At 38.5% G+C, this 65,221-nt stretch overlaps 1 protein-coding gene across 6 annotated transcripts; it reads right to left on the bottom strand.

Annotated features, from left to right (window-relative positions):
• Window positions 1–13,110: 13,110 nt before the first annotated feature.
• Window positions 13,111–46,155, bottom strand: LOC104603167 (vesicle docking protein). Of its 6 annotated transcripts, XM_019198723.2 has the most exons (9): window positions 45,547–46,155; window positions 34,211–34,310; window positions 33,917–33,981; window positions 33,506–33,649; window positions 17,135–17,284; window positions 15,434–15,970; window positions 13,770–15,305; window positions 13,611–13,679; window positions 13,111–13,417 (listed from the first exon to the last, which is right to left on the bottom strand). In XM_019198723.2, the coding sequence occupies exons 3-9, from the start codon at window positions 33,962–33,964 to the stop codon at window positions 13,289–13,291; spliced, it is 2,613 nt and encodes an 870-aa protein (XP_019054268.1). In that variant the 5' UTR covers window positions 33,965–33,981; window positions 34,211–34,310; window positions 45,547–46,155; the 3' UTR covers window positions 13,111–13,288. The 6 variants fall into 6 exon arrangements, with proteins under 6 accessions (XP_019054268.1, XP_010265430.1, XP_010265433.1 ...); XM_010267128.3 differs by lacking the exon at window positions 34,211–34,310; XM_010267131.3 differs by lacking the exons at window positions 33,917–33,981; window positions 34,211–34,310; window positions 45,547–46,155 and adding exons at window positions 19,802–29,473; window positions 29,555–31,506 and having other exon boundaries at window positions 33,506–33,644.
• Window positions 46,156–65,221: the final 19,066 nt, after the last annotated feature.

Here is a 65,221-nt window from a genome sequence, read left to right as displayed (position 1 = left end):
GCGAAAGGGGTCACGGATTGAGCTTGGTTTGGAAACTGCAGCAGGGTTGTGGGTTTAGTTTTGGTGGATTGTCATAGTAGAAGCCATGGTGTCACAAGTGAAGCTTTTCGAGGTACCATCAATGTGTTAATGTTTGTGTCTTGAGTGGGCTATTGTGTCGGAGTATTGCTAATGACATTCTTGTAAATAATAGTATGATTTTTCAAGCATGTTGATGCAATATTCTGTCACTCCCCCAAACACTTAAGCTACTCTTTTCTTGTGCATGTACTTGCCATTTTTAATGCAATACAAAGTATCTTGACTAATTTGTATGTCATCATTGTTGCTTGTTGCCTTATTTTGTAGGCTTATTCAACCCAATCGAGTGCCACACAAGGCCTCATCGACTAGCTCCATGATAGTTGGTACCAGAGCTCAGTTTTCTCCTTTCCATAACATGATGTGTCTCATGACACACCCTACATTGCTTCTAGCAAGATGAAGAAATGAGATATCCATGCTAAAATACAATAAGGAATCTCATAGGTGTTCGAGCCTAACGATGAGCCTAAAGGTAGCTCGCTCAAAGACAATGCCACGACATCCAAATTTGGCAAGCACAAGAATTCCGTTGACAAGTTCGCAGCCATGGACAAACGCATTATGCGATGTGAGGTAACGGTAGGTGGAACTCATGATCGTGTTGATAAGCTCCACCTCAACTTGGAAACCCTAGTAATGTATCTTAATGTTTTTTCTATGCTATGGTGGCGCAAGAGAATTGCCGATGTAGAGTGAGATCTATGCTCTATTGATACTTAGGCCATGTTCAAGAGGGAGATAAAGCATCAATTCTATCCAAAGAATGTAGAGTACCAAGCCACCAAAATCTTTAGAACTTAAAGAACATGGGTTCATTGCATGAGTACGTGAAGGAGCTTTCCACCCTAATGATCGAGATCGCTAACATGTTAGACAAGAACTTCCTTTTCAACTTCATGGATGACCTTCGATAGTGGGTTAAGCTCGATGTTCAATGACGAAGCATGAAAGACCTCGCCACAGCCATGGCAATTGCTAAACAATTGGTGGACAACAAAAGACCAAACAAAGATGGATCTAGGCCCAACAACTTCCAAGGCCAAGGCAATTCAGGAGGAGACAAGAAACCTTATTTTTTCTCCAAAGGGCCCTACTAGATACAATATGCCTAATGATAGGAAAGGTAGGAGAAAGCTCAAGGGGGAGTCCGCCATCTTCAAAAGTTGCAACTTCACCAAGAGGCCCCCTCCATCACCATGCTTCATTTGTGAAGGTAAGCATAAGACCAAGGAGTGCCCAAGTCGAGAAAATTTGAATGATCTTCTCACAAAACTCAGTGGTGATGAACACAATGATTAAGAGAATGAGGTAGAAGAATCAAGGATGGGGCCCTATAGAGATTCAATGGCTCCAAATACCACACAAAAGGGGTTGATGTACATTGGGATATCCTTAATTCAGAAACTCGCAAAATCCACAGTTAATATAGGTTCTACACACAACTTCATCTTGGTGGAAGAGGCACAACGTCTGAAGCTTAGTCCAACAAAAGAGGTGAGGTGGTTGAAGGCAGTGAATTCTAGTGCCAAACCCATCCAAGGGGTGGCTCATGGAGTAGAACTATGTGTGGATGATTGAAAAGGGCATGTTAATTTGTTAGTAGTTTCTATGGATGACTTCTAGGTTGTTTTGGGCATGGATTTCCTAACACATGTGAAGGTGGTGCCCATGCCCTTCCTTAATTCTATGTGCATCTTTGAGGATCCCTTACCTTGTGTGGTGTCAATCATACTCGAGATTGGCCAGCCTAACAAGCAACTATTAGCCTTATAGTTCTAAAATGGTGTTCAAAAGGATGAAGCTACCTATCTAGCCACAATGGTGAGTGTTGAACCCCAGGAGGTGGCCCTAGGGAGTGTACCGACCAAAGTCAAGGCTGTTTTGGATGAGTTTGAAGATGTTATGCCACCACAATTCCCAAGGACATTAGCACCAAGGCAAAAAGTTGACCACAAGATCAAGCTAGAACCAAGTGTCAAGCCCCAGTTCGCTCTCAATACTTCGTGTCACCCCCAAAACTTGTCAAGCTACGGAAACAACTAAGTGAGTTATTGGAGGCCAGGTTCATTTAACCTTATAAGGCTCCTTATGGGGCCCCAATCTCATTCTAGAAGAAACATGATGGCTCACTCTACCTTTGCATCAACTATCAGGCCCTGAACAAGCTTACCATCAAAAACAAGTACCCCATCCCTCTAGTGGTCGATTTGTTTGACTAATTGAGTCATGACAAGTACTTCACCAAATTGAACCTTCACTCAAGCTACTATCAAGTTCACATTGCTGAAGATGATGAGCACAAGACCATGTGTCACCCGATATGGGTCCTTTGAATTTCTTGTAATGCCTTTTGGGCTCACCAATGCTCTAGTCACATTTTGAACATTAATGAATCGCATTTTCCATCCTTATCTTGATCAATTTGGTGTTGCTTACATTACTGATATTGTAGTTTACAATAGTTCATTGGAGGAACATGTTGACCACCTCCGCACTATATTCTAGGTGTTGCGGGAGAACCACTTATATGGGAAGAAGGAAAAGTTCTCCTTTGCCAAGGAGGAGGTGGCATTCCTTGGGCATATCGTTCACGTGGGAACCATCAACATGGACCCCACCAAAGTCAAGGCTATTCAAGATAGGGAGCCCCCTACTACCATGACAAAACTTTGGTCATTTTTCAGACATGTCAACTATTATCATAGATTCATACCAAGTTATTTAGCTCAGGCTGCTACTTTGACTGATATCTTGAGGAAGAAAAGTGCATGGAAATGGTAAGAAGAAAGCCAGTTGGCCTTTAAAGATCTAAAGAAGGACGTTTTTAGAAAAACCTATTTTGATCCTGCCAAATCCCAACAAGCCATATAAGATGCACACAAATACTTCAGACTTTGTTATTGGGGGTGTATTGATGCAAGAGGGCCACCACATTGCTTTTGAGAGTCGTAAGAAAAGGAAATGATACTTGTAGACACCCCATTTTTGTGCTCATTAGTCTTTTTATAACACTTTGAACTTCAAGCATGCTTCAACTAACCTCTCAGCTAACCCGGGGGGTACTTTTGGATTTTCATAAAAGTTTGAACATCAGAAATTTGAGACCATAGGTACGTAAATCCCAAAAATCCAAATCCGATGACACCAAGATCACCCGAATCTAACACCGTTTATTCATTCGAGAGTCATTTTGATCTTAAACCTCATCTTACATCAAATCAGAAATCTAAGACCATAGGAACGTAGAGCCCAAAAATCCAAATCCGACAACACGAAGATCACCCAAATCCAACATTGTTTACCCCTTCATCCTAAGACATGAAGTTAGAACTAATTTCGATCGTCAGATCAGAGTAATTTTGACCCTAAACCTCATTTCACAAAAAATTAGAAATCCAAAACCATAGGTACGTAGATCCCAAAACTCCAAATCCAACAACACCAAGATCATCCGAATCTGACATCGTTTACTCCTTCATCCTAAGACCCGAAGCCGGAACCAATTCCAGTCATTCGATCAAGGTCATTTTAATCCTGAACCTCATTCCATGTCAAATCAAAAATCCAAAACCATAGGTACATAGATCCCAAAAATCCAAGTCTAATGACACCAAGACCACCCAACTTTGTAGATGGGTAGAGCTCAAAATCTCAAGTCCAACGGTACCAAGATCGTCCAATTGTGACACTGTTAGCCCCTCCATCTTGAGACTCGAAGCTAAACGTGATCTGGGCCCTCCGTTTAGAATCCTCTTCACTATAACTTCGAACTTGGGGAATTCCACGACCAAATCCTTCTTCCAGCCTCTAGAACCATCTTAAAATTTAAAATCTAACCAGCTAAGGAGCCTCCAATCACCTAAACTTTGAATGCCCAATTTAGGTAAATTGGTGAAAATTTCCACTTATTGTCTTGATTAATTGAGAGGATCTCTCCTAAAGCTGTCTTGATAGCCCCTTCCCTCAATCAATCTCCCTCTAAAAGCCCTTTAAACCTCAGCCATTGATCTCCCTTGGCTCCCTATCTCAGCCTTCCATTCCCCTCTCAAAAATCTATAAATAGCCCCCCTTTTTCACAATCAAGACAAATAATCTAGCTTAGAGAGGGGGCTCTACCCCCATTAGCCTAGAGAATACCCCCTTCATGTTCCAAGACCTTGCCCATTCACTCTCCAATGCCCTTTGTGTCCCCCATGCATGTTTGAAGTCCAAACATTGAAGAAAAAATCTAAAGCATTTTTTAAGTCTATAAAGTTATTGCATAAGTGTTGAAGACGTCTGGCAGAATTTATTCATCTTTTGGCCACATGATCAACATGTACAACATCTGAAAACGTCTCCATGTTGTTGTGGAGATCACTGGAAGAGGTCATGCATGTCAAATAAATTTGTAACCATTGCAGCAATCAAATCCAAACCCCTCAATTCACTAAAGAATCCCATGTTGCAAAATATGACGATGGTGGTTGCATTTGCTGTTTTCTCCTATGCTATATATATCAGGTTAGTTTCCTCACTCAAATCCATTTCGGTAATTCTTTGATCATTCTTATCACCGTCCTTTCCATATGAATGTGTGGGTTAGTATTTTATAGTTTTCACATGAGTACTAGGTTAGCATTTTCATAGTTTTGTTAAAGAATGCTTATATCATGTTTCGTTTCTATTAATCTCTTTACATAATTTATGCTATAGGATTTGAGTAGTTGAATAGGATTGGCCAGCAAGCCATGCATTCGAAAACGAATTTTATTGTTATAAGATATCCAATTTTGTTGTTGAATATGCATTAGTAGTATTTATTTGGTTAGTTTAATAGTTACATGGTGTCTCTTTTTGAATTATATCATTCTTTGTCAATGATCCTTTTCTCATTTAAAAGTGCCCTTTTTAAGATAAAATCTCCATTTGCTCTCCCTCTCTCTCTACCATCCAAATCAGTAGCTATTTTTTTTTCTCTTAAAAAGTGCCATTTTTAAGATAAATTCTTGTCAATTATGGTCTAGTAATATTGTATTGGTCTTTTTAACTTTAATATCTTTAACCATTTATGGCATTGCATCATAGGTCACATGCATGTAATTTATCATTAGGAGCTTCTTGAATTTCCAACTTCTTCTTTTAGCTAGTTTTTAGCCTTATTCTTCAATCTTTTACTCATCAGTTTTGATAGTCGTAGCTTACATTTCTCTAGTTGATCACTTAATTGTTATCTCTTGGTTTAATATTTTCTTCTCATACTAATTGTTAGATAAAAGTTAGTTTTTCTTTCTTGGTGAAGTAGAGGCCGGTTTAGCCGAACATGTTTGGGGTGCTTAACACCTTCCCACATCGTATCTTGGTTCATGAACCTAAAGAATCTCATCCCCATTAAGCAACAAGTCACCAAGAAAAATAAATTGTTTTTCTTAAAAAATCCCGGGTTTTCCTAAATTCCCATTTCCCAAAAATTTAAGTGACGACTCCAACTCCATACTCCATTCCATCCCCCCTCTGGGTCCGATAGCCACAACAGCCATTTTACATTGCTGCACTTAGTGACACTGTATTCTTTACTCCCATTTTGTGGTGAAGGCTAACAACATAGCAACTAGCTACTTCCAATCTCATGTAGAAGTTAAGCCTAAAGCAAGCATGCTAACAAGACTTTTTGGCCGAGTTTGACATGACTCTTAAGTATAAGCCAGGATAACAAACAATGTTGTTGATGCTCTTAATAGAAAAGCAGAATTGGCCACCCTCTCACCAGTCAGACCATTTGCCTGTCAAGTGATAGTAGATCTTAAAGATCGCATCCAAGAAGGCCTTAAGAAGGATCCCCAAGCCGGTAATATAATGCAAGCTACACATGAAGGAAAGACTCATTGGTTTCGGTTGAAGGCAACCGACTTCTTACTTGGGGTGGTTAGATGTTTGTTCCCGAGTCTAATGAGCTCCTATGTGAATGCCATGATAGTTTGTGGGCTGGACATCCATGATCGTAATGGACCTTTGCCTTGATGTGACATGCTTATTATTGGCCATACATAGAAGATGGTATGAGGGAGTATACCAAGACTTGCCCAATTTGCCACAAGGACAAGATTGATCATCAGAAGCCTTTGGGTTTACTTCAACCACTGCCTATTTCCGCACACCCCTAGGAGAGTGTATGAACTTCATCAATGGCCTTCCCAAGGTTGGAGATTATGCCTCTATTATTGTCATGGTTGATAGGTTCTCAAAGTATGTGACCTTCATCCTAGCACCCAAGTCATGTACAGCAAAAGAGACAACATACTCATTCTTCAAGCAGGTTGTCAAGTGTTGAGCGTGCCACAAAACATTATGAGTGATTGTAGCCCCCACTTTACCAATGCATTTTGGACTAAACCCTTTAAGCTCATGGGCTCACAACTCCAGTATCAATCACCTAGAGCTTGATGGGTAGAACGAGAGAATGAATTCCCTTCTGAAAGAATATCGCTGGCACTTCATCTCAGCCACTTAGAAGAATTGAGTAGACCTCCTTGACATTGCATAATTCTCCTACAACGCACAAAAGAGCTCGATGATGAACAAGAGTCCATTTGGAGTCATCCCCGACCAACTGTCACACTACCCACACACCGTAGTAGTCAACTACCAAGGAAAAAGATCAAAATCCTTCACCTTCACCAGGGACTAGAAAGAAAACCTTGACCTTGCCCGAGCATCCTTAGAAAAAGCCTCAAAAATAATGAAAAAAATGGGTAGACCAAGGTAGAAGATTATACCGCTTCCAAGTAGGTGACCTAGTGATGTTCAAGCTCCACCCATACAACCTTCAACTTTTTCGGAGAGTACACCCCAGTCTCGTAAGGAAATATAAAGGACCTTGCGAGATCGTTTCCCAAATAGGACAAATCACCTACCACCTCAAGCTACCCTCATGGATAAAATTCCACCCTATTTTCCATGCCAGTCAACTTAAGCCATATCATGTCGACACCTTTGATAGTACTTGGAATCAACTTCGCCAACCTCCACCAACATTTCAACTACCCAAAACCTGCAAGTTAATCTCCATCTATGGCCATAGGACATCCCCCTTTACCTAGACTCCCCAACAAGAATACCTAATGAAGTGGTCCGGGCCTAGTGAAGAAGAGAGTTAGGAGATCGTTGAAGGTTCTCTGCCTTATCTTGACAAAGTTGAAGAGTACTTAAAGCAATGATCTCCAAGGACATAGATTGAATTGGGCTGGGGAGACTGGCACAAGTGAAGCTTGCCAAGGTACTATCAATGTATTATTGTATGTGTCTTAGATGGGCTGTTGTACTCTTTTTGTATGGGGAATATTGCCAATGGCGTTCTTGTAAATAGTAGTATGATTTTTCAAACATGTTAATGTAATATTTTGTTATTCCCCCAAAAGCTTAAGCTACTTTTTGAGAAGAGGTAAGTAGCTGAGTGAAACTAAAACATATAAAGGTTAAGCACGAAATCTCCTCGACACTAAACTGTATGCTTGAACTTACCATCTTTAATGCAATACAAAGTATTTTTTGATTAATTTATGTGCTATTATTGTTGCTTTTGTTGCAACACTTGACCCAATCGAGTGTCACATGGGACTTTATTGACTAGCCCCGTGACAATGGGGTGGATTTGGTTAGGCGACCATGGATGGACTAGATGGTTGGATGGATGGCTGCAAGTGGACTTGGGTGGGTGGCTGCGGACTTTCAATTTGTTTGGGGTGGCCATGGCAAGGGCCATATGCTTGAAAACTGGGAAACTCACTCGATAAGTGTGGATTATGCGATGTGATGAATACTGCTAGAGAATCGATAGATACACAATTGAAATTAACATGGATGTGATGAAAAGCAATAAGGTGCAATGAGTGACATGGTGCACTATCATGTATATTGATGCAATGCAATGAATGATATTAATGAAAAGCAATGGATGATATGGTGCACTATGCGATGGGTGGTGGGGTGTAGCATGTGGTTAATGCTGATGGAGAGTAATGGATGACATGGTGCATGCAATGAGTGGCAAGGTGTAGCATGCAATTAATAAATATTGATGAAGGGTTTAAAGTCAAGCAGATGTGGGTGATTGCGATTAAGGGGGTGGGTGGGTTTGGAAGGGCAGCCATGACAACGGGTCATGAGCATGCTTGACAGGGCGATTGTGACAAGGGGTGCAAGTCAATCGACTGAGATGTGATAGGATTACAAAGGGGTTACAAGTTAGGGTTGTCTAAGAGGTTGTTGGTTTGTTTTGAAGTCTGACATCTGAAAGTATAATAATTATATTAAGAGGTATATTGGTATTAGTGAATTTTTTTCTCTAAACTCTAAATGCAAAAGAATGTTGTTTTGAATTCTAAATTCTGAATTATGAAAATTATCAAATATTCATTTTGACTTCTTATATGAGAATTTTTGTTTGTTGTTTTGGGAGTATCATTAGAAAACAAAAAGTTGTATGATTCAATTTTAAGAAATAAGATATAAGAGGAAACGAACATCTATTTTTCTCTTACAGTTAAAAGATTTTTCTAAAAAAATAAGAGTTAAAAAGAAACAAACAGACCGTAAGTGACTATGACGAGACAAGGTCAAGTTGGCCGGACGACTATGACAACAAGTCAAACTCGGGCTTTATCTGCACATTCATGCAGGACGAAACATAAAGTTAAATGAGTGTCCTTTAAAGTTTTTAAACGCAAAACCAAGCAACAACAATTGAAATCAACAAGTGTAAAACAACTGATATAAAGAAAAGGCCAAAACTGTTAAAGAAGTAATGCACCAACCACCTCATTAGCAAATGTCGAACGATAAGAACAAAAATACGGAAAATTTCCACTCCAATTGGGGAACGGATCCAATAATCTAGTGAGATCTGTATTTTGTCCTCGTGTCTCGGAGCAATAATCATAAACAAGAAAAAAAGAAAGGAACAGATATGAGATTTCAAAATTACAGCATGTACTCAACAAGAATACCGAGCAAATGGCATTAGAAATTAGTCGGCCAAATCTGAAAATTTTTAAATCATTTACATGAGAGACTGCCTACGTACTCTCACCTCTGGTGAGAGATGAGAAAGATTGTGAGGCAAGGTGGGAGCAGGGCGAGGCCACAGATGCACCTACGGAGTCGAGGTTGTAAGGCAAGGCCATGAAGGTTCTGCAGAGGCATTGACAGAGAGAGGTTGTGAGAAAATGCTGCAGAGGTGTCTGTGGAGTGAGGCAAGGTCATAGAGACACCCGTAGAGCAAGGATCAAAATATTGATACGTCCGATATGTTAGTATGGGCGTGTCGGATGAATCGATACCCTTTTTTTTACGTTTTATTTATTTTGTTTTTTTAAAACAGGTTCAGGGGATAGTTTAGGTCTCCTCCACACCCTGAACCGATCAGACCCCCAATACACCTACTATAGGGACATATCGGAAGGGTCCCGGAATGATATGGTTTGTTTATCGTCGTTGGGTCTTAATGTGCATGGCTAACTCTATGTACCTACAAGCTGATCCCCGGGCACACATTTCCATACAATGGACAGAGTTTTACTATTAGAATATGTCATATGCCTACAAGACCTCCCATTGATTGGCTCAATGTACCTTACATATCGTATCGTATTGGGAAGTCACTAGTACTCTTTTTCCAGAACCTCACATTTTTAAATGTCAAAGAACAATTAAATTAGCCCTTAGGCTCAGTTTGGAAGGAGTAGAAATACAAATATATACAGTACAATTATATACAAAATATAAGGTTTTGCATTCTACAAATTTGTATTGTACTCCTTTCAAATTGAGCATTAATGAAAATAGGAAAGTAAAAAAGGTTACAAAAAATAGTTTTTGATAGCCTCAAAACACTAAATAGGCATGTTTGTGCATATCCAATTTATCAAACTTTGAACCATGTATAAAGATCAATTTGGAAGAGTGCAAAATATAAATATATACGTGCAAATACAATGTATAGAAATACTGTAATACAAGGTTTAGCACTCACCATATTTGTATTTGCACTCTTCACAAACTAAGGCTAAGGCTCAGTTTGGAAGTACAAAAACAAATATATGGAGTGCAAAACTGTATTTTGTATTATTTTTTTATGTATTTGTACTCTTTTCAAACTGAGCATAAGGCTGTATTTGATTGCAATGCAAATAAATTTTCATTGATACAAAACCATGGCAGTGCCAATGATTTGAGTGTAAATTCTGACTAATTTTTGTTTCAAATTTTATCTTATTTTGTTTAATTGCAATAAAAATTAAGTAAATTAAGATATGAAGCAAAATAACGTAAAATCCAAAACAAAATTAAACAAGAATTTGCATTTTTTTACATTCACTCCCATGCATTTGTACTAGTGCAAATGAATTTGCACTACAACCAAACCCAACCTAAGGGACACTTCATGAAGAACAACAAAATATGTACAACATTTTGTTTACAACCTTTGCAGAATTCTGAAAGTTCTTTGTCGATTACAAATTGTAGAGGAAAGTGTCCCCAACAAACTGGGTCAAATTCTTGCTTAGGCTGTGTTTGATTGCAATACAAACAAATTTGCACTAATCCAAAATCATGGCAGTGCAAATGATTTGAGTGTAAATTCTAACCTATTTTTGTTTCAAATTTTAACTTATTTTGTTTGATTGCAGTGCAAATGTAATAAATTAATACATGAAACAGAATAAAATAAAATCCTAAACAAACTTAAACAAGAATTGGCATTTTTTTTTACATTTGCATTCCCATACATTTGTACTAGTGCAAATAAAATTGCACTGCAACCAAACACAGCCTTAGAAACAACAGGGTAGATGGCAAAAGGAATTATCATCTAGTTCTCAGTTCTCCCTATTTTGTTAAAAAGGAAATAGAGAAGTCGGGCTAAGGGCATGTTCATTTGCTTTGAAGTCTGACATCTAAAAGTGCAATAATTACATTAAGAGGTATATTGGTATTGGTGAATTTTTCTTTCCTCTGAACTTTGAATGCAGAGAATATTGTTCTGAATTCTGAAAATTATCAAATATTCATTTTGACCCCATACATGAGAGTTTTTGTTTGTCTTTTAGAAGTATCATTAATGATCGCACTTTAAGAAATAAGAGAGAAGAAAAAATAAACATCCATTATTAAAAGATTCTTATTAAGAAATAAGAGTTAAGCAGAAAAAGCCCTGAGCCAAAAAGGGAAATTAAGCGCAACCTTTGGATTTTCAGCATAACTAAACCATTGCATAGATCATATGATACCTTCGATATGATTGATTGGTTCATTTTGCCATTTGACATTGCCTCTATCAAAGCTTCCCCCAATTGACAGTTGACAAGTCTACTTTTTTGGCAAACAAGTCATGAGGGGAATCTATGATAGAGGCAATGTTAGCGTGTTTTGGGCCCACTTCGTTGTGATACCTCATGGAGATAGTGATTTGTGTTCGTATGGTTATGTGATGAAACCCAAATAGCTAGTTTTGGTGAGGCTGGATTTTTTTAAGTAAAAACCATGCAAATATTTTAAGAGTATGGCATCCAGTCGCACATCGGGAATATGTTAAATTCATGGGGAAGGGGTAGAGGTGTAAAATCGAGCGACCGATACGGCATTGCTCACATGTAGCCTATGCAAAGTGCAGGTCATGCTATGCCGGTCGATATGCTGAGCCGCGGCTTGAGCCCACATGGGCCCATGTCGTGTTGTGTCATGCCATAGGCCAGGTTGGTCCATGAGCCAAGTCTTGGGCCAGCCCAAGCCACAAAACGGGCCAAGCCATGTTTTTTAAAAACTTTGAAAAAAATATATATAATGAAAATTTTAACACAAATTAAAAATAAACAATAAAAAATATCTTAAAATTTTATTTTATATGAACTTGATGTACAAAATTATTTATATATGCAATAGCAAAATAATATAATATAATAAAATTATATATATATATATATATTAATATATTATATATTTATTATATATTATATTATATTATATAACTATATATGGGTTGTGCCAACACACGGGAACATGCGACACGGTCTACTCGGTCGTGTCATGTTGTGCCAACCCATGGACCTAAAACCTCAGGCCTAGCACGGCCCATAAAATTATGTCATGTCGAGTCGTGCCAAGCCGCAAGTAACACAACCCATTTTACAACTCTAGGAAGGGTGGGATGGGGATTGCTTTGACAGGGCGGGGACGGGGATTAATCGTGATACTTGACCAAGGTCGGAGTTGGGGATAGGGAATGAAGTCCCCACCCCACCCCGACCCCGACCTCGACCCCGACCCCGACCCCAATTTTAAAATATTATTTATATTTTAAAATTTTTATTTATTTAAATTAAATTTATTTTTAAAAAATTACAGTTTACTATAAAAATTCTAGAATTCAGGTCCCCACGGAGAACCTGTCCCTATAGGGGATCAGGGATGGAGGACAACTTTTACCCCTAACGGGGATAGGGATTTATTCCAAAATCAAGGTCAGAGAATATGACTCCTACTCCGTTGCCATTCCTACCAATGCTTATTGAGGAAAAAATTGCAGCTTAGGCTCAATTTCAAGGAGTACAAAACTACAAATACAAATATGTGGAGTGCAATCTTACCAAAAAAAATATATAGAATACAAAACCTTGTATTTTGTATTACTTTGTATTTATTTGTACTGTACATTTGTATTTTTACTCTTTCAAACTGAGCCTTATGTGTAAAATAAATCAAAACCAAAATCTCCAAAAGACATTGTCAGTTCTAGTTGCCTCACCAGTCACCAGTTGATATGGTTATTGATGCATGCACACAACAATTTCCTAAGGTTGATTTTATCAGCTTTGTAACATAAGATGTTTATCAGTTTTGTAACATAGATGTTGGGTAAACTGTGGGGGTGTGGAATGGCGTTTTTTAAACTAGGCTTTTGCATGAACCCGGAGTAATTCTGTATGCCCTTTATCGCAACCTGTACGTCTTCTTTTCTTTCTTTTCCTTCACTTCCCATTTCAAAACCAATTTGGCACTTCCTGAATATATCATTTACTTGGTTGAATGATCACAGGAAAGAATCAATGAACATGTATCACATGAAAATATGAAATATTATACACCAAATAATGGAAAACAAATACTAATATACTATATTCCTCATTCCTTTTCATTTCCCTTTCCTTTCTAATAATATTACAAGATGTTACATGTAGCTAGACGACCCCAATAGCAAATCAAGCATGTCATCAGGGGTTAAAAGAGTTGTACCGCCAAGAATCAATTCTATATCTGGCCTCCCGCTTTCGGATAGTGCCTCCTGAGCTTCATGTACCTGATTTTCAGAGGCAACCAAAGATCAGTACTTTGAAGCACACGTACAAATTTCCTTTTTACTGGAAAAGGGTGTCAGGAAAATATTATATTTTACATATTCATATCTACAATGGAAAGTTAGTATTTAACCAAAAGAGAAGATTCTGAGAAGAGCTTTCAAATTTAGATTGGAAGGTTTAAGAACTACAGACCTCATGACCATTGATGCCCCCTACAACAAAAACCAAAATAATGTTCTGATCTCCAAGACTTGGTTTTGCCTGCAGTTAACAAAAATCAAAGTTGAGCATTTAGAAAGGGAAAAAAACTGTATACCAAGCAAATAAAAGCAATAGGTCATATAAGCATACTTGTCCAAGACCAAATCTGCCAAATCCACTTTTAAAAAGTCGTCCAACCGTAGAGGAATGATACTCTAATCCAGGTATATCATGCTTGCCCAGGACAATGGTTAGAAGTTTATAAAGCAATCCTCTAGACATGTTTCCGCCATAGTTACTTTCTAAGGCTAGTGGCCCTTCTCTCAGTGCCTTATTCTTCCTCTTCAAATTGGACAATTTGTGAAAGAGTTTAAAAAGATTATCTACCCTATCTCGTAATTCCAACTTAAGTTGCATATCACCGTACACTTGTTCACTATTAGTATCTATATCTTCATCACCCCAGTTACCCCACTGCTCATCATCAAAATCGTCATTTGCTGATTGATCTGACGGCTCTCCCTTGGGCTTCTCAGACTTGATCTTGTTGAAGTTGGCCTCAAGTTCCTCTTCAATGCCATGGAGAAACTTCAATTTTGCAGCTACAGGGTTTTCAATGATTGCTTCCACAATGGATTCCTTTAAGAAATGCTCCTCTTGCCAAGAAAAGGGTCCACCAGACCCAGATGTCGGAAAATTCTCACCAGCCAAAATATAACCAATAATTGCAAGGAGCAATGCATCCTGAAAAGAAAGAAGACTTCTAGAAGATTCCATGCTTTGATTATTCTGTTCATTTGATGTCAGTAAAACACTCTTGTTGATGATATCACCAATCTGCGCAGAAAGACTCTGACTTGTGTCTCCAGCACTTATACTCAATATCTTCTCAGCACTGACAAATGCATCCCAACGGGAGCTATATGGTTCACTCAGTGCAAACTCTGAAGCAGCTGCTAACTGAATAATTCCTCTGTTTCTCATTAGAGATAATTGGTTCTCAGCTAATGCTCGAACCATATAGCACAACTCTGAGGTTGAAGTAAAACCAGGGCGTGTTTTCATATTTGCAGATACTCTTTTCTGACGTATTATTTCCTGGAGCCATTTCTTTATCAGCAAGATTCCTTCTTTTGTTCTTCTATCCAGTATAGCTTCCAAGTAGCATGCACCCAGATAATTCTCAGAGGAGACAAAAGACCCATTAAGCATCTCAACCACAGAATATGTGAAATTTCCAGCATGGGATTTACTGGTAAGATCAGTAATATCAATGGTTTGAGATCCAGATTTACTAGTATTCCAACCACATAGAAAAGCTTCAATGCTCTCCATTAGTCTAGAGTTATTAATCTCGGGTTCTTTGCTAAGAAATTGCCCAAGTGGTATCTGAACATCAAGGGGAGTACGCTGTAAACTAGCTTGGATGCATTTGTCTTGGATTTGTGAGCCTTTCATTTGCATGGAAGATGTTCTTCTATTATGGGGCAACGATGAGAACATTCGGTCAACTAGTGAATCCCCATGACAACATGGAGTAACAAGGTCAAGTGTTCGGTCAACCAGTAACAAACCTGCCGAGCGTTTGCGCCTCCCCACATCATAAAGACTAGACATGTCTGTCAAAATCTTGCCAATAGTATTTGACAGTACACCGAGAGAAAATATTTCCATCTTCAGATCCATCTAAATGTTTTAGAAAACGAAATGATGACCATGGAACAAAAGGGAAAGTATGCAGTCAGTATAAATAAATTAGAGGATAAACAAAATGACAATTTTTGAAGTTGAAAGCACCCAACTCTAGTCAATACCTTGGCAGCCAGATAGTAAAGAAAATGTGCTGTAAGAGTTGCCCCAGGAGGAGCTTCATCACTGTCTGAGGATAATCCATAACTAATGGGAGGCAACCCAGGGCTAAGAGAGTCTTCATGTTCATTCGATAAGCATGCTTCAGCGACTGTTCCCTCTGAAGGTAAAACAAAGACTCTAGATGAAAGAGGACATAATATCATCGGGAAGTGTTGCACAGACACAACCAATCTGTGCCATCTCTCTCCTGAATAATTCATAGAATAACCCTCTTTTAAATCTCTACCACTGGAACTATCTTCAGGACCAACAATCTCCTCTTCACCAAAAGCAAATTGTGACCAGCCCTCATCTTCCAAATGCAATCTTTCTGGAAAACAGCCTTTTTCTGACTGTGTAAATTCACCAAGAACAGATGAACCATGTGCCCTTGTTTCAAATTTCCTGACAAGCTCTTCATAATCTTGGAGAAGCAAGGATTCATACTCACGAAAAGCATCTGGTCCCAGAGGTGAATTAGCATCACATGAGTGGGATATCTGGAATTATAAAGATAAAAGCAACAAAATAAGATTTGACCACCAACTGAAGGAAGAAAGAAAATTTATAAACCAAAACTTCACTCTGTAAATCTAATGTAGCAAGAAACAAACATTTCACATATGATGAGACAAGAAGTTATAATGACTTGATGAGACAGCAAGAATGAAACATTTCAGTTCTAGAACCCTATCATCCGTCGATCCCTAAGAATGGAAGCATAACTGATATTATGTATGCAAGGTTCAAAATATCGTTACGCCCGAAACGCCGGTAGGGGCGTATCAGGCAATACCGATAGTGTTTTTTTGGCTTTTTTTATTTATTTTTTCAAAACTGGTTCAGGGGGGCGGTTTAACGCTCCTCCACCCCGTGAACCGGTTAGAACCCCGATACACCCCCTGTAGAGGCATATCAGGAAGCCACCGGCACGATATGTATCGGCTGATACGTATCAATACTTTGAACCTTGTATGTATGCTCAAAATAATGATTAAAAGAAATTATACTGTGTCAAAGTCTTCTTTTCAAATGTAAACTCCAAGCATCCATGGTTGTATGGTTCTGATAAAAAGAAAATTAGAACAAATATGATAAGTATTTATTTGATTTACTAATCGATGCTCACTTCTATTGATTTTCTTATGTTTTCACTTGTCAAAAGTGCAGTATGACGACATTTTACAAACAAACATTTTAATTTATATGCATGATGTAATACTCTTTGATCCAAAATGTGCAACAGTTACTCTTAAAGGGAGTGAGTGGCCATAATGAATTAGATAATATCAAAGTAAATCAACTACTTTATGGTTGCATTTTCCTTGATGAAAAACTGGTGCAAAAGCATAATTGAAAGCCTCTCACAACTTTTGTTGTAGTGGCAGTGGGTGCAAATTTGTTTCTAACCCCTTTACCTTGAAACAAGCAAAGTTTATTTCAAAACCAATTGGTTAATAGATCGATAGAAAAGTAAAGAGAAAAAGTTTTATTATTTTGGCATTATTGACTAAATTGAAAAGAAAAAACAAGGAACTTAGTTAAATGAAACATGGTTGGCAAGTTTTCACCATGCATGAACAGAAATTCAATACATAAGAAGTTCAAGACAAAAACCATGAAACCTCATCAATCAAAAAGAGAGATTAAAATGGAACAAGAACCTCTGACATGGATGTTAGTATAGTACAATGAAGAACAGTTTGGTGAGTCGTCAGACAACGCAGTATATACCGATGTGCATCACTCAGAAGACGTGATGTGATGACCACTATTTTCTTTACAGGGTTGAAATTTGACTTCCAGTTGACCACCTACATAGAAAAAAGTAATAATTAAAACTATTCATTCCCCCCCTCTCCAAACTCACTTAAGATGCCAAAATAAATTAAGAAAGAAAATATCTACAAAACAATCTAACTGTGAACAGAAGAATTGAAAATATTAGGTGCATGAATGATAGGCAGAACCAATGCATCTAAATCATCCAGATTGCTTAACTGCTAAATTCTAACACATTCTGATGTCCTCTTCAAGCAAAAACAACAGAGAAAATGATATGCCAGCACATGAGAACATTAACTGCAAACCCACTGAAGGCAGAGTCAGTTCCTACTCCCTAGTGCCACTTATAAGCAAGTAAGCATCTGAAAGGGTCTTAAATATGATATTCCATATAGTATTTTGATCTAAATAAGCAATTAAACATCATCTTTATATATAGCATTTAGCCAGTGATTTGGACATGAGCAAATGGCTTGGCTCGTTCACTTGCCAGGCAAGGGATAAATAGGGAGCAAATCTTTTGGGCTACAATGTAAGGGATTCCAATGTACTTTATGCTACTGCTAGTAGCTGCCCTACATTTTCAGTTGTACATAAAAAAAAATTCTTTATTTCTAATTAATAAAAGTTTCAGTTGCCCATCAACAAAATGACATCTTCCCAATGTGGATAGGGGATTTTTCTTTTTTTTGATCAACAAGAGAAATTCATTTTATTAAATGATTATAATTTAGTACAACTGTTGGATGCTTCCAACCCAAAAGTTTACAGGTTTTCCCAGAATAGATTTGTCTGTCAACTCTCTGTTTAGCTAGAAAATCAGCCATCCCATTGGCAATTCTTCTCACCCAGATGAACTTTGAACTTAGTTGCTTTGCAACAACATCAATCTCCCTAAAATCATGTCTGTATTTCCAAGGTGCTGCTTTGAGATGTTTAGCTCAACGAATTACTAGTTGTGAGCAAGGTTCAAAATATCGCAACGTATCGGGCCGTATCGGCCGATACATATCGTTCCGACAAGAACCCAATACACGGAACATGTATAAATCCTTTGTTCCACTTCTTTTTTTACGTATCGGCCGATATGGGCCCGTATCAGGCTGTTTCGGATCTGTATCTGCCGATACGGGCCAGAAACAGTCTGATACAGTTCAATACATATGATTTCGGTTCATCATTAATTTCGTTAAGCAATATTTAATACCGAATCTCTCATTAATGTCATTAGTCCTTTATTTAAGTCTAACTTCTCTTTCATTAATTACTCAATTACTCCAAAGCACATTTAAATTTGAATTTTTAGCGCCTAATTCAAATTCTCACATTAATTCCTTTAATTAATGATCCCCTCTCATTAATTTCGTTTTGTTAGAGTAAAACTTCAAATTTTAGCTATAGCTAGGTTTGAACCTTGGTCACTTGATTTTAACAACCACAAGTTCGCCAATGAGCCATACATATTTGTCTGCTATGATCATATGTATTTTTAATTTTAAGTAAATTTTCACTTTTCTTAATGTGTGACAAGTGTTTATTAATAAATGCTAGAATTAATTATTAAAATTTATATACTAATAAATATTAAGATTAATTATATTGGTTTTTTGAAAATCGGCATTCACATTTTAGTTTTTTTTTTTTTACATTTTAGTTATTCCATCATTTTTCAATGGTCACTAATTGTGTCCCAATATGTCACACTTTATATAAACCATTAAATTATGGTTTTTTTTACATTTAAACGACTTATCTACAATCATATAAAGTTTGTAACTATTGTTAGTAATATATTTTTTAGGATTTATATGAATTTTCTACTATATTTATGCGTATCTTGATTTTTCATTCGTATCCATACATATCCAAAGCGTATCCCGATATGTCTCTTAAAATTGTCTTTCCGGCATAGTTTTCAAGGTGTCTAGGCGATTCTGGGCTACACTAGGGCACCTAGTCGCCTAGGCAATAAAAATTTTATTATAATATAAAAATCTGACTTTTGGCTAGTTTCCTAGTTTTATATACCATTCAGCATGTATGTTAATTGAAAAAAATAACAATTCTCTTTATTAAGAACATTACATTTCCTCTAAGAATGTGGAAAATCATCATATCTAAAAGATAAAAATCTTTAACATATATTAATTTCATTATTTTCAAAAATAATACTACTATAATAAGTATTTAATAGAGAAAATTCATATTAATTAGCAGCTAAAGATGGTTATCAACTGTATATGATAAATATTCAAGATGGAAAGTAAAATAGGGAAAAAAAAACAAGGATGGAGTTTCTGTTTTATTTAATTAGAGAGAGAATAGAAAAAATAATTTTATTATTCTATTCTTTCTTTCCTCTTTCTTTTCTTTCTTTCTTTCTTTCTTTCTTTCTTTTTTTCTTCTCAAAACCCTTTGATCTTTTAAATTTCAATAGTAAAACATTAAAACAAAGTATAATTGATATATATAGCATATAATAAAATGTATTAACACATACATTAATAAGATAGAGCAATATAAATGATATTATAAAAGGCGCCCACCTTGTCATTTTTGTCGCCTAGGCGGGCACCTAGTTGCTAAAAGTCAAGGCGTTTGGGCAAGGCCCGCCTAGGTGACACCTTGATAACTATGCTCCCAGTACACCTTGTGTTTCCGATACTTTGAACCTTGGTTGTGAGTCGCCTTCAACTTCCAAGTCCCAAAGATCAAGTTGTCGTGCTAATCTCAATCCTTGAAGCAATGCCCAGATTTCTGCCTTGACTGAATCTCCTATGCCAACTGGACTTGAATACATCAAAACCACCAATCCTTGGTCATCTCTAATCACTCCCCCAATTCCTGCTCTTCCTGAGTTGCCCATAGAGCTACCATCAAAATTCAGTTTCAGCTTATTAACAGCCGTGGGCTTCCAATCCATTTGCACTTATTCAAGGTGTCTACTTGTTTGCACTACTTCAGACCAAGTTCTAATAATGTCATTGACTGAAAAAACTCTGAACAGGCAGGTCCAATGCTTTTACCCAATGTGCAACTCTCACTAAGATAGCTTCCACTAGCTCTTCCTTTGGCTGGATTTTCTCTACTGAAAATTCTATTATTCCTTTCTTCCCATATCATCCAAACCAATGCTGCTCTTACAGTCCTCCACATGATCTTCTCTCTCTTTTCCTTGAGCCTTAGGAAGTTAGAGTTGAATAAACTTACCACTTCTTGTGGGGGGACCAACTGCAACCAAAAAGAGAAAAAAAATATTCCAAAATACAAAACACAAGACAGGAAATTAATAAGTGAGGTAAGTTTTCACTACTAGCCTTACACAAAAGACACACATGACAAGAGAGTCAAGAATTGGGCCTCCTTTTCTGTAGAATGTCACGGGTGTTGATCTTACAAAGGAACACTTCCCAACACAAAGATCATATTTTGGGAGGGATAGGTGTACACCAGATTTCCTTTACTAGAAAAACTACCCCCTCCACCTAGGAATGGAAAGAACTAAAAGATTAAAGAAGGAAGCACAAGAAAATAAGCCATCAGGGGAGAGAGTCCAAATGAGTGATTCACATTCATTGTCTCTAAGACCCCTCCTGAATCTGAAATCCCAATTAACCCGAGATGGAGAGGTTACACCAAACACGGAAACTGGTTCAAACTTATAGGCTGAAAGGGAGTAAAGTATTGGAAATTGTTAGCAAAGAGGCAAATCACCAACCCAAAGATCTTCCCAAAACAAGATTTTATTCCCAAAACCCACATCAAAATGAATTAAATTTAAGGATGGAGGCACCTCTATTATTGCTTTCATGGGGATTTTGAAGAAGTGTACGAGTCCAGTTTTGCATCCCAGTGATTCTTTCCTAATCCATGTGTTCTTTCGATGACCCTGTGCCACAGCCATCTCCTTCCAGAGGAAATCTCCAAAGCCACTTCCCTAATAGAGTCCTATTCCTCTTGATCAGATTCCCAATCTAATCAACCTTGCTCCTTAGTTTTACATACTTGTTCCCATTTTATCAAATGATCCTCTCTTCCATCCCCAAGTTCCCATAAGAAACCCCTCATAATCTTTTCTAACTGCCTAGCTATTTTGACCAGGTTCCTAAAGGTTGACAGATGGTAGATACTAATGAGGACTTGATTAGTGTTATTCTTCTTCCCAAAGAAATGTAACTCCTTTTCCACATAGCCAGTTTTTTGCCAAACCTTCCCAAGACAGGTTTCCAAAAACTTTCTAATCTTGGGTTTCCCTCCAACAGGAGGCCAATGTATTCTATGGGCCAATCTCTCACCTCACAGCCTAGAGTTCCAACCAATAACAGAATGCTTACCTCTTCTATATCAATTCCTGCCACACAACTCTTATCCCAATTCACTTTCAAACCCGAAATCCTTTAGAATTCATTGAATAGATCCCTTAGATTTCTTATTTTATCCACATTACAGTCTTCACAAAAAATCATTATGCCATTTGCAAACTGTTGATGAGAGGCAATCACACACATCCTTTCTCCCTACCCTCCATAGTTTTCAAGGCGACAAGGTGAGGCTAGGGGGGCGCCTTGTCGCCTAGTTATGTTAAAAACATAGATCCTAGGGTAGTTCCTTAGGTACCATAACCATATCTCTTTAATAATTATTCATGAGTTTCATAAGAAAAGTATAAATTTCATATTAAAGTATAGAAAAATCAACATATTCATGAGAAGAAAAGGAAGAAGGAAAATAAAATTCAAAAAATATAGGGGCTGAACCCTTATTTTTGTTATAGGAAAAGAAGAAAATAAAAAGTATTGGTAGTAGTAGTAGAAGAAGAAGTAGAAGAAGAATAAATGGAAGAGGAAAATGTGCTGATTAGATAAAATTTTTAGTTCTTCCTTACTTATTGGTTCAGGTTTTCAAGTCTTTGAGGGTTCAATACAGCATTTAGCAATGTTTGTGTTGACTAAACCCTAATAAACAAGAAATTAATAAAAAGAAATTAGTATATAAACACACAAAATTATTATTTTAGTTTAATAATGTCTATTTTATAATTATAATCTCAAAAAAGAATGAATAAAAAAGTATCTTATAGTAGGAAGTAGAAAACTGTGAGGCGATTAGGCGAGGCGAGCCTCAAAGGGCGCCTTGTCGCCTAGGCGTTGCCTTGACAACTATGCTACCCTCCAACCCCTAATCATATTGTCCAATTCAACTTTAATAATCATTCTACTTAGGACTTCAGCTATTAGAGTGAACAACAAAGCGGACAAGGGGTCTCCCTGTCTCAAACCTCTTTTTGCTAGGAAAAAATCTCTACCAATCCCATTAATCCTAATTGAGAAATGCACCGAGTAGAACACCCTCAAATTCATTTCCTCCATTTTGCCCCCAACTTTTCTAGCAAACCAAGAAGGAAATCCCAATCCACCATGTAATAATCTTTTTCTAGGTCTAATTTACAAACCACCCCTTTCCCCCTTTTCTTTCTCTTTTCCTCACACATTCATTTGCCACCAGGATTTGATCCACTATTTGCCTCCCATCCACAAAAGCTCCCTGAAATTGAGATATCACCAAGGGAAAACAAGTCTCCAGTCTACCAACTAGGACTTTGGCAACAATTTTATACAAGGTTCCTAAAAGACTAATGGGCCTATAGTGTCCTTTGGGGGTTGCATCTGTTCCCTATGAGATTTTTCCTTTTTCCTGAAATTCTTCAAAAACATCCATTAAATCACCCTTTATAATTTCCCAACACTGTTTCATGGATTTATTCTAGACTAAAACTCCTTTCTAAAAGTGTTGAATGAATTTCAGGTACCCTTTGCCACTCAAGATCGCAACTTTCTAAATTTCTCTGTAGAGAAGATGGGCCGAATGGCCCATAGGCTGTTTATCCTTTTTTATCTTTTATGTTCTTTGTTGTAATGGGCCTTAATCTATGCATTATTCTTTCTTATGTTATGTCTTTTTAATTTTCTGCCCAACTAGGGGCTTCTCTGTAAATTACTAAAGTTTAACTTAATGAAATAGAATTAAGGGAGTAAAAGAAGAGATTATGTTCGAAAATCTCTCTCTCTGAACCCAAGCTGCTGCCACCTTCTTCTTCTTCTCTCCTCTTGAACTCTGATTTCTGCTACTTTCTTTTGAAATTTTGCAACTTTCTAAACAGTCCTTGCTTCTCAAAAGGTTGTTTTTCTTCTTAGTATCAGAGCAGGCTCGTTTTTCCCTTTTTTCACCTTTTTTTCCCATACACAGCGTGTATGGAGAACTTAATCGTATGAATAGTTAAAGAAACCTATTTCAGCCCAGTTGTTAGTGGTTTCTAGAGAGAAGGGGACTGGTTTTGTCGTCCTCTTGACAGATTCAAGTGTGTTGCTCGAAACCCTAATTTTCTGGAGAAATCTGATTGCGGGCCGCCCCACGGGGAGTTTGGCCTGGGCGCTTAGTGACTGAAGGCCTTCTCATTCTTCTTCTTGAAGATCGAATCAAGTGGATTGGTGTTTTGTAAAGTCTACAATGAGCGGCTGAGTTTTCTCTGTTTCTCCCAGCTTCCAGGTGTGACGCAGGTTACCGGTACAACTGCATAGAGGTTGGCTCACAACACAATTTTTGTTATGTCTTCATTTGTTGTTATTCGAAGTTGTTTTAAGTCATTTTTGAAGTATTTAAGAAGATGAACTCCTCAGACTTTGAAAACAAGCATGTTGCTGAATCTGAACAGGTTCCGAGAGCCTTTGTAGACTCTCTACTGGCTGTGACCATAGTCAAACTGGATGGAATTAATTATCTGGCTTGGTCGCAATCAGTAAAGATTCATATTTGAAGTAAAGGCAAATGGGGTTTTATCTCCAGGAGCAAAAAGGCTCCTCCGGAAGATGATCCATCATATGAAGAGTGGATGCAAGAAAATTATACTGTTATTGGATGGCTTGTGAACTTAATGCAAACACAGATTAGTCAGCACTATTTGTGGATGAATTTAGCAAAGGAAATTTGGGATAGTGTTGCTGAAACCTATTCCCAAAAATTAAATGTGGGCAGGGTTTACAAATTGAGAAGTGATGTGAAGAATTTGAGACAAGGGGAGAAACCATTAGCTATATACTTCTCAACACTGGAGTCTTTATGGCAAGAAATAGATTTGATAGAAGTTGTAGCCTGGGACACCACTAATGATGCTGAGACCTACAGAAAACTAGTTGAGAGAAACAGGGTGTTTGAGTTCTTGACAGGGCTAAACCCAGAGTACAACATTACAAAGCAAAATATTTTATCCAAGGATAGTGTCTCACTGTCTCAAGGCACAAGGCTAGGCTGTAAGTGGGTTTTTACTATCAAATATCATGTTGATGGCATCATTGAAAGGTACAAGGCTAGGCTGGTTGCAAAAGGCTATACACAGACATATGGGACTGATTATCTGGAGACCTTTGCCCCTATTGCCAAGATGACTTCTGTGAGAGTTCTGTTATTTTTGGTTGTACACTCAGACTGACCACTTTATCAACTGGATGTAAAGAATGCATTTTTGAATGGAGAGTTACATGAGGATGTCTATATGTCTCTTCCTCTAGGGATGTATGAAACAAATATGAAAGGAAAGGTCTACAGGCTGAAGAAATCTCCTTATGGACTCAAACAGTCCCCTAAAGCATGGTTTGAAAGGTTTAGGGCTGCCCTTGTTAGCTTTGGCTATGTACAGACACAATCTAACCATACCCTCTTTGTGAAGAGGAGAGGATCCTTGGTCGTTTACCTGATTGTGTATGTTGATGATATTGTTGTGACTGGTAATGATGTCTCAGGGATTAATGATTTCAAATCTTTCCTTCATACAGAGTTTGAGATCAAAAATCTGAGGGAATTGAGATACTTCCTTGGCATAGAAGTTGCTAGATCCAAGGATGGGATCCTTATCTCTCAGAGAAAGTATGTTCTTGATTTGCTCTTTGAAATAGGGAAGATGGGTGCTAGACCAGTTGCTACCCATATCGATATGAGCCATAAACTCTCTGCTTCCGATGGAATATTGTTAGAAGATAAGGGAATCTTCTAGAGACTACTTGGAAAACTTCTTTATCTATGCATAACTCGGCCAGACATTGCATATGTTGTCAATTGCATCAGTCAGTTCATGCATGCTCCCAAGGATACTCACATGGCAATAGCAGAGTGGATTCTATGTTATTTTAAGGGCTCCCCTAGAAAGGGAATTCTATTTGCTAAGCATGGCCATATGAAACTTGAAGCCTACACAGATGCTGACTAAGCCGAAAGCATTGATGATAGAAGATCTACCTCTGGGTACTGTAGCTTGGTGGCAGGTAATATTGTCTCTTGGAGAAGCAAGAAACAATTAGTTGTTGCTCGATCTTTAGCCGAAGCAGAATACAGAGCCATGGCTCATGGAGTTTTTGAACTATTGTGGCTTAGATCATTGATGAAGGAACTGGGTATTGAGCATGATAAGACAATGATGTTATACTGTGATAATCAAGCCGCCATCAACATTGCTCACAACCCAGTGCAACATGACAGAACTAAGCATATTGAAGTTGACAAACACTTCATTCGAGAAAGAGTGGCTTCTGGAGAAGTGTGTCTACCTTTCATCACCTCTGAAGGACAATTAGCTGATTTTCTCACCAAGGGCATTCCCAAGGCTAAACTTCAGCATGATACTGGCAAGCTTGGCATGATTGACATCTATGCTCAACTTGAGGGGGAGTGTAGAGAAGATGGGCCGAATGGTCCATAGGCTGTTTATCCTTTTATATCTTTTATGTTCTTTGTTGTAATGGGCCTTAATCTGGGCTTTATTCTTTCTTATGTTATGTCTTTTTAATTTTCTGCCCAATTAGGGGCTTCTCTGTAAATTACAAAAGTTTAACTTAATGAAATAGAATTAAGGGAGTAAGAGAAGAGATTATGTACGAAAATCACTCTCTCTGAACCCAAGTTGTTGCCACTTTCTTCTTCTTCTTCTCTCCTCTTGAACTCTGATTTCTGCTACTTTCTTTTGAATTTTTGCAACTTTCTAAACAGTCCTTGACAACTATGCTACCCTCCAACCCCTAATCATATTGTCCAAATCAGCTTTAATAATCATTCTACTTGGGACTTCAGCTATTAGAGTGAACAACAAAGCAGACAAGGGGTCTCCCTGTCTCAAACCTCTTTTTGCTAGGAAAAAATCTCTACCAATCCCATTAATCCTAATTGAGAAATGTACCGAGTAAAACACCCTCAAATTCATTTCCTCCATTTTGCCCCCAACTTTTCTAGCAAACCAAGAAGGAAATCCCAATCCACCATGTAATAATCTTTTTCTAGGTCGGTCTAATTTACAAACCACCCCTTTCCCCCTTTTCTTTCTCTTTTCCTCACACATTCATTTGCCACCAGGATTTGATCCACTATTTGCCTCCCATCCACAAAAGCTCCCTGAAATTGAGATATCACCAAGGGAAAACAAATCTCCAGTCTACCAACTAGGACTTTGGCAACAATTTTATACAAGGTTCCTAAAAGACTAATGGGCCTATAGTGTCCTTTGGGGGTTGCATCTATCCTCTATGAGATTTTTCCTTTTTCCTGAAATTCTTCAAAAACATCCATTAAATCACCCTTTATAATTTCCCAACAATCCTAGTAGAAAGCCATCAAAAACCTATCAAGACCTAGAGCTTTTTATCTTTCCATTGTAAACATTGTTTCGTGGATTTCTTGTAGACTAAGACTCCTTTCTAAAAGTGTTGAATGAATTTCAGGTACCCTTTTGTTACGGTTCAGCACAGGCTTAGCCTTGCCTACGCTTGGCAGGCTTACGTTAGGGACATGCCCGTCATTTTCGCCTGTAAGATTTTTGGAAGAACTGATGTCATCTTCAGGCAGACCACCAAAAGCTTAACGTACTCTTTGAGGAGGGGTGGTCGACCTCCTTGGGTGCCTAACCTTGGCACTCCTAGACCTTCATCCCCTTGCGGGGCGGCCCTGGTTAACGGCTAGCATGGCTATCAGGGTTCCTCATGGGCGCACACTTGCTCATGGGGACAGTGTTGGACCGGCACTGCGCTACCGATACTCAAGGGAGGCTTGGCATGCGGGCCTGGCTCAAGCATGTCCCTTTACCTCGCCAGCCCCTTGCCCAAGCTGATTGAGCTATCCCGTTGCCCCTAGCGCACGGGTGTGCTCCGGCCCAAGCGGTTGCCTATCATCATGGCACACAGGTGCCTGTCATCATCGGCATACAGGAGACCCTTCACATCGGTGCCAAGTCACCTCATCGGCGCATGGTTGCCTTCCATTATGGTTGTCCCCCTTTAGCACGTAAGCGGCACCTCCCATGGACCGGTCTAAGCCAGGAGAGTGCCCCGGCCATTGGACTTGAGGTCATGATCTAGTGCTACTGACGTTGGTGGAGCCATCCCATCGGGCAACTCCTAGCCTCTAAGCGCATAAAGGCTTGTCCTGGCCTGCCTTGGCCAGGACGCCGCACGGGTTTCTTCCGCTGTAGAACTACCCCCGTGACACTTTGACACTCAAGATCGCAACTTTCTAAATTTCTCCTTCCTATGGTGGCAAAGATTGCTTTGAAGTGATCCACAAAAACCTTGATAATTTCCTCCTCTCTGGTAACAATTTGTCCTTCAACCTCAATACTGGAGATCAAGTTCTTCCTTCTTCCATTTGCTAAGGAGTGGAAAATTTTGGTATTGCCATCCCCTTCTATAAGCCACTTGCATCTCTATTTTTGTCTCTAGGAAATTTCTTCTTTTCTAAGAACCCCCTTTAACTCCACATTTAATCTCTACCTTTCTAATCTCTCCCCCACTATGCACACTCTCCGAGCCTCCTTAAGATCAATCCCCTCCATTCTTTTTTTCAAATATGTCCATTACCTCCTCTAATCTTCCAAATTCCTGTTTATTCCACTCTTTGATTATTTCTTCAAAAATTTCAACTTTTTGGTGAACCTCACCCCCTTATTATCAATATTGATCCCACTATCCATCCACCAACCCTTAATTTTTTTTCAAGAAATTTTGGGTCCTCTAACCACATATTTTCAAATATAAAAGGGGTGGGGGCCCTTGATAATACTCCTCAAAAAGACAAAGGGGGCAATGGTCTAGAGTCACTCTAAGAACTGCTTTCAAGACTAAATTACCCCAAAGATCCTCCCAATCAACTAAGTAAAGGAACCTATCCAGTTTAGAACAAACTAGAACCTCAGAACCACACACCAAGTAAAGATAGCTTGCAACAGTGGAGGTTCCTTCAGTTCCAAAGACTCCACCAAAGCATTAAAGTTCCTCATACTTGTTGTTACGCCTTGATTAGGATTGTTAGTTCACTTGAGTATCTCATAACATTGATATCACCACCCACACACCAAGGACCCTCATAAAGACCTCTAATTCCTCCCAAAATAGGCTTCTATCTCTATAAGAGTTAGGACCATACACATTTGTCAAAATCCAAACTCTACCATCATTGTCCTTTTTGAACTTCACTGAGACTAAGAATTGCCCAATTAATTCCTCCTAGCACATCGATTCTACATTTTTTCATATTGTAAGTATCCCTCCAAAAACGCACCAGGATGGGGCAAAAGACCAACTCCAGCCTCTACAACCCCATAATTCCTCATCCATCTTCTGTCCACCTCTGAAATTTTCATTTCTTGCAACATTACTATACTTGGTTTCTCTTTCCTCAAAACATTCCTAATTAACTTCCTCTTTTTAGCACTCTCTAGAATCTAGACCTCACAAATTCCAGCAAATTATGTTCATTAAAAAGGTATACAGGACCCTACCACTTCTTTACCCTCTTAGTGCCCCCTTCCTCTTCCTTTTCACATCCTTAACGTAGGAAACACCACTAGCTAATCTTTCTACCTCACTCCTCTTTCTCCTGCCTTTTTTTCTCTCTACCCCCTTCATTCCTTGCATAGACTCTCAATTTACAAGTCCTTCATTCGATTCTTTTGTTCTCTTCTTTTGAGAGAAGCTAGTACCAACTCTTCCACTTGCTTGGTTCACCATATCATGTTCATCTTTAGTTTTCTTTTCAGTCCAAATCCATTATCACCAAATTTGTTAAGTTTTCAAACACCAAATCCATTATCACCTTCTCCTCTTCTGCCACTAATTCTTCCCTTTCCCCCTTTTCAAAGGCACTCAGGTCACTGTCTACATCTGGAGGATGGATTATGACTAGATCTGCAAAGCAAGCAAGAAGTGGGGGAAACCGGGTTAGTATAATAACAAGACAAAGGGGCAATTGTAAGAGAAGAAACTCACTATATCTAGGCGACAAATCTTTCCCAGAGACACTCTGGTGCGCCATGTGCTTCTGCTTGATTTGTTTCTATGGTCCCTTCTCCATTTAGTTCGTCTGAGTTCTCACCAAAATTCATGGTACATTCGTCCACCTCCCCTTCCTTCAACTCAAGAATTTCCGTAGCCATAGTTTCTTCAAATAGAAGCCCAGTACCCATCTGTTCAAATTCCAAATGTTTGCATCCTTTTGTAGTAAAGATGCTACCAATGCTCGAAGGTTGTTCCACATCTTCGTCTTCCAAAACTCTGAGGTCCTCCCACTCCATTTCTTCCTCTGACTCTGCTTCGTTTGGATGTTCTCTGTTGTGGCACGAATTGGGCTTCTCTAGGGTAGTAGAGTTATCCACTTGGCACCATACCCATACCAAGTCCTTAGTTTTCCCTTTCAAACCCTTCTTAACTATCAACAATGGTTGTAGAACGTCCGGATTTTTTCCTTCTTTCCTTTGGGTCTTTTCTTCACCAAGAACCTTCTTGGACTAGAGAGAGTCGAAGGGGATGATGATAGATGGGGATTATCATCCCCCAATGATTCGTTATAAAAGGTCCGCATCATTTTTAAAGAGTCACATAACTCTTTTGAAACCAAACTGGCTCCAAAGTTAACCCAGTCTAGTTCAGTAGAATTTTCAACCAAGCCTTTCAACTTCCTTTTTTCAATTGAATTTTGACCACTCAAAGAGGGAATAGATTTTTAGATCTCCACGTAAGAGCCCTTAGGCACCATTGGATGAGATTCAAAATTATTCAAAAAACTTGCCTTATATGAAAATCAGTCCACTGATCCATTTGGTTCCGCCTTTTCATTTTCCAAAATATTCTCCTCCATCCCAAGCATTCCTTGCTCCAGCCAAAGATTTCCAAGTGGTACTCTACTAGCCAGGTCACCATTGGCTTCGGCTATCGAAGCCAACCAAACTCTTCTCCACCTCTCACCTGTGAAGTCAATTGAGCATGGTATACGCTCTAGTGGGTTCCAAAAATCTTCATCATTGTTACATGAAGGTCCTGCAAGTAATAGGCCTCCAGTACTCCTCCCCAAATCCCTGCAATTTTTTTGAAGATGTTTTCCTGCCACAGGTTGAATGGCAGCCCCAAGATCTTGACAGTTATCGCTCTTTCTGGAAACTCCTTTTCATTACATGAAGGTGTCCAGTTCTCTAGAGCAATCAGGCCTAGTTTTGATTCAAAGTTCACAATTTCAGCTTGGATTTCCACCAAATCCAGAACTGCCTTTCTTTCATCAAAGGGGAAAAGCTTCAGTCTTTCCTTTAAATGAAGCTTCTCCATAATTATCTCCAGGACTTCATTCCAATCAGTTATTCTCTGCTTTATTGAGACTATCTTCTTCTTTCCACAATTGGTTGTCTTGCCTCTCGAGATCATTTTAGGTGCCGCTAAAGTGGAGACAATCAGAACATCTTCTTTCCCCTCACTAAACTTTTCCTCTCATGCTTTTATTTGTTCTTCCTTGGAATTGCTCTCAGGGCATTCTGGTATCTTTGGTTCCATTTGTCTTACCAGAAAATATTCTAACATTTTAGGCATCAGCATCCAACCATGTTTCTCCTTACCTTCTGGAATGCATTCAACTGTTTCCTTCCTCCTCCAAAGCTTTCTGTAAGTGTGATGAACCAGCCATTTTTGTTACTTCTTTTCAGCTTCAAACTTCTTTCCTTCTCTCACAATTTGTTCCTCCATCCCTGAGTTTTCACTGTAAGCATTGCTCCATCCATGAATCCCTTGAGCTAACCTGCTGCTTCCAATCCCAATAAAACTGTTGCCCTGCTGTCCTCTCTGATTTTCAGGACTGTAGCTCCTCTACTTCTTGATTCCTCCAGTAGAAATCTCTTCTTCTCCAGCTTCAGCTCTTTCTTCCACCATGCCATTTATACGAAGCAATCCATCTCTTCCTGTTGCCATGATTGAGTAATGTAATAGCTGAGTTCATTCAAGAGGATAGAGGAGTAGGTCCAATAGATGACCAAGGTTTAAAATGTAGGTGTCTGTGGAAATGTTGGTCATACAAATAGAGGAAACATGTCAGAAATGTCGGAAATATTGTAAAAATTATAGACATGGAGGAAGAATTGTAAAATATGCAAAAATATAGAATGATGTCTTATGAAATGGTAAAGAAGCATAGGCATGTCTTTTTAAATTATTATCTTGTTCCAAATATTAAACAAAGCTAAGAAACTATGGTTGTAGACAAAATAATACATTGTTAAGTTGTCTTATAAACCTCAAGAGTCAAAACAACATGATGGAATGAATGAGTTCAAGCAAATAGATCAACCAAATAATTTATTACACAAACAAAAATTAATATTTAACTTCATGAAAAGAATATCAAGCTAGCTCAAAGTGACAATCAAGTCCATTAGGAAGGCAATAACATTGCTACTCCACATTATTTACAATATTACCAACTTATGTTATAATATTATTTCTTGTAGTCCACATAGTGTTGGTGCTGTCAATTCCAGTAAAATTTCATGTCAATCACCATAGATATGGAAATATGTTGTGGAAATATTAGGAAATTTATGGACATTTTAAACCATGTAGATGACAAAAAAGGAGGGAAGTCAATTAATGGTTTAAAATGTCACCAATTTCCCTAATATTTCCATGACATATTTCCATTTCCATTAGCAACATGAAATTTTACCAAAATCGACATATTCCTCAGTGAACACTACCAGCACTATATGGAGTGTAAGAGATAGTTTATAACATAACTTGGTGATAATATTGTAGATATGTGGACTAACAATGTTACACCTAACTTACATGATTACCATTTTGAGCTAGATAATATTCATTTCGAGCATGAAGTTAAATATTAGTTTTTCTTTATGTAATAGATTATTTGGTTGATCTATTACAACCATTTACATTTTCTGTGAGTTTAAGTTTTGCTTTAACTCATTCTATCATGAAGCTCTAAATCTTAAGGTTTACAGGGCAACTTCTACATGTTTTTTTTGCCTATAACCTTAGTTTCTTAGCTTTGTTTAGTGATTTGGAACAAGATAATAATGTAAAAGGGTGTGGCTATGCTTCTTTTATCATTTCATAAAATATCATTCTGTATTTTGCATATTCACAATGTTTTCACCATGTCTATAATTTTTACAATATTTTTTTTATGAATAAATATAGTTTTATTACTTCAATAGATAATAGAGATCTCGTACAACAGCCCGTGGAGAGGAGCGAGCTGCAGCCTCTCTCAACTGATTACAAAGAAACTTAAAAGGAAAAGACAAACATTACAGCTGAGCCCAAAACAAGACTTCCCTATTTGCCCCTTGCTTAGCTAAGCCATCAGCCAAAGCATTTGCTGATCTCCCCACCTATTGTGTACTAGCAGGCATATTCCTTGTCAGCCACTTAAATTTTTGACTTCATTTCTGTAGCACCATATAGTTTCCTCAGGGTTCTGCAACCACCCCACCAGCACCATATAATTTTTACAATATTTCCATACGATATTTCCGACATTTCCGCCATGTTTCTTATATTTGGACGACCAACATTTCCACGGACATCAACATTTTAAACCTTTAAGTCAAACACCAGTGAGGAGTAACTTGGTGCAAGTATAAAGCTCCAAAATATTAAGGGCTGACTAAAGAAAATGTGGGCTGATGTGGTAAGAAGTTATAAGGAGTCAACAATTAACAAAAAGCATGGTTCTTGATAGAGCAGAAAGGCAAGAGAGGATTTATGCACTCAACCCAAAGTAGTTACGATTAAGGCTAAGTCGAGTTTAGTTTATAAATTATAACTAACATTTTATTTCAAATTGACCCAAGATTTCAAATTTGAACTCAATAACAAGCGACAGATAGGAGAAATCATTAAATAAAACCTGAAAAAACCATCGCATGGACTTGTACTTACAATGTCAAGGGAAGACATTCCCTCCAAGCTGCAAATAGCACGGACGCCTAGTTCCAGTAACAGTGGGAATGCCCCAAGAAATTGGAAGGCCTCCACACAACCGGCATCAAGATATAGAATGGCATCTTCAATGTGCTCTGATATCTAATCAAGATCAAAAGGAAAGATACCTTAGACACAAAATAACAACTGAAATAGTCAAAGCCAAGGTAAAGCATTCATGGAACACCAAAGTAACTAGTAACCAAGTAATTCACTTGAAAAAAATCTATTAAATCTAAGGCATTTAAATTATTCACTTATTTTGAGAAGTGAAACAAAAGAAACAATACCATGTCCAACAAATAATAAAGAATTGATCCTTTAAATAAATTCACAAGCCCTCCGATTTCAGGAAAAAAAAAATCTTACTTGATGAATGGAATCCAAACAAGACCTGATAACATCAACTAAAGCCATATTTTAGCCTTGCTAACCTGCAAATCATCCACGAAAGTTAGTAAATCTTTTTTTTACTTGATGAATACGAAAGTTAGTAAATCTACCAAGATCTTTGATAAATCTATTACATGGAACCAGAACCTGACCCAATATTCACATGGTTGACAAAACAACCATGAAAAGATCAAATATAAAAGCCTTCCATCAGTTTTCTCTTGATACATTTTCTCAATGATTTAAGAGGAGAAAATCAGAAACCCCTACCTATGAGGTTCTCTGGTCCTCACAAGCTCTCTTTCATGTATAGATGCTCTTAGAATTTTGATTCAATGAGGGGCTTTTGAACTCCGGTCAACATGATGTTCTGCTACACATTATACACTTGCAGCTCAACAACTTAAAACTGTCTATAGTTCTGTTCATAATAGAAGTGATTCTAAAGCATTATTATTATGATCCATCCATCAAGCATAAAGATAACCAATTCTGTCTGCTTGTTTGAAATGCTTTTTTTCTCGTTTTAATTCCTCAGACCCTAACACATCTCATCATCTGTCCCCATCTCTATGCACGAGCTAAAGTGCTTCAACAAGCTATAAGTGGATATCGGCCTGTAAATTGGACCAGTCACCCAATATTTCTTCCTAGAAAGAGCAAGAGGACACTAGTAGGGGTGAGCATGGGCCAGTTCGGTACGGTTCCATGGCAGAACCCGGAACCTACCCTGTGAAGGTCGGTTCCAGGGCCGATTCTAGCCTTGGTGGTTCCAGGGTCAGTTCTAGGGTCTACCCATGGAACCTGTACTTTCTTTACTCTCCCCCTTCACAAAAGAAAAACATGTTCTTTAAAAACTTGAATTTAATAAATATAATCTATAGTTTCAAGCTTATATTAAATTTAAATTTTGTAAATATTACCTTTTACACTATAAATTGTACACATTCAAAAAATATTCTCGGGTTCAAATCTTCACTACTTATTGTAAAAAACAAAAAATAAATAAAAAAAAAAATCTTCACTACTTATTGTACACATTCAATAAATTGTACACACATTCAAAAAATGAAGCATTATTGGGAAAGTGGCTATGGAGATGGCCTATGGAAAGAGAAAGTTCGTGGCACAGGGTGGGGCTTAGCATTCATGGTTGTTCTATCTCTGGTTGGGATGCAGAGGTATCTCATCGGGCTACCCAAACAATTCCATGGAAGGCAATACATGGCGTCCTCCCCAACTTCCTTCAATTTGTAAGGTATGATACTTGCTCCAAAAATTTGGTTCTTTTTTGGGAAGAAACTTGGATGGGTAATCAACCTCTAACAGACCTATTTCCTTCTTTGTATGCCCTTTCCCTTCATAAAAAGAAGGTTATCTCTATCGTTTCCCCCTCTAGTTTTACCTTTATCCTGGAATTGGGACTTTTCTTTTCGTAGAGGCTTAAGGGAGGAGGAGCTTGCTTGTGTTACTGAACTTCTATCCATTCTAGAGAGTGTTTGCTTGGACCCCTCTTCACCTGATAAAAGGGTGTGGACTCCTATCCCAAAAGATTCTTTCACTTGTGCATCCTTCTTCAAATCCATGTGTTTGAATACTCCTTTTGAGCCTTTTCCAGTGAAAGAAGTTTGGGCAAAACTTGTACCCCCCAAAATTGTTGTTTTTTGCTGGAAAGTGTACATTGGTAAGATTAATACTTTGGAGAACTTACAAAGGAAAAAGCCTTTTATTTGCTTATCCCCAAATCGGTGTGTATTGTGCAATTCTCATAGTGAGGACTGTTACCACTTACTAGCTTCTTGTTCCTTTGTTGTAGCTCTTTGGGACCGGATGTTTGTTTTGTTTGGATGTAGGTGGAATCAACCAGCAGAGGTAAAATCATTATTCTCACCAACTACCTTTGCTTGCCTAACAAAGGCTTTTTCCTTTGTTAAACACCCATTGGGTGTTTCAGAGCAACCACCCAATGGACAATTTGGAAACAAAGAAACACTAGAATTTTCCAAGATAAAGAGAGGTCATTTGTAGAAGTGAAGGAATGTATCTTAACCAGGGCTATCCATTGGCTGAAATCCTTGGCCTCTTTCTCTTTTTCATTTGATGACATCTGAAGGAACTGGGCCACAGTTGCACACTCTTCGATTAGAAAAACCAGAGCCACTATAATTTGGGTAACTCGCCCAGAAGGATTTTTTGAACTAAATTTTGACGGAAGCAACCAAGGTAATCCAAGACCGCCTAGCATTGGAGGAGTATTGAGGAATGAGAATGGCAACATCATATCCTTATTCTCAAGCCCAATAGGGATAGGGGACTCTACAAGAGCTGAGATAAGTACAAGGAATTCAGATTGCTAATCAACTAGGATTGGAGAACCTATTGATTGAAGGGGACTCTAAAGTGATTGTGGGTTGGCTGTCAAATCCAAACTCAGTTGTTTGGAGTTATAGGGATCTCATCAAAAAAGTTAAATGTTTAACAAGGCACATAACATGTAGATATCAGTGGGTGGGTAGGGAGGCAAATGCCTTGGCTGATCATCTTGCTAAACAGGGGTCTACTAGGGACCATTTATTCTGGGCAGCATTGTAATTTTATTTCTGATCTCTTGTAATGCTTAGGGGAGGCTGCATCTTGTGCCTCTCCAAGGGGTCTTGTAAAATCTTATTTCTCTTGTTTAATAAAATCATTTACAATTATCAAAATAAATAAATTACTTATTGTACACATTCAAAAAATATTTCCTTTGTAACCATGAATGCTTGGGTTCAAATCTTCTCATCCCAAAAAATATTCTGGGCTTTATTTCAAGGCAAGTTTGGTTCTCCAACAAGGCTGGTTCATTGGGTAGGGTAAACCCCTAGACCCTGGAACCAGCCTGGGTGGAGGTTGGTTCCAAGAATTTGGAACCAGAACCTACCCTGTAACAGATTGGGTAGGGTCGGTTCCATCCGGTTCCGAGTAGAACCTACCCATTTGCTCACCCCTACACACTAGTGGTTGTTGGACCCATGCCTTTGAGTTGGATTGTCAAGGAATTAGATGAAGGCTTGCCAGAGTTGAATGAAGGCAAGATCTACACAGACTAGGACATTCTTTAGTCGAGGTAGATGCTTTGGGCTGAGATTGACCATCTTTGTGACTGAATGACAATGAATGAGAGAGGAAAGGAAATAGAAAAGAGAAGACTAGGGGTTTGGGATGGTGGTAAACCCGTGATGAAGCTTCATGAGCTTGATCTGTTAAGATCAGTATATGAATTAAAGAAGAGTCATGGTAGGAAATTGGAATTTTAAAAAATAAAACAAAATTCATGAAGTACTCTGACATGAGCTTTTTCTTTCATTGTGATTTCAAAGAAAATAGGCCCACACATGGTTGAAAAATATTATTTTCTTAAATGGATAGATTGGGAGCTAAGCAACTTCTTATAAGTTGGCCTATCAAGAGGAGATCAAATGGCATCAAAGAGAAAGAACTCTTTAAGTTTTCACTTGTCAGTTCACCTTTATTAATCTTAATAAAATACTTTATTAATCGTCAAAAAAAAATTTTGTAAGGTTGCTAATGCCAGGAGAAGGGAGAACTCTATTCTCAAACTGTAAGTGAATGGCCAAATGTTGGATGATGAAAATTCTATCAAGGATGCCATAGTGGGGTACCATGAAGGGCTAGGCCAAGGTTGGATGGGATCCTAATGGATCTATCACCTTCGGAACCCAATGATGATGGAGCTGGTTCGAAGGATCTCACCCTCCTGAAATGGATGAGAGGGAAGGGAAGAGAGAGAAAAATAGAGAGGAGAAAAGGAAGAGAAAAGAGGTAGAGAAGATGTTAATAGGGTTTTTCCATATGTTCCCTTATGCAGCTTATTACAGATATTTATAATGCATGGCAAGAGGACAACAACCTCTAACAAACTCTGATCAGCCCTCATGACGTGGACGACATGTGTAGACAAACCTCAAAGGTGGTGTCGTGCACATGATCCACGGAATGCTCTGAGTTGGGGCTTGAGCATGATGGGCCTAGGCCGTGTTGTCTGGGCTTCCTTCTATGTCGGACTGTTACGAACCCGGTTAGGGACGTAATGTGAGTTTCGTCTGCTTCAAGGGAGACAAGAGACGTCAAATAAAATCCAAACGGTTCTAGGTAAAAGTTCTTCAATTGATAAGCTTTCAAAGAGCAAAAGAAGTATAAATACAGACTCGTACAACTACCCATAACCCATTACCTTACGTGACTAACCATGACACTCTCCCACTACTAACTGACCCCAAAAATAAGGAACAAGTTACTAACAAATTTCACAGCTGGGCCACGTGGCTCTCCACTATTTGCATAGCCCAACAAGTAACAGAAAAAAACACACTACTTAATTCTAGTAATTTCCAAGCTTCAACGAAACAAACGCAGCCTCATAATGCATGTAACTCCTCCATGTTCTTCCCACAGTTGTGGTTGAATCCAATCAGCTGTTTTTGTAAATAACTTCAACTGGGGTCCTCGATCCATGCTTGTAGATCTCTTATGTATCCCAGCAGCCGTGCTAGAGTCCTCTACTTGGTTTCCCAGTATAAGAGCTAGGCAGTTCCGGATCATCTCATAGGCTTTGGTACAGTGAAGCTGTTCAAACTTCCCATTATGGAGTGTAGGCAAAAACTCCAAAACGTTCCAGAAAGCTCCATATAGGGATTGTAGATGCCTTTCGAGAACAAGAAACCAAGAGCTTGATTCTATTGTTATCTCAGCAAATAATGGAAGAAGAGCAATAGCATAATCACTGTTAAGAACGTCAGTGCAAGTTCCCCCGCCATCGTATGTAGAAATATTATGAAGTGGAGATTTGGATGTCTTTGCTTCTGTTTCAGTGTTCTCAATTGACCTCGAGCAGCATTTGCTAGGCAACGTTGTTGCCCTCTGTAATGGAACAAACTTAAGCTGGTTTGTCCAAGTGGAACTATGCAGAGCAACACAGATGTCTTTGGACTATGTCGGGGTGGCACTCGTAGCTGCTCCAGTGTGCACGGAAACTTCACCTCTCGTGAAGTATCACCAACGAGAGTCCAAGGAGGGACATGAGCGACAGGATTTTCTTGGATTCCTTCTCCAATCAACTTCCTTGTAATTGCTTTTTTTCCAACATACTCTTTCGTGAGCCACCTGGTGCATTGAGAGTTCATAAATATTAACATCCATGGAAAAACTCATTGCCAGAAGTGGACAAATAGGAGATGATGCAACTGAAAGACCACACTGTACTGCTTGACCAGCCTTGACAATGGCATGGACCACGTCTTTTTCATCTAGGTTGCCAGAACCAGCAGGCCTAGAATTGGTTGTAGGAACTTCAAGGGCAGAATTAGAATAGGTGGTGATTGCAGCTTTACTCTTTCTAGCATCATCGCTGTGGTTAACGTGGTTGGGATCATATTTAACTATCAAGACAAATGGAAATCATCAAAAGTGAATACCTGTTTCTCACTCTCTGTGATGCCATCAAACACAACGTCAATGGTGTCATGGAGGAAACCGGTGTACAAATAAATGGAGATTGAACCGTTTCCCATTGTCCAAGGTGGGTCCCAGGGAATGCTCCCTTCTTCCATCATCTTAGCTTGATAGTGCAGAACTAAGTTCCTGTCCCTTGCAGCTTCTACAAACTTCATTCCCTTCCCTGTTTCAAAAGTTTTGGAGATGATCACGCCAACTCTATGTTCATTTTCGTCTCTGGCGATGATGTTGGCATTCAAAAATTTGATAAGCTCTTGTTGTAGATCAATGCCGGTTCATGTGGTAATGAGAGGTGATGTCGAACCTGATTGTGGCTTTGTAAGGGTTGGTTCCTTTATAGGACTGAGCTGAAACCCAAGCAGTATTCTCCAACTCACAGAGCTTACTGCTTATGGAATTACTGCTCCCCTGGAAGATTTCTTCAGATAAGAAGAGAGAGAGGGGAGGTGAACATTCTGGTCTTGAGCTCCACTGATTGTTGGTAATCACTGTAGTAGCATCTCCTTTAGTTGCCATGGCAGAAACAAACTGTTCACTACTGCAGCAATGATGTGTGACTTCGCACTTCTCCTTTAAGTGGTCTAATCTTACTGACAGGCCTCCGAACATGTGATTCATGGTGGAAAAGGTGAAAGAATGAGGATCAATAGGTACCATTTGAAACGACAAAGTAGTGTTAGAGTTAGGTTTCTGATGCCAACGAAGCGATGCAGATGGTAAAGATCGAGATGGAACACTATGAAACTTCTGAATCAGGGTTGATGAACGAATGACTAAGGAGTCACAAGGATGACGAGTAGACTTGGAGCCTGGAGTACTTTTCCGAAAATCAGAGGAGAAAGAAGTGACCTCCACAATGGTTTCTTCTTCTTTGCCGAAGACAGCTTCCAACTAATCAAAACGAGCCATGAGGGAATCAGACATCTGTCTGAAACATTCCATCATTTTCCCTTGGCCAGCAACCAACAATTGAACCTTTGAATGTAGTTGAGAAAGCTTATGCTCAAAACCGGGATCCATGCTTGGCTCTGATACCAATTGTTACGAACCCAGTTAGGAACATAACGTGAGTTTCGTCTGCTTCGAGGGAGACAAGAGACCTCCAATAAAAACCAAACGGTTCTAGGTAAAAATTCTTCAATTGATAAGCTTTCAAAGAGCAAAGGAAGTATTAATACAGACTCCTCTAACAGACTCATACAACTACCCATAACCCATTACCTTACATGACTAACCATGACACTCTCCCACTACTTACTGACCCCAAAAATAAGGAACAAGTTACTAACAAATTTCACAGCTGGGCCACATGGCTCTCCACTACTTGCATAGCCCAACAACTAACAGAAAAAACGCCCACTACTTAAATTCTTCTAATTTAAACCACATTCAATAAGTGGGCCCACTAATGGCCCATTAGTGGGTATGTGACACGGACCTAACATTCCCTCCCCTATCAAGAATGACCTTGTCCTCAAGATCAATGGTGGGAAACTGCCTTTGGAGTCGGTCATAGTCTTCCCAAGTGGCATCCTCTTGAGGCAAGCCATGCCATATTACTAGAGCTTCTTTATGGGACTTACCGCCACTTGTTATCCCCTGGAGATCCTTAATCCACTGAGGTTCAAACACCACCTCTCATGCCTCGATGAACTGAGGGAGAATAGGGCTGGCAACATCAATGGAAGGCAGACAGGGCTTCAAAAGGCTAACATGGAAGATGGGATGCAACTTGCATTCTGTAGGAAGGTTTAAATGGTAGGCGACAGCCCCAATTTGTTCAACCATCTGAAATGGGCCGAAGTAATGTGGAGATAACTTCTGGGACGTCCTTCGAGCCAAATATGCCTGTTTGAATGGTTGGATCCTCAAATAAACCCAATCCCCAATAGATAATTCCAACTCCTGATGCTTCTTATCATAAGCTAGCTTCATGCGTTGTTGAGCCTGTTGTAGATGGAACTTGAGGGTTTTGAGTATGCTATCCCTTGTCGTCAAGTGAACTACAACTTCTGCTACTGGAAACGCATCTAGTTTGTAAGGTAAGATGGATGGGGGGTCACACCTGTAGAGCACCTTAAAAGGGGCAGTTCTAGCTGCGATTTGGAACGTGGTATTATACCAATACTCGGCCCATGGTAACCATTGGGCCCACTTATTGGGTTTATCTCCCACAAAACACCTTAGATATGTTTCCAAGCAATAGTTGACCACTTTTGACTGACCATCCGTCTGGGGGTGATAACTGGTTGAGTGTAACAATTGAACCCCTTGAGCTGTGAAGTAGGCCTGCCAAAAGGTACTCATGAAGAGTGGGTCTCAATCGGTCAAAATGGAGTGGGGGGTTCCGTGGAGTTTCGCCACTTCCTGTATGTAGGCACGGGCCACTATGGCTGTCGAGTAGGGTCAGGAGAGTACAATAAATGCATACTTAACCAGTCTACCACCACCAACACTACCAACTTCCCTTGAGACGTGGGAAGCCTGGTTATGAAACCCATGGTAACTTCTTCCCAAACTTTCTTCAATATGGGCAGAGGCTACAACAACCCGACTAGTGTCTGCATGCTATATTCTTGTTGTTGGCAAGTCGCACATCTTGCGACATACTCCTGTACCAGCGTTTCATGCCCTTCCAATGATAATGGGCTGCCAAACGCTTATAGGTGCGAAGAGCCCCTAAATGGCCCCCTTGGGTCGAGTCATGAAATATCCGTAGCAATTCTTGATGATGTTTGGACCTATCAGATGCTACCATTTGGCCTTTGTAGAAGAGAATACCATTTTTCATAGCATACCCTAAAGTAAGTGTGGAACTGTCGAGGGTTAGGGCCTATATCTATGCCAGGTGAGGGTCGGCATGGGCCTCTTGTCTTAACTGGTCTAGTAGGGGGTAAGTGGGTCGCAACACGCCTATCACGTTAAAGTCATCTGCCCAGGAGAGGGCATCAGCCACAGCATTTGAAGGCCCAAATTTATATTCAATGATGAAATCGAACCCCAACAACTTATAGGCCCACTTTTGTTGGTCAGGGCCCAAGACTCGCTGCTCCAACAGATGTTTGATGTTGTGGTGGTCCCTCCTAACAATGAACCTTCGGCCCAAGAGATATGCTCTCCATTTCTGAACAGCTAGAGTGATCACCATGAGCTCCTTCTCGTAAGTTGATTTGGTTTGAGCTTGAGGAGAAAGGGCCTTACTGAAGAAGGCTAGGGGCCGACCTTGTTGCATTAGGAGTGTGCCTATTCCCTTACCCAATGCATCAGCCTCCACCACGAATTCTAGGTTGAAATCTAGAAGTGCCAATGTGGGTGGTGTCATCACCGCTTTCTTGAGTAACTGAAAAACCTCTTCAGCCTTATGATCCCACTCGAAGGAGTGCTTCTTCAACAATCGAGTGAGGGGTGCTGCAAGGATCCCATACCCTTAGATGAACCGGCAATAATAGTCGGTGAGACCTAGGAACCCTATGAGGGCCCATGGGGAGGTGGGCCTAGCCCACGTAAGAATGCAAGCTATCTTTTCTGGACCAGTGTGCACCTACCCATCGGAGATTATGTGCCCCAGGTAGCTAATTTGGGTTTGTCCAAAGGAACATCTTAATGGTTTAGCAAACAGTTGATGGAAGCGTAGTAAGCCCAATGTACACTGCAAGTGTTCCAGGTGAGTGGCCCAGCTCGGGCTATAAACAAGTATATCATCAAAGAAAACAAGCACAAATTGGCACAGGTAGGGCTTAAAGATCTCATTCATGAGCCTTTGGAATGTGGAAGGTGCATTAGTCAAACCAAAAGGCATTACTAGGAACTCAAAATGCCCATCTGAGGTTTGGAATGCAGTTTTGTGTATGTCCTCTAGATGGACTCGAAAGTTGAATCTGATGGTAGCCTGACCGCAAATCCAACTTCGAAAAAATACTTAGCTTTACCCAACTCATCAAATAGTTCTTCAATCAAGGGTATTGGATACCAGTCTTTCATCGTGATGTTGTTTAATGCTCTATAATCTACACGGAATCTACAATTACCGTCTTTCTTCTTCACCAAAATAATGGGTGACGAAAATGGGCTACTACTGGGCTGGATAAATCCTTTGTCTGGCAATTCATTCACCATTTGTTCCACTTCTACCCTCTAGAATGGTGATACCGGTAGGGTCTGACATTGGTGAGCGGGGCTCTGGGTTGTATTGGTATCTTGTGAACATGGGCTTAAGGGGCGGGTAGGGTAGTGGGCTCTTGAAAGATGTCAAAGTAAGCTTGGAGTAACAACTGGAGTTGTTGAGCTTGATCTGGAAAAAGGCCTATATCTTCAGGGGAAGGGGCAACGGTGGGCCCAATAGGCATCGAGCCCATGCTAAGTAAAGGGGTAGAATTGTGTCACCAGTTTTTGAGGATAACTTCTAGGTTATCTGCGGTTATGGGTTGATTTTTAGCTCCCTTTGGGACAGGGACTGCCTTCATGTGTGAATTGCATCATCAATTCGGCCCAATTACATACCACAGGGCCCAATAGTTGTAACCACTGTATCCCCAAAACCACATTTACTCTCGTGAACTCTAATGGATGTAAGTCCACCCTGAAGGTATACCCCTGAATCTTGAGCTCAACTGACTTACACCTCCTTTCGCATGTGCTATGGTGGTCGTTGGCTACATTGACTGCAAATGGTGCAACGGTCTCAATCATTAGCCCAAGTTGTCGAGCTAGTCCCATAGTTATGAAGTTCAAAGAACTCCCACTATCCATCAAAACAGCCACTCTCCTCCCCAAGATCTGCCCATGGACCCGCATGGTTCTTGGGGTTTGGTATCCCGCTAGAGCCTGAAGGGAAATAACATAGTATTCAACTTTCGATACAACTTCCATTTATTGGACCCTGGGGTCTTCTGTAGGAGACTCAGGTTCCTCCTCCTCTTCTACTTGCAGGAGGTACACATGTCGGGCCATGCTTGAAACAAATTTCTCGTCACAATTATAGCAAAGGCCCTTCTCCCTTCTGGCCTACTTCTTTGTCCATGACAATTTTCAGTGAGGAAGGGTCGATGCCAGTGTTTTAAAAGCGCAAGGCGCAAAAAAAAAGCGCAAGGTCCAATTTGTGCCTGAGGCGCAAGGCAAGGCATGCGCCTTTCTAGGCAAGGCGTAAAATTACAATAAAAAAAAGCTAAAAAATCAAATAAAAAGTCAGAAAATTCAAAAAAAAGGCCACAAATTTTTAAAAATGCAAAAAAAAAACTCAAAAAGTATTAAACATAATGTTAATAAAAAATATAAACTTAAATTTTAAAATAAATGTTTTAAAAAACCTATTATCTAAAATTAAAATACCTAAATATAACATGTAAAGCGTATTCAAGTGAAAATTTAAAAATAAAAGTAAACATATAAAGCATTTTCAAGCAAGTAAAACCCACAATCTCTTTTTTTCCTTAATTGCATTGCTTCAAATAGCTAATGTGATGTAAAACATATTGCATTCTTGATTCTATGAGTCGCCTTTGTACCACACCCCTCGAGGCAATACCGAACATTCTTGATTCTATGCTGCCCGAACAAGTCTATTGATTTTCTTCTCCTCTTTTATTTTTTTATTTTAATTCTTGAGCTAATTCTCATTGACCGGGGAGTTATCTTCCCCAAACCCGATTTTGTTAGATAACAAATCAAAATATCTATCCCTGACCCGAGAGTTTGAATCAAACAAACTTTTACTAAAACAAAACACTAAACCAATCACCCATAAACAGAGCATGGCGGACTTCACCTTTAGATCGATCTCAAATCACAGCAATAGCAATAATCAACATGAAAATAGCAAAAATAAAAAGATAGAATCATTATCAGCAACACAACAAAATTAAAAAAGTAATAACTAAATTAAATCCATTGGAAACCCTTAGGCAGTAATCACGTTACCATCCCTAAAACCAGGTTACAGAGGTTGCATTGTCCACTATGGCACCGGCTAAAACTCACAGAGAAGGGCTCAGTGGAACTTCACCGCCATCCCCAATAACCGGCAGTCAGATAAAAAAGAAAAGAAAGAGACCCGAAAATTAACAGGGGGAAGTACTGATGAGAAGAAACCTTACCAGAGCCGTATGTTGGCCTGAAATTGAACGGTTGCTGATCGAGAGATTAATGGAGCAGAAAGGTAGGTTAAGCTCAAATGAAGGCTGTTATGTTGGGTTTCACTTCATGAACGATGAACACAGAGGAGATCACAGTATGTTTCAGTCTCAGATCATTCACTTCATTTGGACTCTAACCAGGGGATTGGGGAAAATGGCGATGCCTCGGAGGTATGCTGCTTGAAATACAAGAGGTGGTACGGTTGAGCTGCTGCTGCTAGTGAAGGTTTTGCGCTATTGAGTCTCTGTCGCTGGTTCTCTAGATCAAGGGCGATGACCAGTAGAAATGGCAATTCGAAAGGTTCGACGGAAGAAGAAGAAGAGAATGAGGAAGGGAGAAGAGAGGGAAAAGTGGAGAGAATGGAAGAACAGAGAGGAACCAGAGGGAAAATGGTTCTGGTCGCTGCCGCTCCGCCTCTCTTCGAACGAAAGAGGAGATCCACCGTGTTCCCCCATTCGAATGAAAAATAAGCCTATACTTTTAGAAAGGGAAAATTCCCGACGGATACCTGATGTTTAGGCAGAATGCCAATCTAGGGCATGTTTGTTTTCTCTTACTTGAGGAAATTGGTGTTTAGTTCCTCTTATCGATCTTTTTATATTATCTATAAATCCTTTCTATTTACAATTTTCATTGGACATTTTCTACCCATTATCTAAGCATAATACAACAGGCATAAAAAGAGTATATATGTCCTTTACTCTCATTCTAAAAATTATCCACTTATAGCCAAGGTTTTTAAAATTGACTCAAAGAATGAACTGGTCAGGGGTTTGATTCCTGGGTCAAACGGTTCGAATGATCATCCCGTTTTGACAAAAAAATAAAAAATAATAAAAAATGGTCAAAACTTTTGAACGGTTCGAATGGTTCAACCACCCGGGTCAGCGGTTTGTTGACCAAATCAACGTTTTTTTGCAAATATCCGATTTTGGAGAAAAACGGAACCAGTCACCTAACCGGTTCCCGAATTTTCCGATCAAACAGTCTAGTCCGGTCTGGTTTTGAAAACCATGCTTGTAACAGTTCAGAAACCACCCACTTATAATTGTTCAAAAACTGCCCATGAATTATAAATAGTTTTGTCTTAGAGATACTGTCATGTGCAAAAGCACGCACATGTTTACTAGTATTTCTTAAAGTGCAATTATACAACTTTGTTTTCCAATAACACCCACAAAAAGACAAATAAAACCCTCATATATGGAGTCAAAATGTATATTTGATAATTCTTATTTAGAATTCAAAATTAATAACAACATTCTCTACATTCAGAGTTCAAAGGAAAAAAAAGTTCACTAATACCAATATACCTCTTGATGTAATTATTGCACTTTCAAATGTCAGACTTCAGAGCAATCGAACAGGCCCTTACTACCCGACTTTAAAATGTGATAATCTAGTACCCGAACTTTCAATGTGCGACAATCCAGTATCCAACGTTAACTCATCGTCAATCAAAACCATTACGTGATATCAGGTGTGGTTAAAACATTTTTGTAATACCAAAACTAACCTTTATGAAAAGATTTGGACTGTTTTACCCTTTTTCCTTCCTATTTCCCTAATCCCCTTTCTCTTCAATTTGGGTTAAAGGAACGAGAGAGGATAAGATACTTCACTCAACTCTGACCATTTTACTCAGTGTTAACTCCCGCTTTTAATTTCGAGCATGCTTCACTCAACTCTGATCGTTTATTGACGAAATGAAGGTAGTAAGCATAGCCTATTCCATCCCTTTCTCTTCAAACTCGATTGAAGAAACAACGGAAGAGAGGAGACTCGATTGTTCACGTGCAGGTTGAAAAAACAACAAAAAAAGGTGGTAAACTTTACCCCTAGCATCTATCTCCCCCAACATTTGTTCATCTATAACCGTGCACAGTTCTGATGGAATTTTCATACGGACTCCACTCTAGAACCGCGCACAAACTTGTTCTTGTTCTAACTCTAATTGGACCCATGATCATGATAGATAGGATGGACTTGTTAATCTTAAGTTGAGACTTGAGAAATGGATGGGATTGCACGACCAACAAATCTACATAAGCTATAGCCATCTTGCCAACGGCATCGAAGATGGTGGGACAAAAGTTTAGCTTCATATAGGCTAATCTGAAAAATGTTCCTCCTTTACTATTTATTTGTTGCAAAATATGCCAGAAGCATGTTGTGAGCATCAGAAGGGAATTTGGGACAAATTAGGGTTCAGGCAGCAAACCAAGCAAAAACTGGGTGCTAACAGCTACCCCTCTTTGTTGTGAGATAGGAAACAACGAAACAACAAAAATCAAAAAGAGCACAGAGATTTTTATGAACGGTAGGTTTGGAAGATGGCCAAGAGATGGAGAGAGAATTATGATGAAAAAAGGCAAAGAAGAAGAGGAGTTTCCATGCAGCATCGGTTCATTATGTTCAGGCCATTTTATTCTTGGTGAAATGACCTCTCATAAGTATCAAGAACCTTCGGAATCAGGGTACATAAGCCGTAAAAGAAAACAATAAAAACAAATGATGATATGAAAACTACACATTTTGGGGAAAAAAACCCTCCTACGTATCAGAAACCTAGTGGAATCAAGGTACATTTGTTATAGAAGAAGGCACCAAAAGGCAATCACAACACAACATCAAAAGTAATTCAAGAGAATAATACTTAAGCTTATTGCAAAGCGCAATCACAACACAAACACATATATTCTTTAGATAGCATTTTAAAAATCCTTGATAAAGCAATTTAGAAACTTGATAGAGGTTTTGTAGTTGATATAGTGTAACTGCTCTTTGGTTGGGCGAAAGACACCCTTCCATGTAACAGCATTTTACGCTTGAAGATTCGACAAAACACTCAAAAAATCTAGTAAAAGTGCAAAGTGTTATGCTTTCAAGTGTGTGGCGGTGTCCTATATGATTAATGCACGATTAATATGATATCCCGAACTATTATTTTCTTTTGTGCTCTTTGGCGGATGATAGGGAATTTCAACACAATAACGAAGTCATCAAAGGTTATAAGATTGAAGGGCATGCTGCCATACGCATGGAAATGAAGGTGGACCTGTCATCAAGATTCTCGTGGCCAAAGTTTTTCTTTCTTCTCTCTTTTTTTTTGATTTTTTGATATGTAGTTTTATTTTTTGAAATGCAGTGATGCATTTTGATTGACAAAAATGTGTATTATTCCATGACTCAAATAGAAAATTGCTAAAAATCGAGAAAACAACAAGATTTATTCTATGCGATGACGTGAGACAATGTTAATTTCTTCACCACAATGGACTTTCTTGCTGCTAGGAACTTTAGTGCCACGAAAGATTTTAATGCCGCGAGGGACTTTAGTGCCACGAGGGGCTTTAGTGCCGGAACGGAATTTGAAGCAAATATGATGACAATTGAAGCAGACGGTTTCTATGCTGAAAGGCGAAGAACTGATGTTGATTCTTTTTTATCCATGAGGGGCTTTAATTCCTTAAATGTCTTTGATGCCTCAAGGGACTTTAATGCCGCGAGGGACTTTGATTCTGTGAAGGGCTTTAATGCCATGAAGGGCTTTGACACTGTAACAGACTTTAATGCCACTGTGAACTTTGATACTAATATAATTCAGATGAACTGTTCATAATTTAAATATATGATTTCTATGTCAAATGTGCGTTAAGCCGCGAAACATTGATACTTTGATGCGAGGGATGTTAGTGCCATGAAGGGCTTTGATGTTGTAATAGACGTTAATGCCACAAGGGACTTTGATACTAATATAATTCAAATGACATTTTCATGATTTAAACAAATAACTTCTATGTGTGTTAAGTCGCGAAACATTAATACTTTGCCGCAAGGGACTTTAATGCCAAGAAGGGCTTTTGATGCCGTAACGGACTTTAATGCCACAAGAGACTTTGAGGCTGCAAGAGGCTTTGAAATAAATTTGGCATAGATTATTGCTTTTTTATTGAAACTTGACGAGATAATGATCTTTAAATAAAACAATGATGAATTTCAGGATACATTATGACACGATGCAAATCAACAAAACATTGATATTTTGCCATTGGGGACTTTAGTGTCGTGAAGAGTTTTACTGTCACAAAGGACTTTGATGCCGCAAGAGACTTTGAAACAAATTTGACTCAGATGAATGATTCTTTACTCAAATATGATAAGGTAATGATCTTTAATTGAAACAGTGATGATTTCTATATCTATGATGCGTTATGACATGATGCAAATCAACAAAACATTGATATTCTGCCACGAGGGACTTTAGTGTCATAAAGGGCTTTATTGTCACAAGGGACTTTGAAGCGAATATGAGTCATGATCAAACATTGATTTCAATGCCATAGGGCAGAAAATGATATGATGATCTAGAAGCTAGATGATTAATTGAGAACAAGATTCCTCGCATAATGAATGCTTTCAATTGAAAATTTAACTGGTCGACCAGTCAAGAAAAACAATGCATTATTTTTCTTGTAAGCAACATGAGGTGTGATTAAAAAACCAAATATAGTATAAATGATATGCAAAATGCCATATTTAGATGATTCAAAGCAATGGATACTCAAAGATAGCTGAAATGGGGGATTTTCTAACCTTGGATAAGAGACAAAAGTAGTCACTTCCACCTTGTAATGGAATGATCATCATATTTCAAATCTTAAAAACATAAACATCGGATACGCAATGATTGTTGATCAAAGATTCGCATCGAGAAACACCCATCAGAAGGGGGTTGCCCCAGTTTGGATCAGTTGAGAAGGATAACTCATGAAAAAAATAACAACTCAATTTTGCACAAAGTGGATTGTGACTCTTTAGAATAGGTGTTGATCGCAAGTTTTAAAAGATGGATGAATCTAAATTTGCTCAACTGGGTTGATTGGTACTCTTGCTGCACTTCAAATCATTGATCACTAAACCTTCTTTGGTATTCAACTTTCAATGAAGAGATTTTCTTTGGACCATTTTGCCCCTAGTTTTTAGAGAATCACCAGCCTCGACTCTTTCTCTTCTTTTTTCTCTCTCTCTCTCTCTCTCTCTCTCTCTCTCTTTCTCTTTGTGCCAGCCCACTTAGGTCTGTCCAGTGTTAGTTACCAATTTCTCAAAGATCGAGGAGAACTTCCGACTAGGACAAAACGTTGCCTAGGACAAGGATTCTGAAACAAGTGATAAAAGGCTCAAGAAACTTTAACTATGATGGGTATCGGATGCTTGAATCAACTTATAGGATTTTATTCAAAATTGTGCCCTTGTACTCTTATTTTTCTCTAATAAAACACTCTTATAATCATAAATGAAACAAAGTGCTCTTCAGGTTTTTAAATACTATTGGGCATGCACCCGGGTGATCAAAGATGACTTTATTACAACACTTCTCTTCACTTTTTTTAAAACACTCTTGCACTTCTCTTCACTCTTTGTAGCAATTGGTTGCCCTAGTTTTTTTTTATGCTTCACTTTTTTTTCCTCTTTTTTTCTATTATGCACACTTACCCTAAATTTTCTATGCATTCCTTCTTCTCTTTGTCATTCCCAAGAAACTTATTGAGATTCGCATGCAAAATTGAGCATATGACATCCGCCTCTTATGAGGGTTTATTTGAAGGAATGGTTCCTACAAAGGCTCAAACAGATGACTAGCGAAATAAAGAGGGTTTAACAAAAAATGGAAAAAGCAATCGACAAAAAGGGGGCCTCCTATCATTTCTCTATCAAATGCACAACTCATAGGGAAGAACTACATGTCAAACCCAATTGAGCTCCACTGAGTTAGGGGTATTTATGTCATTTGACATCTTTAAGATCAAAATATTATGAGATTACTTGAAGGAAAATGATTCTTTTTCATCTTTCTTCTCTCTCTCTTTTTTTTTCTATTTTTTTTTTCAAATTTTTATAGCCCTTGGGAAAGAAGCATCCTAGGATCTTGATTAATTTGTCAAAGAAGAATGTCTAATGAAATTAGCTCAATGGGCTAACTAGCAGCATTGAATATAGTAAGGGGTTTAAGGTAAACAAAAGTGCCAATAATGGCCTTTAGTCCTTTACTTCATTAATCAGCAAAGCATTAGCTTAATATGATGCCTTCATTTTATGCTGGCTCAAAAACAGATTAAATGGAGTGCATACCCCATCGCAAAGACTTCAACCTTATGATTGCCCCAGCTTGAGCTATCAATGATGGACTTATCTATGGACATGCCTAGGAATGGATACTGCTACTTTGGATCGAAAGGGTTACCCTCCTTTCCTTCGATAATAAACATTATTCACAAAATTATGTCTTTGAGACCTATCTTGATCTCGCAATACAAGAAAATCATGATCGTGCAATCTTCCTGAGGGAAGCATCCACTTCATCTCTTTCCCATGTTGGAAAGTCCTCTTATTAGAACTCATTGTTTTATTCAAAGCAGAAGGCTGAACAATGAAATGAAACAACTAAGTAAAATCTTTCATTAATATGCAATATGAATTGCACAATGATCAAGTTCATTTTCAAACTATCAGAAAAGAAAGGAATAATAAAAAAAATCCCTAATGTAGCAAAACAAAACTAGAGATATCTTCTAATGAATCAACTTCTTAGGCATGGGTGGTGCTATATCTGGCATTTCCCTAGTGGGATAGAATACACCTCGATCGATGAGATCTTGAATTGCAAACTTTAGTGGCAAACAATGATCGGATGCATGCCCCAGTCCTTGGTGATGGCCACAATGAGCATTTTCATCATATTTCTTTGGCTTGGGTTATATGGAGGTGGTCTCCATTTTAATGGCTGAAGATATCCTTTTGAAACAAGAAAATGTAACAACTAGGCATGAGAGCATGGTAAATGGGTGAGAACCCTTTTCTCATTCTGAGATGGTTGGCCATTGCGAGTTCTTTGGGATTGAATAGGGGATAATGTGTGTGATGCCATATTGGAAGATGATGCATGGGGCAAAATTGCTAGAGGTGGGATTGATATGACTAGCAGCTTCTTGGCCATTATAGATGCACCAAGTGAATGTCCATGAATCGATGGTTGGTTGGATGTGGATACTGGTTGAGGCGGTGGTCTAAAAATTACGGGGTGAGTGTAGATGCTGTTGGGGCAGGTGGGGACAACGGTACGCCAGATTGGGGTATGTGAAATGGATTTGCACTTGTGTGGGATATCAGCCAATTCATTTTGGAACCCAAAATAAACACCAACTGCTTTTGCTCATCGAACTCTTGGCAGGTTACAAACCATTCTTCAACAAGAGTAGACATTTTCTAAACAAGACACCAAACCAAAGAAGCTGAACTTATTATGCATGATAAAAACAAGAGACAATAATAGCTGATTTCATAAAGAAGCTTTTATTAAGCAAAACTGAGTAGGGTAGAACCTATCATAAAGCTTTCATAAAGAAGTTGAACTTATCATGCATGATGAAAACAAGAGACAATAATAGCTGATTTCATAAAGAAGCTTTCATTAAGCAAAACTGAACTTATCATGCGTGTGTGCCATTGGTAGAGTGAAATCCAAGAAAACATGCTATGAATGACATGGTCGAGGTAGGGTAGGACCTATCAGGGAGGCAACCTAGGGTTGTTTAGTGGGTATGAAGAATTTTGGACCTACAAATTATATTATGAAATTTCAAATGATTATGAAACTTTCATTTTTATTTTATTATCAAGGTCGAACCCAAGCACCACTGCTTAGGCGGCCTACGTATCCCTCGTAACGGATTAGACCGAGGGTAGTTCAAGTTATTTACACCTTTAGTAGGATGCTGATAAGGCTGAAAAATTCCACTATCAATTAGATTTTGTGTTGCAAACCAGAGAGGGACACACTGATCAGTAGGATGTCCAGGCATTTGACGATAATTGTAGAATGCATTAGATCTAAACCCTCAAGGAAACGGATTTGGAACTGGTTTTGGCTAAAGTGGAACCAAATATTCCCCTTGCACCAATCGAGGAAGTAACTGAGAATATGGCATAGGGATTAGAGTAAGCTTTCTCTTAACTTGTCTATCTGATTGGGAGGGAGAAGCAACATGCTTAAACTTGAAGGTCTAACTTGTTGATAAGCAGTTTGTACTTCATTTACTTCCAGAGATGGTGGAGGACTTGCAGTCGGACCACGACTTCCTGATCGATAGTTACGCTCAATTATCTTTCCAACGCTGATTATGCCATTAAAATCCTTGAAATCTTGATATTACATGAATGTAAAGAAGGGTGGCTCTAAGGTCCTTAGAAACAATTCGATCATTTCTTCCAAATGGATGGAAGTCTTCAACTGAGAAGCAATGGATGTTCATTGGTGTCCATATTCTATAAAACTTTTTTCGAGTGTTTTTCGCATGCCTTCTAATGTCTCTCTTGTTGGAGCCAGATCTACACCATAATTAAACCGCTGGAGAAATGTCGTAGCCACCTGATTCCAATTCTTCTTCTTATCTACTTCATGTGATGTGAACCACGCTAGTGCTTCACCCTCCAAACTCCGTTGGGAAAGCTGGATGAGGACTCTCTCATCTGCCCCGAGCTGAAAATATTTATCCATAGTATATGCTCAGATGTGCCCTATGACAACCTCTTTCGTCATACTTATTCTAGGATTTTAACACCTTTTGGCAATTCCAACCCTGGATATATGCACAACTCGTTGAAACCCAGTGCGGGAGGGAACTGAATATGCTTTAACCTTTGAAGATCTTGCTTTAACTTGGCTATATCTTCACAGATGGGAACTACGTTCAGTGGCAATGTTGTGCTTATTGAATGCTGGTGTTGATCACCTGTCTCAATGTATGATTCTTTGGGATTCTCTAATCTCAATAACATGATATTCTCCAAATCCGATGTCTTAATATTCTCCAAATCTGGTGTTGACAATTTTCTTCTTTTTATTTGTTTTTTTTCTCTTTTTGGTTTTTATTGAAAATTGGACAACTAAAGGGAATGAGAAAACTGCTAAGGGATATGTAGTGGGGGAGTTCACCTAAGGCCGCTAAGGTGAGATATGCAGAATGCTAAATGTATGTGAAAACCATGCAACAACAATAAAACATCGAGAAAACAGAGATAAAAAACCAACCTAGCCCTAGTTCGGAATCAGATGGGGTGAATACCAAGGAAAATAAAGAAATATGCATGAGGTCAGGAGTGGGCTGGCCACCAATGAGGAGGGTAGGCTACTTTGAGTTGGCTATCTACTCACTAAACTCAAGGGTAGTGATAGAGGGGTGAGAGCTAGGGAACTTAGTTGGCGGGTTGATTTATTAGACTCTAATTGCATTAGAAGCGGTAAGGAGAAACAATCTAGGAAAGCGACTCGGGATTGCTCCATGGCTGGAAAGGCCACTAATGCTTCTATAGTCGACTAGGATAATGCAATGCAAACAAGATGGACCTCTACTATAAAAGAAAGAATCATTTTCAAAACATACCAAATTTGAGAAAAAAAACTCAATTCAGATTAAATAAATTGTTTGGGTTATCACAAGTTAAAAAAAAGACTTCTCACTCTATGGAATTTAAGAGGGGAAACAAGAAAACAACTTACACCCCCGCTTAGAGGTGTAAATCGGGTCATGCCGCCCACGACCCAGCACGGGCCAACACGAATTTGGACAGGCTTGACGCGGCCCGGCACGACCTTGCGGGCCATGCTGGGCCTGGGGTTTTAGGTCCACGAGTCGGCATGGCCCAGCATAGCCCGCGACACGTCCCACATATATATTTTATATATATTTTACATATATTTATATATATTTTATATAGTTATATAAATTTATATAAATTATAATTATATAATATATAGTATACAATATATTAATAAAATATATATTTTTTATTTTATTATACTGATTTAATTACTTATTGCATATATAAGCAATTTTATACACAAAATTCATATAAAATTAAAATTTTAAGTTTTTTGTCAATTTTTTTAAAAAAATAACTTTGGCCCAATGCACGGCCTAACCTCGCGCAAAGCTCAGCCCACGGGCCAGCACGGTTCTCAGCATGGCACGAACCACTACGGCCCCGCCTCATCAAAAAAACTTAATCTCACAATCACAACCAAAGCATGCAAAAGAGACTTCATTCTTTATTATTAATTGATTTTTTTTTCTTTCTTTTTTTTTTGATTTGTGATTTTTTAAGATGATGCTTCCCTTTTGTTTCTTATCATTTTATTTATTTATTCTTCTTGTTTCCTCCTTCCTTGTGTACTTTCCTCTATTTTATGGTGCTTCTCAAGTTTTCTATCCACTATTATGTTATTATAGTTTTTTGCTTTTTTATTTTATTTATTTTTATTTTGTTATTATTTTTTTGTTTCCCTTTGTTCCCACTTTTTTTAGTATTTTAGATTTTTCTTTTTTTTTTTATTTTGGGTTTCCCTTTTTTTTGACTTTTTCCATTTTTGATACTTTGAATTTTTTCTCCTTTTTTTTTGTATTTTGGATCTTTCCTTTTGACCCTTTCCCTTTTTGTATTTTCCCCCTTTTTGAATTTTAGATTTTTCCCTTTTATGTATTTTAACCTTTTTCCCTTTTTTGATATTTTGGAATTTTCTTCCACTCTTTTTTTTTGAATTTTGGATTTTTTATTATTTTTTTAAAATTCCTAGTTTTCTTATACCTTGACTTGTTTCCCTTTTTTATGTTACAATTTCTTTTTTATTTGAATTTTGCATTTTTTATTTGTTTTTGGTATTGGATTTTTCGCTTTGCATTTTGGATTTTCCTTTTTTGTATTTTGTATTTTTCTGTTTTTTTTTTGGGTTTTGGACTTCCCTTTCTTTTGAATTTTGGATTTTCCCTTTTCTTTGCACATTGGATTGCCCCCACCCATTTGGATATTTGCTTTTCCTTTATTTTTGTATTTTGATTTTTTTCCCTTTACATGAATTTTTATTTTTTATTTTTTGGACTTTGGACTTTCTCACTTTTTTATATTTTGGATTTTTTCCCTTCTTATTTTTTTGGTTCTTTGATTTCTTACTTTGGATTTTCCCATTTCCACCCCCTTTTTTTGGGGTTTTTGAATTTTCCATTTTTATCTTTTGGGATTTTTTTCCACTCCATTTTTATTTGAGATTTTCCCATTTCTTATTTTTAGGTTTTTCCCTTTTTTGTATTTTGTTTTTTTTCCCTTTCTTCATTTTTGGTTTTCCATTTTTATTTATTACTATTATTTTTTTGGACTTTGGATTTCCCCTTTTTTGTATTTTGATTTTAAATTTTTTATTTTCTTTTTTATTTTGGATTTTTTTTTGCATCTTGACTTTTATCTTTTTTATTTTGAATTTCCCTCTTTTTATTTGTTTTTTGTATTTAGGATCCCCTCCTTTTTTGAATTTTTGGACTTTTTTATAATTTTTTATTTTTATTCTTTCTTTTTTTTTTTATTTTGAACTTTTTTTCTTTTTGATTTTTTTCCCTTTAAGAACTTCCCCTTCATTTTTTCTCTCTTTTGATTTGTTGGATTTATCATTATATATATAGTTTTTATTTAATTATATATATATATATATATATATATATATATATATATATATATATATTTGGGGAATCTTTTCTTTTCCTCTTTTCCTCTTTTCCTTTTTTCTTTTTTTATCTTTCTCTACTTTAATTTTTTTTGGAATTTAATTTTTTATATTTTTTAACTTTCATTTATGCATATTTGTGCTTAACTAAACCTTACTACCCCTTTTGCATTTCAATTTTTTACCTTTTCTTCTTTTTCTGTTTAAAACTTTTTTATCTTATATATTTCTTTTATTTTTTATTTTTTGGACTCTTGATTTAATTATTTATTTTTTAATTTATTTTCTTATCTTCTTTCTTTTTTTTTATATATTTGTTTTATGTTATTATTTGATGTGGGCCCTACAAGGGGCACGTAGGCAAACAAAGCTGAGGTGGCTGACATCCTAAATGACTAGGCTGACACATGTGTACTATGTGGAATGTGATGCATGAGGGGAGGGTTTGACACCTAGATCCATGGCTGAGGTCACCAGTCTACTAACCTTCACCCATATGGGCTTCTTAGGTTGATGATTGGTTGAGAGCTTTCCATGGGCTTCACTACGTTCTTAGTCACGATGGCCCAAGTGTTCCGGACTCTCTCCTAATAGGACGACAGGATGCTGAATCTAAATGTAAGATGATGTGTGCAGAGTGTACATGAGCAGATAAAGAAATAACAGATATAATGCAATAAAGAACTATCAAATAAACATCAAGAGAGCAATTATTATTCTAATATAAGTAAAACAACATAAAAGCATGCAATATAAACAAAAAAATGACAATTACACCAAACGGGCCCCACCTATGGTCCAAGAACTCCCTAGTGGAGTCACCAATTTGTGAGCATCAAAAGGGAATTTGGGATGAATTGGGGTTCAGTTAACAGACCAAGTAAAAATCGGGTGCTAACAGCTATAGGTTTTTGAAGAGAATTGGAAGAAAGGCACTTTTCATCTTCTTCCCCAGTTCAAACCAGAAGCAACGACGACAAGGTCTCCCACTCTCCTCTTCTCTGTCTTTTTCTTTTCCTTCTTCTTCTTCTTTTTCTTCTTCTTCTTCCACATCATTGTCCCCCTTTTTTTTTCTTTCTTTGTTCTGTCTGGTTGCAGTGGTGGATCTGGACACGGCTTCGACCTCCTCTTCCTTCTATCTCTATCTCTTTTCCTCTTTCTCTCATCATCAACATCATCATCATCATCTTCTTCTTCTTCTCCATTTCCGTTGCTCTGCCACCGCCAAACTTAAGACGACGAGTAGAGCAGAGGAAGTGAACCTCTAGCTACCATATCTCTCTAATCCTCTCTTTGTACCTCTCTCTTACCCATTATCTCCCTCCCCATTGAAACTAATATTTTATTTGCTTTTTGCACTAATCACCTTCTCCTTCATTCGAATCCAAAGCAGAGTGGCGGCAGTGAATCCTTGCCATTACCCGCTTCTACACTGTGAAGGACAAGGCAAACTCTACAGTAGAAAGATCCATCTTCGTTCTCTCAGATTCTACTTCAGTTACCATCACCGTCATTATTGAAGACGAACCGACCAAAATGAAAAAATCCCCTGTTTCACCATTCATATTAAGGCCTAAATCCAACCTAGCAATTTTTCTTCTCTCTTTTCATTTTACTGTCTCTATTATGGACCCTTGACACGAATTTGATCCCAACACTATTTTATTCTGATTCTATTTCTAATGCTACTGTTCATGTTACTGTTTAGTTGATCTCATCTATGATGGTTCAGTCATGTTTAAACAAGAATATTAAGAAGTTTTGAATCTCATTTTTATTTATGTTATATTTATGATACCCTAGTTTAGCATGAATCTTATATTTTTTTTCTTTGCTTCTGATTTGCCCAGTTTGGATGCCTTTTTAGCAAATTACATTTTAGTTGTGTGAATTGAAATGAATGATAACCTAATTTGATCTCTAGAAATTGGACAGAAATGTTGAACCTGTATTTAGGATCATTGCGGGTGTAAGGTGTGGTTATTAAGATGACAGGTCTCTGAGAATAAATTAATATAATATAAAAAAGAAAATAAAAATATATATAAAAAATAATAAAAATAATAATAGCAATGAGTAAAAATTAAGGAGGATATTCTTTTATGTTGATTTATTCTTGCATGATATTAGTTAGTTTTTTTAGATTAAATATTTGCCTTTTGTAATTATGCTTGTTGGAATACCATGTGGGCCCCACCAGTTGGACCTGGGAAAGGGGCACCTAACCCCTTTCCTCTCCCATCAAAGTTTTACCCGGACTAGTTAGTTGGTGCCTTGGGCTCTAGAGTCACTATTTGGATAAAATGATTTTGATGACAATCTCAGAGGTCCCATCACCTCCCTTTCCAAATATGATGGGTGGTGACTCATTTCTACCCCAAGTGGCAAGTGAGCCGGTTTTTCCGACGCTCACAAAATGGGAGTGTGGCACTGATGCTATGGAGTCTCCACCCGTCAGGAATTAATAATGAAGAGTGACGGATCTCCAGGATTTAAATTTTACGAAATCATTTAGAATTGACAACGACTCCATACCGGTTAGCCAAGATAAGGCCATCCTCGATAAGTTGAGAAAGAGAGAGAGAAGGGGTTAGGCACTCCTCTCTCAGGTCAGTGTGAATATTGGATTTCCCTTCTCGACTTACAATGGATCTAAGAATCGGGTTCTCTAGCAGCTCGAAGAAGCATAGTGTTTCTTTCTTCTTTTGCAAACCAACCCCCTTTTGGATGTAGGGGCCTGAGCAAAAGGACGGGGAATCCCTCATCCCTTTCCTATTAGAGCCCCCACCTTCGAACTCAGTAAACTGGTTTAAAGAGTGAAGAAACATGTTAGCCTCTCGGTTACGGGAGAACACCCCGATTGCAGAACTAAATAAACAAAAAACCACAAAAGCAAGCAAGTCAACAATAAAATAAATAAATAAATACAGATACAATGATAAACAGTGGAAGACTAAACTACATCAGCGAACTGTTAAACCAACTTCGAGCAGGGGAAAGAAGATGAGGTAACAGATTTTACCACTTGTGGTCTGTGAGTCAGTTTGATGATCCTGCAGTAGAGCTATAGGTTCTAATTTTTGTTAAAAAAGCTTTCATATGTAGATATTTCAGTTGAATTACGAACCAGAATATAGTGGAGTTTGAACTATAAATGTGAGATGAGATGAAGACGATAGGGAACAAGGGTTAGTAGGCCACTAAGTGTTACTAAGACGCTCTCCTGAAGCTGGGCGAGAAAGAGAAGGAGATATGGGGTCTGAACCTTCGAGATGTGCTCCCTTCTTGTTCAAACCCTTTTGTACCTATTATGTTCTTTGCAAAATCCTTCTTCGTTTCCCTCTCTCTATCCTCTCTCAGATATTTCTCCCACCTTTCTCCATTTTTTCTCTCTCAGCCAAACTTTCTCTCAAACCCTCTCGTCCAAGTACACTAATTTTCTCTCAAAACTCTTAGCTCTCTCTCGAAGCACTTGGTTCTCGCACTCGCTCTCTCTCTCAACTCTTAGCGCTCTCTCTTTCTCTCTCTCAAAGTTCTCGGCTCTCGCTCGATCCCTTACTCCTCCCCCTTCGATCCATATTCTCTTCAAAAACCCCTTCGACCCCTTACTCATGTGCAATAACGAAAAATCTTGAGTCTTGAGTCTGATGGTGGCATTGGATATAGAGGTCGAGGTGTAGATGAGGGGTGATCCGGGTCATCACATCGGTGTCGGGCATGTTTAACGGTGGCTCTAAGGGATCTCGGGGTGAAAGTTGGGGTTTTTGGGTGTTTTGGAGAGGTCGGAAGGGAATATGGGATGAATTGGGGTTCGGGCGGCGGACCGAGCAAAAATTGAGTGCTAACACATATTTTATAATTTGGGGAAAATTTAGGAAAAATTGGTTCGGTTTTGTAACTACTAATCAAAATGTTCAATTTTTCAATTTTCGTGTTTGAGAGATAAATGAACATGAAATGGTCCTGTGGTGTTTGAGAGATGAATGAATATTAAATGGTTCAATTTTCTAATGATTAAGTGATGACCATCGGTACATTGCACAGCAAGAAAAATTCCCATACAAAGGAATTTGGGAGATGAATGAACAAGAAAAAATCCCATACCAAAATCTTTATCATACCAGAACTAATTAATATGGTAGATTAGTTGGCGAAAGTTTGTTTTCTCAAGAAAAAAGTAAAGAATATTTTGTCTAGTTAGTATTATTTCGAATTTATGGATTGTAGTTGCATGTTTCATATAATACTTTGGTGGTTTTTATGTTTTAGTTTGCATGGATGTCATCTTTTCAATCCACAAATGATAGTCGACATGTTAGGTATCTTAAATACAAGCCAAAGGATTGTAAATGTGGAAGGAGGGTTGTCATTCGGGTTTTGGAAACAAGTTAAATTCTGAATAGGATATTTTATAGTTGCCCAATTAATCTTGTAAGCAATTAAGGGCATTTGTTTGTATTAAATTTATTTATTGTGATGAGATGATGACTTCTTTGCATTTGATTGTATTTAGGGGAACGTACCTCCGCCATACAATTTCTTTCAATGGGTAGTTCCCACAAACATTTCTAATGAAGGCAATTCAACAACGAATCATCTGGAAAGCCGGATTGGAGAGCTTCATGAACTAGTAGCTTGTTTAGACTGTCGTATTAAGGCTTTGGAGTCCTCCCAAGAAACAGTAACTAAAGGGTTAAAGACCATGAGGGTCTTAATCATTGTGTTAATTGTTGTATGTTCTTTTGAAATGTATATGTACGAGAATTAGAGTTATGTGTTTGCTTGTTTTACCTCTGGACATGTGTATTTTTTGGTCATTAATGAATTGTATCCTGATGAACTTGTAGTCCATAACTTGATCCCTTTGTGGATGGAAAGGGTTAATCGAGTGTATGAGCTTTATTATAATTGTTGTTCCATTTGCCATTGTATTAATCAACTAATAATTAGTGAAGTTCCAATTGTGATAGAACTGAGGCATCAATGGTTAGTATCCAACAATAATGAACATATTACTGCATAAATATACTAAGGACCTAATGGTTTAGGTTGGGACTCCTGGGGATGACACTAGTTCCTTTGGTTCTCATTCATTGTCAAAGCGTTATTTGCCAAAAAACACAGGGGACATGAATAGGAGGTTAGCACTCCTGCACCTCATTCCAAGGTTTTGCTCTTGGACCAAGGTAATCAAGAAGGCTTATGACCGTATTCCATTTTTTACATGATCTCCATTAGAATGGGATGACCAACCTTGCATGTGATATCCAATTGTTGGTCCCTAATAAAGCGATGAGGGATTACCTATCAATAGTAGGGACCTAGCGACAAGTAACCTTTTATAGATAACCCATCATTAATATGAAAAAGATTGTAAAGTGATTTGATCATATACAAAAGTGGGGAGAGGAAGAGAGGGGGAGAGAGAGAGAGGGGGGAGAGAGGGAGGGGAAGGGAGAGAGGGGAGGGGAAATCTGATACAAAAGTGGAGAGAGAGAGTGTGTGTGTGTGTGAGAGAGAGAGGGAGGGGAAATGTAATCTGATCAAATTTCTGATCCTAATCAGGTACAAAAGTGGGAGACGGAGAGAGATGAGAGAAAAATGAGAGAGAGAGAGAGGGAGGGGAAATGTAATCTGATTAAATTTCTGGTCCTAATCAGGTACAAAAGTGGGAGACGGAGAGAGGAGGAGAGAGATGAGAGAAAAATGAGAGAGAGAGAGAAAGGGAGGGGAAATCTGATCTGATTAGACTTCTGATCAACTTATCGGAAACCTGACCAAAAACATAAGTGGGGAGAGGGAGAGAGAAAGAGAAGGGAAGGGAGCATTTCTGTTCATGGGCCGAGTTGGGCTTGGTATATGTATCAACGGAATACACTCAGGCCCGACCTTGAGCTCGACTTGACCATCGGTCCTAAGTCTTGAGCCCATGCCTGACCCTCATATAAAGCCCAAAGCCCGGCTAGAAATTTGAAAATACAATTTTTTTCTTTTTTTATTCAATAAAAAAGTGTTTTATTTATATTAAAAATCTTCAAAACTTAAAAATAATAAACATTTCACTATTACCTAGAAAAAAGAGAAGAAGAACAAAGAAAAATATTATATATATTGTTATTAAACAAAATAATTTTTATTATTTAGATACAGTATCAAGTCGGGCTTGGGCTCGGGCCAGGCATTTTTGAGAAAGCCCGAGCCTGACCCGAAAAAAGTCGGGCCTAGTGTTTTCGGCCCGAGCTCGAGCCTGTAGGCCTAAAATTATGACCAAGCTCGACTTAATAACGGGCTAGGCCGGGCCTGCCCATTGGGCTACCTGACCCAAGAACAAGTCTAGAAGGGAGAGAGGGGGGAGGGGAAATCTGATCTAATTAGATTTCGCATCAACTCATCAGATACAAAAGTAGGGAGAGGGAGGGTAAGGGAGAGATGGGGGAGGGGAAATCTGATCTGATCAAATGTTGATCAAAAACCTGATCAAATACAAAAGTGGAGAGAGAGGGAGGGAGGGAGGAAGGGAGGGGAATTTGATCAGATTTTTTATCAAATGATCAGATACAAAAGTGGGGAGACAAAGGGAGAGAGAGAGAGGGGGAGGAGATAGAAATGGGGGAAAGAGAAAAAGAGAGGAGAGGGAGGGGGAGGGGAAATCTGATCAGATCAAATTTCTGATCAACTGATAAGAAGTTGATTAGAAACCGGATCAGATACTAAAGTGGGGAGAGGGAGGGAGAGGGGGGGATATGACTTGATCAGATTTTTGATCAAATTATCATAATTTATCAAAAACTTGATCAAATACAAAAAGCGGGGAGAGGGGGAGAGAGAGAGAGAGAGAGAGAGAGAGAGAGAGAGAGAGAGAGAGAGAGGGAGGGGAAGGGAGAGAGGGAGGAGGGGAAATCAGATTAGGTTTCTGATATGATTTCTGGTCAACTGATGAAAACCTGCTCATATACAAAAGTGGGGAGAGGGAGAAAGAGAAATGGGAGAGATAGAGAGGAGAGAGAGAGGGAGGCCCCTTTCTCCCTTCCCCCTTCATCTATCTCTCCTATATCCCTCTCTTCCATTTCTCCCTCCTCTCTCTTTCTCTCTCCCGCCCCACCTCCATATCTAATCAGATTTTTTATAAGAAACCACATTTGTTCTCCCCTCTCCCTTTCTCTCCCATTTTCTCTTTCTTTCTCTCTCCCCCATTTCTCTCCACTCTATCTTTCTCACCTTTGCATCTAATTTGGTTTCTGATCAGTTTACCAGAAAACTGATCAAGAACCTAATCTGTTCTCCTATCCCCCTCTCTCCCACTTTCAATCTCCTCTCTATCACTCATTCTCTATCTCTCCCATTTCTCTCTCCTCCACCTCTCTCTATTTCCCCTTCTTCCCACCTCTACATCTGATCAACTTTCTGATCAGTATAAGAAAAATCTGATCAAAAACCCCTCCTCCTCTCTCCCTTTCCCCACTCTTTCTCCTTTCTCTCCCTCTCCCTCTACCACCTATGTTTCTGATTTGTTTATCAAAAAACTGATCAGAAACCTGATTAGTTCTCCCCTCCCCACTCTCTTTCCCACTTTCTCTATCCTCTCTCCCACTCATTCTCCCTCTCCCATTTCTCTCTCCTCTCTCTCTCCACCACTATATCTGATCTAGTTTCTGATCAATTTATTAGAAATCTAATCAAAACTCCTCCCCCTCTCTCCCTTCCCCACTTTCTCCTCCCTCTCTCTCTACCACATTTGTATCTGATTAGTTTATTAATTCTAATAAATTGATTAGAACTTGAAAAGATATTGATCAAGTTCCTCACCCATTTGCACTACCCCACATCTCTCTTTCATATAGATTGGAAAACCACATCATTCACTCTTTACAAACAAACAAAACAAAGTCAAATGTGAAGAAAAAGTAAACAAGGATTTATACCCAATCCATTTGCACCAGTTAAAATGAAATTCACAGCAAACAACAATCAAATGAAGCCTTAGCATCACAACACTACTCTCTCACTCTCACTCTTCTCTCTATTCCCCTCTCCCCTATTTCTCTCAACTCTATCTCTCATTCACCCACTTCCTCACTTTACCT

Source organism: Nelumbo nucifera, chromosome 8 (genome assembly GCF_055504915.1).
Source record: "Nelumbo nucifera cultivar China Antique chromosome 8, China Antique-T2T, whole genome shotgun sequence".
Lineage (NCBI taxonomy): Eukaryota > Viridiplantae > Streptophyta > Magnoliopsida > Proteales > Nelumbonaceae > Nelumbo > Nelumbo nucifera.
This window is presented reverse-complemented; position numbering and strand designations above follow the sequence as displayed.

Excerpts from the sequence above, each read along its gene's own strand:
- LOC104603167 (XM_019198723.2), bottom strand. The coding sequence starts at position 33,964 with ATGGCTTTAGTTGATGTTATCAGGTCTTGTTTGGATTCCATTCATCAA. Across the intron at positions 17,285-33,505 it reads GAATGTCTTCCCTTGACATT|GTGGTCAACTGGAAGTCAAA; the intron begins GTAAGTACAAGT and ends TTTTCTATGTAG. Across the intron at positions 13,418-13,610 it reads GGGGCATCAATGGTCATGAG|GTACATGAAGCTCAGGAGGC; the intron begins GTCTGTAGTTCT and ends TCTGAAAATCAG.